Consider the following 72089-nt stretch of genomic DNA (forward strand, 5'->3'; position numbering starts at 1 on the left):
GATCGAAGCGCATCAAACGCACAACAAATCACCTCCCCACCCTCGCTCCCTATGAAGAAGCTCCAAGATTCATACCATCCAATTTCCCGTCAGCATCCACTCCATCCCCATTCGATCGGTTGCGCATCGTGACGCATAAATTAAACACGAGTGATCTTCGTCCGGTGTCAAGTGTGTTTGTGCGTGTCGAAAGGGATGGTTCTTCGAACAGTGGATGGTTTTTGGCAAAGCAACACGTAATTAGCATAATCGAATCATCTAAATGCATAAGCCGAACGGTGTGGGTGGTTCGGAAAACGAGCTGCTAAGCTGCTGATAGTAGTTGTCGGGGTGTGGGTGTGTGTAGTTCATCAAAATAACGGGCATCACCAATGACATTCCCGGAAGCCATTTCGACGAGCCTGTTTTTGGCTTAATTGAATGAAACGAGCCGCTAATGGGGTTATTGTTTTTTTGTGTGTAGACTAATCTTTATCGGTGCCGCACGATGCTTAGTTCTTCTTCTATTTATTCTTCTTCTTTGGCACAACAACCGTTGTCGATCAAGGCTTGTCTGTACTTACTAGTGAGTGGGCTTGGCTTTCAATAGCATATTGATTACCCATAGCAGAACTAACTGTCCTACGTATGGGGGAAAGTTCATTCGTGGTTTGAACCCATGACGGTCGTGTTGTTAAGTCGTGCGAGTTGCCGACTGTATCACAAGACCAGTCACCTAGACCGGGGAGATGCTTAGTTCAACTTTGGTTAGTTTGAATAGCGTGTAAACTAGAGGGCTGAAAAGACAAGTATCAAGTTAATGACTTTAATTTTGAAAGTATTATATTCCTAAAAATTTGGAAATTATATCAATACTTCATACATACATATCCATACATACATACATATCATACATACATCTTGATGCGGGGACCCCAAGCTTTTCAGTTCGCTGGTCACATTGCTTCGTAGACAACGTTGTTAAGAGCCATTGTGACGTTACCTTTTGCTAATGGGAATGATAATATCATTTAGACAACAATTACTTAGTGGTTATTTAAAAATTATGCTTCCTTCTATTATATTCACCTTAAACTAGCCATTTTTTTTTGTTAAAATTGCCCATTAATATACTAATTTATATGATCTTTTACAAAATCATCGCGGGCCGCATTATATGCTCTCGAAGTTTGCAGCAAGAAAAGATGGTCTAAAAGCTGGTTCGTAACATGCTGCAAAGCACAAATTTAACCACATTTAACTGCAAAGCACAGCTTAAGCGGTGTCAGCCGGAGTCGAAGTTGTCTGAAGTCGGAGTCGTTCGGAGATGAAGTTGGAGTCATTCGGCGACGTGCGAAATTGGGTAGGTAGGAATCAAAATCAAACTAGAATAAGAATTGCCCGATGTCGGCCAGTGCCGGACTGGCATTTTATTTCGTATAATTTGTTTTTCGTCTGTTGCATTGCGCGTGAACTTCTGTCCATAAACGGCCCATCGCCGGCTCTGACACTGACTGACTCCGACCGATTCCAACTTCCATCGCCCATGGTCGATTCCGACTCTTGCTGACTTCGATCGATTCCGATTCCAGCCAATTCTGACTGCGGTCGATTCCGATTTCGGCTAATTCCAAATACGGTGACTCTGGCTCAGACTACGAACGACTCATGATGAATCCGACTCCATCTTCGCACAACTCAAGTCGGCTGTGGATGATTCCAGATGACTCCTAATAATGTTGGTCGAACTTATCCGTATAATGCTGGTCGGAGTCGACTCCGGATTTTTGCCAACTTTCTTCTTCTTCTATTATAGTATTATACACACAATTTTGAAATCCGCCATTGTATTGACACAATTGTCCATTGTACCAATCCAAAATTGGGAAACAGAAATGTAAATTAAGTATGTAAAATATAACCTAGATGACGGGCACCAGCTAAGCTATGGTTTGTCTAATTTAATTTGTAATATTTGCCAATCGTAACAACGAATCTTCCGAACATGGGAACATAATTTACTGTTTATAAGCAACGAGGATCTGACCGATCTTCTCACGCAACAAATGTATACTTAAAAAGCATGTATTTCCTGGTGAAAGTTGGAAAAAGTTTAGAAAAGGCTACCAGTCATTTCTATACACCATTCCAAGATATCTTGTACAAATTGTCCAACTTCGGTATACCATCAATTCCATTAGGCACTGTATTTTGTAGACGATCCTGCCCAATCATTTTCGGATGCTGGCTTAGAACTATAGCACACAAAAAAAAACACACGAACACAGCAAGTACTTTTTTTCTCCTATTTTTAATAAATACTTCAGTTTCTTATTATAACCGGCTTAATGGCATATAAAAATAGTCTAATAAAATACTATTTACAGTTAAGTAGATGTTCATTTTGCTTGCTTTTTGCATCGATTTAAACGGGTTGGGAAGAGGGAAAGGGGAATCATTATACCATGGCCTGCCTTACGGGGGGTTTCTTACAAGTGTTGCTTTAAGTAATTGAAATTGAAAGATTTAAAGAATAAACTAAAACACGCACACACAAACAAGTAGCTGTGTGAGTGGACACGTGAGCGGGAACAGATAAACAAAGGTCTACGCAGCTTTGTCAACCGTTCACTCCTCTCCGGTAAACGTGGAACAAACTCATCTGCCCACGCGTTGGCCCATTTTAGGGGTCGCCTTATGCTCACGGAGTTTCCCATTTTCCCTTTTCCGAGTGCTACGAGTAAAAGTACACACGTGGCCGTGGCACACGATCCGTTTTGTTTGTTTTTTTTTTAAGTAAGACTGTATAAGTGTGTGCTTTTCCTGGTTATTCGTTAGTGTTAATCTTAAGAAACGGTTTTGCTTCCGCCCTTTGCCCTTTGAAGGAGGAGCAGTGAAGCTGTGGGTGTAGAGTGTGGCCGTTTGTGCCTGTGTGTTGGTAGAGAGAAGTACAATTTACTTAATCGTGTTAGTATCTACGCCTATACGTCCGACCTTTCCAATTTGCGCTGGGTGTTGTGAGTGTTTTTTTGTTATTTTTGCTATTGCTTTAGTGCTCGGAAAGAGGGGATTGCCTGGAGGGGAAATAAAAATAAAGGACAATTTGTATACGAATAAAAAAAACACATACATCCGAGTGTTTCTGTCGAGTGCCGAGATAAGCTTTGGGCTGGTTCACAGGGTAAAGGTGATATGCGGATATGCCAACCCGTCAAAACAAAGCGGCTTTAGTGATCCAGGGAGCTTTTGCAGGGGGGGGTGGAAGACGGTTTTCGGAGAAGGAGGAAGGAGGGGAGGGATATTAAAGAGAAGTAGATAACGCACACAAACACAAGGACCCACACGCGCACACACTTAGACGAAAATGAACTGAGCGTCGCTGGAGGGACACTTCTTCGGCTGGCCCACGGTCAGGCGCATCCACTTGCCCCGGCAGGCCGGCAGGGCCAGCGTGGTGAAGCGGGTGTTCCGTCCGGTCAGCCCGTCGCCCCGGCAGCGGTACTTGGGCGTGTCCGGCTCCTCGTCGTCCTGCACCGAGTTGCTCGCGAGCGTGTCGACCGTCTTGTCCTCGTGCAGCGCCTCCAGGTCGCAGCGCACGATCACCCGCTCGCCCTCGGCCAGCCCGCGGTACACGTTGTCCTTGTGGCATGCCTTGGTCGCCTTGATTACCTCGAACTCCACGCAGTACCTGGAAAAAATAACAGGGAAAGACGAGATTGTAGCGTTAGCTGACACCAACAGGATATTGAATTGGCCCATTTCTGGGCGCCGATATGATGGAGGCAATATCGGTTGAGGAAAAAAAATTGAATCATCCAAAGCACCCTCAGGCTCTGGTGTGTATGTGACGAGCAGATGAAGTTTCATCATCGATTTGCGTAGAAATCCACAAACCGGGAAGAGGGATAGAAGTTGGGAGCAAAATATTACACTCCGTATCCTCGAATAACATCCGCCGCCTGCGGTCAATGAACGAAATGGGGCCCTTTGGTACGGTCTCGCAAGAACCTCGCATCTCGCATTTCAGTTCGCAGATTCCGCTTCTCCTCCTCCTAGGGCCTTATAGCTGACGTCAGACCTACACGCCGCACACAAAACGTGACCGCGAGTTGGACCGTACACGATACCATATACGGCAAACGGGGCACATTCCAGCCCTCGAGGGCTACGACCTCGACTAGTAAGGGCACCGAAACTGGGAACCTCATCGTCTCTACCTTTGGTAACGGGGGTTTTACAACGCCCGTACGCACCTTTCGCATCGCAATGTAATCGGAGAACCTCGGAGCCTTCGGAGCTTGATGTTGTTGACGGATCACGGTCAAACAGGGCGGACAATGGTTGTGCACGGTGCCAAATCTTCACTACCCGTTCTGCAAAACACAACGTTTTTGTGCATTCGGCTGTACCGTGAGGAAGCTATCCGGTTTCTTAGATGGTTCCGTGATGGAGAGTTTGATTTGATCCGAAGTGTGGAAGGTTTGAACCATTTGATCCAACGGCATTCGTTCATTCCAGGGCCGATCGTTCGACATTCAAGTACTTGAAAGCTTTTCGAACGTAGGGAATATGGCATGTTAGGTGATGGTGTGCGTATGTAGCTTCGAGCAATGGGTTTAGATTGGCTGTTTACAACTAGCAGTTACTATTTCGTTCGACAAGTGAATGAATGAACTTATGTGAATTGATGGGTTTATACTTCTTTTGGGAAATCCCATTGAAAGGGGTTTTCAAAGATGGTTCCAAAAACCTTTCACATGCTTGAAACCAACAACATTCGTAGCAAAAAACCGTCGTTGCAGTACAAATCCTATGATAAAGTGTGTATTATAGAGAGTATTTCAATGATTTGGTGAGTCATGCGTGAATATTCAAGAGTTTCGATTCTTTTCATGTCGTTATCTCTATTAAATTTTTATGAAACTTGAGGCAGTATGGCTTCAATTACTGCTGTTTTGATCATGAATCACTATGCATTGCGTATTCAATATTTGAATAATATTTGAATGATTTTTTTATTTATATGCACACTTTGTGTCTACCTGGCATTGTTATTTTGATGAATTATTTATCATTCTGGATTGTACAGTTAAAGGAACCACTTGTTTCAATTTCATGATTTTAAATGAAACCAAACGTAACACAAACCGGTAATTCTACCTTTTTGCTCAGAAATATGCAACTAACAGGCCTCTTATTTCAACAAACTATAAATTAATGACAGCATTTCACAAACATACCCACAAATCCAATGAGCAAATTATCCAAAATGATACTGAAACGAGTTGCTGAGTTCGATCCACCTCCGCCACCATCATCCAGATGGCGCTATAATTCCCACACGCAGAGCTGCGTTGAGAAAAAAGTTGCCCACGTTAACCATTCCCCACAAAAACTACATTCAAACTATCGGTCTGGCCCAGACACATCTCATTGCTCGCAAATCGATTAGTTCCCGCAAGAGCATCGATTAGCGAAATGGTGCAGCACCATCCCGGGAGCGCTTTCGCTCCCGTGTGGCGACGCAAATCAAGCGAACACGGTTACGGTTACTGTGCATTCTACTATAAATCGATACGGACCGCGCACACACACACGTAGAGGTTGCATTTCCCGCAAGTTTCATTTCCAGCTGGGATTGGGAAAAGCGCGCGACTCGGTTTTTCACCTGCACAAGCGACCGGTTTTGCGATAATACTTACTCATTTCCTCGGTTGTGCTTGAATGCGTTCTTGTAGCGCAATCGTAGATTTCGCCGAATGTCGCTGGTATCGTTCTCGTGGCGGCTCTTGGACAGGGCGGCTGGCAGCAGCAGTGCCGTTTCTGCAAATTTGAAACACAGAGAGAGAGAGAGAGAGAGAGTAAGTGAGAGGGAGTAATGGATGGGGAAAAACATCATCATCAGACGGTGGAAATCGATCGGGTTTGTAGGAAGATGAAAATTCACAGTGGGAAGCGAACGACTACTAGCCGTCGCTGGGCTGGGAAAATCCAATCCGGACCATGTTCGGGGGCGTCATCACGTCATTGGCATTGGCGCACGTGGCAACCTGGGTACCGACCGACCACCAACACCCTTGTACCATTAGCAGCATTGCAATCAGGCTCCACTCAAGCAAAGTTTTTGATTATTTTAGCTGGCTGAAAGCTCGCCCCGGACCAACCCGAGGACGGCGAAAAGCAGTTTCCCAATCGTCACTCGGACGGTCGGTCTGCGCTGGTTGCCAGAATGTGCTCCGAAATGGGAGCTTCTCGGTACAGTTCAGCCGGTGCGGGAAGTACGGTTCCGTTGCACCATTAAATCTTGCTTGCGGTAAACTGTTTTCGCCTATGAATGGGCCGAGAGGCATGTTTTGGTGTGTTCTGGTGGGTCTGGGATGAACCATGCCGGGCAAGTGTTGCACGACGGATTTTATGGCGCATTTCGGGTTCCGGTGAATGTTATGCCCACAAGCATGGTGTAAGCAGTGTCCAGTCTGGGATAGAGCACCGTGAATCTACTCAAATATGGATTTGTGGTTCCGTGGTTGATGGCCACGGTGGTTACAGCAGTGGACGATGAGTGTAGCGTAATGGAGCAATGTATGAGCTCCGAACATGAACTCCGGCATGTAGATGGGTAAGTTTATTGACGCTGATTCACTCACAAGCTCGTGATTTTTCAGATACGTTAAGAATAAAAACATAACTGATTTTAATAATTTAAACTCCAAGCAACGTACCACATATTCTGTTGATTTTCTTCCACTGTAATTGGGATTTCATTGGCTGCTTTGTAAATATACACGAACACGTTGGGCTTTGATCATGCAATTCAATCCCTTTGGACAACTGTTCAACAGGTCTATCGTACCAACACACCAATACGGTCTTTATGAAAGCTTACCAACCGTTTCAATCCCTTCTTGCACACGACCGACCGAACCGAACGGGCACGATCGCACAAGGGCAGCAGCAAAAAACAGGGATTGGAATGTTATAATCGCTCAAAGCACTTCCATGCAGCCCAGCTGATCAAACAACTTTATTACACACCCAGCAACACGCTGTCCGGTTGCCCGCTTGGAAGCCTATTAAAATGTAAATCACTGTCTTATGTATCATCGCAAGCAGAATCTGTTTTTTATATTATTAAGCGTTTTATTTTCGTCTGTCTCATCCACCCCAAAAAAAAGAAGAGAAATTTTAATCACTGTCCTGTGGTCGATAAAACTCTGCTTCATGTTGTCGGTGGTGATGGGAAATATAATTTACTGCAAAGGGTTGTACACCCAGAACGGGTTAAACTTCGTCCCGAGGATCCATCACACAGGTAGCATAAATGTCCCAAGCACAAAACCAGAAAAGGGCTCTAAGCTAGATATCGTTCTACCAGCACCACCACCAGTAGGACAGAATCTCTCGTGTAACAAACGGTTTCGCGAGTCGTTTCGGAATCCCTTCGCCGGCAGAGCACCGTTTGGGAGGAGCAGCACAACTTTGACACCGACTGCGGCCATCAATCATTGTAAGCGGGCCGAAAACGCTTTACGCGTGCAAAAAAACGCCATACATGGAATAACAAGCCCCACAAAAGCGCCCTAAGTTTGTCTGTAACCGTGCTTCTTCCCCGTCGAGCCGCACCGGCAGACGCATGAACAGAAACGAACGAGCGCCACTGACAGCTATTGATTGTCAGTGAGTGATAAAATGTTCAATTTCAAATTTGGCCAACAAGAGCCGTACGACTTGCCAGGGAGGTTTTTTTCCTCTCTCTCTACTCCCCGCTAGCTTTTTTCGTGCTGAAATTCCCAGGAATGCAGACAAAATGCGGGATCAGACGATGTAAAAAGTCGAAAAAAGAACGGGCCAAACATACAGAACAATTTGAACGATGTGTAAGGACTGCCCCCCCCCCCCCGCCTTTAAATGGGTTGAATGTTGAACAGGAGCGAGATACGCGTTCTGGGCGTAGCGCATGCCACAGACGACGAAGCTTGACAGTTACATGCGGCCGAGTAATTTCGAGTACGAATCGAAACACAGAACACAACACAGAACCTTTCACACACCGGAAGCAATAACCATTTCCAAAAAAAAAAGAACCCAAGCAATGAAGAGAATTCAAGGAAAGAGAGCGAAAAAACAAAGCGTCCAAAAATCATCAATCGACAGTAGCCAATGCTGCCAGCCGTCTGTTTGTAGTGCGAAATTGAAACAGTGCGCCATAAGTCATGCAATCCGCACAGCAGCAAAGGACTTGCGTCGCTGCATCGGCGGGGGGGGGGGGGGGGGAGTTAAAAAGCCAAAGCGTCAAGTATGTTGCGCCCATCACAAAAAAAGGAAATTCTGCATGCTGTGAGGGAATTCCAAAACGGGAAGCACATGGTACACAAACGGGGAAATGATACTGCGTTTTTGTTATTGCAAAATGCCGAAGTGCATACCAATAACAGTTGGGTGGGAAACATGCAGCAAACAGCTGCCATTGCGTTTGGACGTTGTTGTGTTCTGTGACAAAAAAAAACAACCAAAAAGCATTACAAAAATAATAGCGAAACTCATTCCAATTTCTGTGAACCATACTGGACAGACCGCAAAGCCAGGGGCACCAGTTGTAAGTGGTTTGTGCCGAGTGTGTATGGTCTCGATGGCTCTCCACCACACATGGCGGCGTTTTTGTTGTTGTTTGGCTACGTTTCATCTACCGAAACTTACCTCGCAGTGCCTTTCGGTCGTGATGGTTGTGACATTTCAGGCCCTGGCAGCCCCGCTTCTGCACCAGCGAAGGGCAGTGTTTGCCACCGTTCTGCGGTTTCTGCTCGATGATGCGAGTGCGCGACATCATACCGTTGCCGCAGGCCGTGTCACATTCGCTCCATTGGCCCCATTCACTGACGATGCAGTCGATCACTGGAAATAAAGAGAGAAAGAGAGATCAGTAACATTGAATTGATAATGCAGCTGCACTGCTACGGGTACGAAAGGGTGCATATTTGAATTATGATTTCAAATGAGGGATGGCAACAGCGGCTGAACGGTTTGTCCGACACACACCACGGCACGCCGTGGTTTTGCAAATCGATCTCGAGGCCTGTTGCTTCTCATTTCCGTTGACCTTTTTGCCGGAACGCGGGCTTGTGTGTGAAGCAAATCGTTCATCAATGTATGCAGGGATCTGTTAGAATTTATTGATGCTTTGTGAGGTGGAAATAGAATGCCTAAGCGAGCCTCTTGCATCTTGCATTTCTTGACGCTTCCAATCAAGCACGGAAAATCCAAGGCTTTGCTTATTTGTGCAGTTGAGAGCGTTTAAGAAGATAAATACATTATTGTCAATGTTATTACAGACATCCTAAGATACAAAAGCTTGATTACGGAGTTGATTTCCGAGAACCGATCAGATCCCTTCGCGAGGCAACTCCAATAGCATTGCCCTATTGGCTTTATAGATTGAATGTCTTTTCATCGCAACTCCCGGTTCCAGCAAATCAATGTTTTCCATCAATCCACCAGACCTAATAAACCATCTCAATAGAACCACAGAGCGGCCGATAGATCGCAGAAAGCATAATATCACAAGCGCTGGAGATGGAATCGCTTCCGTTTCCAAGGAACAATCAATGCGGCGTACATTGAAGAACACAATCTTGCTGCTTTCCGGACACCGTTCCGAAGGGGAGTTCGTGTGGACAAATATTTTTCAATTTACATTCAATTTTATTAATCAACTTGTGTGGAGAGAGCTCGGCACACAGCGTGTGCACTTCCGTACAGAAACAGCAGCACACCACAAACAAGCCATAACAAACGTGGACCATTGGTTGATGGGACCAGCAGCAGGTTGGTAATAAGTTTTGATTTGTTCGGAAATCCCGCTTCCATCTTTGGCTGTGGTTGGAATGGTACCGGGGTTTACCGCACCACCACCACCATCTCCGCCGGGACCGGGACATTCGAGAGATCAATAAAAAGTCCGACTGTGCACGGCAGGACACTTACCCCCGTCTGCAGTTTTATGTAATGGCAGCAATGTTTGCCTATTATGGTGAGGACAGCAACATCGCGTCAAGGAGGACCTCACCGTGATGTCGTGAGGGTATGAAAGGCACACAAACCCGAGTGGCGCCAGCGGAACAACTTGCGCCCGGTAGTTTGTGCTGTGTGCTCCGCTGAAACCTGGAACTGGAGTGGTTCGGCATCTCAAGGAGCGCATCGGAAAGATGTGCCCTTGATCGGGTATGTTGTTGTTTTTCTCCCCCACAAGACGGAAACAACCCGCCAGCAATTTGCTATTGTTCTGCGGGTTTTATTATTTATGTAATGTTTTGTTTGTGTGCGCGTGTGCTAGTGGAACGAACCAGGCACCGGAACCCAGATAAGGCAGATCTTTCCAGGCCAATCGAACTGTCCTAAAAGGCAGCTCCAGGCCGGACCGGAAGCCACTTACGAAGCTTCATTCCAAGCGCACTGCCGCAATGCTCTACAATGTCTTGCCCTGTCTGAGTGAGCTCAGACTTCTCAGACTTGATGATCTTGGAACGCTGGAACAAGAGCTGGGGCTGCTGGCTTGTTTGCCCTACCGTGCGCGTTGTACAAACAAATACCTCTTGCATCAAGTGACTCCCAACTTCCAGCACCGGCGTGAAGTTATTGTGCTATTTACGTACTTACAGACATTCGCTCTCGTGCTGCAGAAGTATATTTAGGGCTTGCTCCCCACGGTACTATGGTTGAGATCGTAAATTCCCATCTCGAGCGTGTCCACGGGCACGGACAAGAAGGGCACAAATCGGATTTCCAACCGAAGCACCTAACCTTCTTCGGCCGGTGTAGGAGCTACTGCAGATGCAGATGCTGATTGTGATGAACAATAATCGACACTTAGTTCACCATTGGACGCTCCCCGTTGGTGCTTGTACCTCATGTATTTCAAAAAAAGAGACGCAGAAGCTAAATAAATAAAGCAGCAACAGCGCACGACGGCAGCGGACACTGGAGCTAGTAGGTACCACACCTCGGACTGATGGCTAGCAATGACAGATATAAACTTTTATGACAGCTGCCCGGTGGTAATGTTGGTGCAAACCGGAGACGGGGGGTTCTCGTAAGCGTTTTAAGCAAATCTGCATCGTTTGCTAGCAAGAGTCTGTTGTGCTTCGTGTGCTAAGGGTGTTACACACCCTCTCTTACTCATACACTCCAATCGGCTCTCCCCCACTTCTGATGTGTTGCGAAAGCAGACTGAGGAAGCTTTTACATTTTACAAGGCATGAAATATTATTACGCTCATCGTGGACCATAAGCTCAAGCGTACTATGAACCGGGCGGAACGCGCCCGAAGGGCTGAAGTCGCTTTATTATGATTAGCATGGCGTGCACAGGGAGCACCTCATCAACACACACACACACACACATGCTCACACGGGCGAGTTCTACTGCGTGTTGCATGCAATCAGGTGATTGACCCGAAAGCGAAGATTGAATCCTGGCGCGTACTTTCCTACCGGCGATACTCGAGCGTGTTAATACCGTGTGCTGATGGGCCGTTACCGTAAGATTACAGTTGATTTGGGTGGGGTTCTCCCCCTCCCAGTTGGGGTGCCTTGTTTCTGAGCTGTTTGTATACACGCACACATACAGTACAGTGAGGTCACGTTTTGGCACGCTCAGTCACGCCAACGCGAGTGACAGGATCATCTGCACAATTTGCGATTCAATTTCGATAGTGCTCGGGCGGGGAGCCTACGGGGGCCTCATGATGATGATGCGCCCTGCTCATACCTGGACTGGAGAATGTTTTTAATCCTATCGATCGAGCTACCCGTAGTCTGTGGACGTGTGTGTGTGTGTGTGTGTGTGTGTGTGTGTGAATGTGAGTGTGTGAGTCTGGAGTTGGCATGATGCAGCACGATGTGTCCGGGTGCAGTGTGGATGGTGATAATTGCATGGTAAGCAGGGTGCGAGAAGCATTTTGCACCAGAACCAGCCAGCACCAGCCAGCACCAGCAGCTGGAGCAGTTCGATGTAATGAGGGCTTTGTAGACGATGTCTTTCTGGGAATGAAAACCCTTTGAAACTGTGTTTCTATCAGGTTTATTAATTTCTAGAAAGGCTTTACGCTTGGAATGCACATTCGCATATTGCATCGAACGGGTGCTGAGAAATTTGCAATGAACGTATGACATGCATATGAATTTTGCTGGCATTTCTCACACTGACTGAGCTCGCATTGCATCGTTTCAGTTCCCCCTCAGCGATTACAGAGAGAGCGTTGTAAGAAGCTTTTCCTATACAAAACCCCCATTCCTTCAAGACATTATTCAGCACTTCGGGCGAGAAAGTTACCATCTGCTTATAGTCTAAGACTTTGATTGAAGTATACATTTTCAATGAACTCTTCCCTTGTATCCGTTCAACCGTAGGGAGAAAAACAAAACCACAGTAAAGCCGCCAAAATAAATCGCAGTTTTTTTGTTCACCCCAAAAACACTTTCCAGACAGTTTTTGCCAGCCCCTTAGCTCGCTCCAAAACGCGCACACTCAACGATGCGATAAAATTGGCAATGGCAACCCGGGCCAGGGCTCTGGGTCTGCTTTGATGCTGGGCCCGTTTTGATCAGTGGCCTCGTTCTGGCGGCGGTGATGATGATGGGACGAACGCGTTTCTGTATGTTATGCCGGGTTCGAGATGAAACGAACGGCTCAGCTTTAAGCTGCCTACGGGAGCCAGATTGCGCCAAGGTTAGGGGAAGTGTTTTAGCTTTACCCGGGTGCGGTGCTGGTACTGTGTTGTGTGAGAAGCTTTAACGTTGTTCCCGTTTTTTGTTGCTTGAGATGCGCTATTTTATGTCGTTATGACACGGTGGTAGGATTGACTACGTGTGCTACGGTGGTAGGATTACCTGTAAGCGCAATTAAATGTTTTAGAAAATTGTGGCTCGTGCTAGCTAAAGCCTCATTTTTGAAGACATATTATTTGTGCCAACTGTAGCTGATGTGGGAAATAACTTCCTCAAATTCCTCTATACAATTTTTATATCCTCCAAACATGCATTAAATACAACTCATTTAAACTTTCCCCTAACGGTTTGTTCATTTTTCCCTTTTTCCAAAAAATTGCCATCCAGAAGTTAAACTTTAAGCTAAATCATACCAAACTGTAACCAAAAAAAAGTGGTTGCCCCTAAAACAACTTCTGTCACTGTAATAAAAATCGTTTGTGTTTCTGCGGTTTAAGCAGAACGAGCGAACCGGCTTCCCGTCCAGTGTCTGCTAAGCTTGTCTAACGATGTAATATTATTTCCACCACAAAATGTCATGGTAACGAGGAAAAACTACGGCGTGTGTGCCTTTAGTACGCTGGTCGCACTATAATCCCACCACCGCGCTATACCGCTTGAGCAGAAAGAAAAAATATTAAGCTGAATGTTGCATATGTAAAACCACACGGAACCAGGGCAACCAACGGGCAAAACACTGTTCACATCCGTCGTGGTGGACGCTGCATTGCTGTCACATAGCAAAAAAATAATATTACACTATTTTGCACTTCATTTGAAAAGGGTTACAGGGTTATAGCGTTTTTTGTTGTGTCCTTTTCTCATTCCCTTTGTCTTTCTCTCTCGCTGTGGCAAATGTTGACACAGCACAGTTTTACACAGTACGACCGGAAGCAGAACCCGGCAGGAGTTTCCCGGAGTGGCTAATTAAGGTGGCACTGAATAGAAAGCAGGGTGCCCAACGAAATGGCGTGATGTACGAGTGCGATGGGTACCACAGTGGCACTCGTACATTCATTTAAGCTGATGTGCCTAAATTCTATTGGAAAAAAATGAGAAGAAACCTAGTAAAATGGTTTGTATGTAATAGAGCTAGCTTTCACTTAAAATTAGATGACGATAGCGCATTTTCGCGGAAAAACTCTCTGGTCGCTTTTTGCTAGAACAGGACATGCCCTAATTTACAGCAGAAGCTCTTCGAAGAATAACGTATCTTAGCAGTGCAAGTGAGCCTCTGTCTTATTTCTATGAATATCCTTAAAAAATGCTGAGCGATTTTAAAAAGCTGAACAGTTCGGGAGAGGTTTGGATCAAATTAAGGAACAGGGCAAGCATGTTTTACAGGTAGGGGAAAAGTTGTACTTAGTTTCTTTTCCCAGAAGCATTTAACTTATGGTATTTCAGAGAAAGCTTTTACCAAACTGCAGGCAATTTTCTCAACAGCGAGCACAAAAATGCTTATTTTGAATCGAAGGGGTATTAAATATGGCTTTCTAAAATGATTTGAAAAAAAAAAATCAAATTGAACAAAAATTAAAAATCCCAATCTGAAAAGTTTTGACAGGAGGCTTATGTAAGGGCTTCCAATATATTGAACGCAGAGGCAAACACAGGCTCGGGCCTCGTACTTTTGGAAGCGATTGTGTTAAAAAGTTTTTACCACAAGCAGTGCCAACGAATCATCCAGTGGCGCTTCCCGGTACCCCGGATAGCTCGTTAGAGTCAAGAGGTTTATCAAACTTCTGCGGCTAAGAAGGCGTAGTATCGGGAGCCGCACTAGAGCTTGTAAGACGCGCCTGCACACATTCATACATAATTCAACGGAGCGGAGGTGAAGATGAGCCTGTCCGTAAGCCCGCTGGCTCATTCTTCGCATGCCGTGGAGGCGCATCGCCTACGAGCGAGAAACAACAAACGTACCCACCCTTAACCCCACCCCGACAAAGAAAAGCCTGCGTAGGCTTCACAGGCAGACGAATGCAGCCAATAGTCGCATATTAAGCAATCTCCGCCAACTTACACGAATTGCAAATGAGCACAAGCGCGCACCACGGGCTCCCATTTTTGTGTGGCTTACTTTTGTGCCCAGCGGAGGTGCGGGTGTGCGTAAGAAGTGTTTTTTTTTTTTAGTTAGTCTCATCCGGAGGAAGTAGTAGGAGGCTTCTGGCTACAAATCAGCCAGAGTGTGTTAGGGCTTTTCCTTTTGTCGAAGAAAAAAACACTCCCAAATGTAGATTGAGGAGCACGAGAAAAAAACACCAAACAATTTCACAGAAACAGAACGCGCCACACAATTCGCGCTCTGCACTACCGAAAATTATGTTTTGGGTAATTTGCTTCCCTCCGCAGCTTTGAGGCGCATCGAACGTTAGAAGATGCGACGACGGCAGACGATCGACACTGACAAGAAATTACCATTCGTGGCGAGTAGCGAGCAGCAGCAGCAGCAGCAGCAGCTGCAGACGTAAATTATTTACAGCGCTGCCAGAACAAAGTGTAATTTAGATGTTAAATATGCTATTTCCCTTTCCCCATTTCCCATTCCTCATTCCCCAGCAGCCAGAAAAAGGTTAAGCTGCTCAACACAAGCAGGAACTTTTACCGCTTCCCAACTTGGCTGCTCCGGACACGGCCAGATGGAGCACGTTTCTTTGGAAAAGGATGGAGCAGCCTTTGGTAGGATGGTGCCAATACTCGATGAACTTTTACACCATCGCAAGCGCCCGTTTTCCTCATTCCCGTTCCCTACACCAAACGGGTGAGAAAAACAATCTTCATTATCTTGGAGTTAAACTGTTTGCCTAACAAATTTTCTCCACCGCCCAGAACGGGGAAGGCAGGAAGTTCTGTTATTTGTTTCCTGTCTGTCTGGTTGACCCGAGCAGAAGCGGAAGCAACAGCGGAGCCGTTGGCGGTTGAATTAGTGCAATATTGAATTTATTATTATTCTTGTCATGCCAGCCTCCTTCCAACAGGCTGCCAAAGCACGCGGCACGTCAAACGCTATGCGCATTGTGTATAACTTGCATGCGGTCACGAGGAGGGCTGTGTGCGTCGGTTGCAGTCCGAGACACTCGCTCTCATCATCAAATCATCAAATGCTTGTTTTAGAATGTTCGTCCAGTCATTATCGGGCCTCTCCTCCCTCCCCCATTAACCTTTTAACTTTCAAAGAAAAGCGGAGAAGAGTTGGATTCGTTAAGCATTTCGTGCACGTATCTTGGTTGCATCTTGGGGGCTCTGCATTTCTCTAACGCCCGCTCTTGCTTGCGACTGACTGACCGCTGAAGAACGCTGATCCCCGATCGCCCGTTGGAGCGAGTGCTTTGGTAGATGAATTATGGAAAATTTGCATTTTCTTTCCGTCGGCTGAAGCGTGGGAAAGCAGTAACGAAAGTTAGAAGGCATGTCGTCAAGCAATGTTGAATAGGGATTGATCATACCAGAGAAATGTCTGGAGCTCCTGTTGCGTTAAATATGCAGCACCGAAAATGCATTATGCATTAAGAAAGGTTGCTTCGAAACTCTTTTCCACATAGAAAAAAAAATGGAATTCGTAATGGAAATTGTTCCAATGATTTGAACAGAAACCTTTGCAGAAGCACAAGTGATTCTGAAAGTGATGAGTTTTCATTTCAATTCTGCTACACCAACACTACCTTATTTACAGAATAATTAAAAAAGTTCTGTTACTCCCTGCTCGCCCCCTCCGGAAGGAAGCTCAAAACATCAACTTTCGGGACTTTTGCATCTTTTGGTGCTCTGCTACCCCGAGCAAAATGAAACAAGCGTACAACATCATCTGTCGCAATGGTAGAAATTTCCATATCCTTCACGGAAGAAAACCCCACACCTTATCCCTTTTTTCCAACAGGTGTACCTGTCCGGACCGTCCAGAGCCGGCAAACATTTGTAATGAAAAATGAAATAAATATAAATAGAAAAATATTCCACCATCACCACCACCACCGTTACAAAGGTTGTTTCTGTTTTTCTTTCGACAAAAACTAAATAAAACCATCACCCACCCCGGGAAAAAACAGTCCTCGCAGTGAAAGTTTCAGTTTCCTTCAGTTCACCCCAAAATGGGCACCGATGGCAACACGAAGACGAACGGCGACGAAGCACTTCAACACAGAAAAAGAGTGAGTTGGTGTGCTTTTGTTTCACAACGCACCTTTCTCTACACTTCCCTTTTCCTGCCACCTGTCCGTGTGCTGCCAAACTGGCCATTAGCATTTTCATTTATATTCGAGGTTTTTCATATAGTTATATTTTTTACTTCCCCGTACCCATTTTTCGACAGTCGGTCGGTTCAATCTCGGTGTGTAAAAGTTTACTATAGTGGCGCGGAAACGAAACGGGATGCAACGGTCGGAGTCTGGATGGATTTTTCCATGAATTTCATTTCCCTCTCTCCCCAGCATTCACCCCGGAATGGTCCTTTCTGATGACAACGATGGCGACGACGACGACGACGGCTGACGTTACCGAGTTGATGGTTGAACGGTAACGATCTCCGTAAACCTCCGTAAACCAACCATTCGCCTCGAATCGGCCCAACCCTCGCGCCAAATCGCTTCTTCCACCGATCGACACAAAAAAGGAAGTTAGTTAGGACCGGAAATGGTTATTTTACGGTGCGGTTTGTTTGCATTTTTTATTTTATATTATTATGAGTAGAAGTTTTCTTCCTTCCGTGGTGGTGTTGGGCGAAGTGGGCAAATTTTGCAGCCCGAGCCGAGGTTCAGTGTGTTTTGGGCGTTGTTAGTTTTTGTATTCATATTTAAGGTACGTGGCGGGTGGGTGGAGGGAGTTAAAAATATCAACATATTCATAAACTATGACACCGAGGTACGGTTGGCGTTCCTGGCCGGTTTGAAGCGAAATTTCCGTCGAAACTTTCCAGCCCTCCAATCATCATCGACGCCCCTGTATGTATGTGTGTGTATGTGTGTGACAGTGTGTTTGAGATGCTCATTCATTTTTGCCTCACTTTGAAAGGCAAATATGTTTGACGAAATTGCATCCCGATGCAAATCTCGCTGCATGTCGGCAGGCCGGGAAATTGCCGTCCGGCGCACACGCTTTTGAAAAGGTGGTTTTGGTGGTGAAAATTTCCATAAATAATGTGGGATAATGTTGGAGGCACGGTGGGACGAGCACGCTAACGCCGTGATACGTGCTCCATTCACACACAAACACGCCCCAGTGGAGCGGCTTTTCATGAGCAAAAGGGCGAAGGAAAGGCGAATATTCGCCCGTTGCAACGGATTATTTTCGGTACCGCATAGATGCACGATGGAGGTAGATGAGAAAAAAGTGGAAAAACGCCTCTAAATTTGGTGCTGTTGCAATAGACAACCCCGCTAAACGTATAGCAGAGCCACGCGAACCACGACCCGCGCGGCCAGGCAATCAATCGACGCGCTGTTGTGCGACTGGCTGCAAACGGGCTCGAAATAGCAACAAAAAAAAACGCGGGAAGGGGATTTACTAAAAATAATCTAAAGAGCCGGCCCAACCAACCGGCCAACCGGTCCACCCGGGTGAGTGCTTGATTTATGATCTTTCCGTTGCGGTAGCGTTCCGCGCCGTGATTCATAGCACAGCATAACGATTAATTATGCAATCATTGCGTAGTGCGGATTGGGTATGAAAAAACAAGCGACCGACGCGGGAGGCTGGATGCAAAGGTTGGCAACATTGTAAATTGCAACAGCAGACTAATGGCAACACAAAAAAAAACCTCCCATTACGCCACTCATCCAAGCGCGGCAAGGATCGATCAAGGAAGAAAAATGTTTTGCAACGCGCCCTAATCCTTTTTTGTGGATGTATGTGTGTGCGTGTGAGTGTGCTTGCCACTGCTAGCAATCCCACTTTCCAATTACTTTCTTCAACCAACCATAGAGCTAAAAGGGTAAAGGGCCAAAGGGCTCCGAGAATTAATGGATCGGATCGAAGGCAGCAGTGGCAACAACAACGGAACAAAAAAATCGCGAATCAATGTCCAATAAATGGATGGTTTGTTGCTGGATGGAAATGGACTTTCCACGCCGTTTTGGGACCCGACCGGTGGTGGTTTATCATTTTGGCACAAATCTGTTTCGTCGCTAATGCGCCAGCTAACCCAATCGACCGGAAGGGACACTGGCATTAGGCGGAAAAGTGGAGCACAGTAGCAAACAGTGCAGTGGATGGTGGTTTTGTTCAGGTAATGTGCAATCGTTGATTAATTGTAAAGCTGCAGTGATGGATGGACGAGCATTTACGCTTGGACAGGTTGTTAATCTATTCGATTAATCACTATCCGGAGGGGGATTAATGTTTTTGTTTTGCAGGTTGTAGTTAATTAATTTTGGCGTTTATCGTCAAACACTGCTGATTGGCTAGAATTCAGAGCGTTTTTAAGAAAATATAGAAATATAATATAGAAAATAAATATAGAAATATAGAAAATAGTAAAAATAGTAGTTTAAATAGTACTTTTGACGTATGTGTAGATATTATTGTTTTAAAGTTTTGTCTTCAAATAAGCATAATATAACTGTTGTTACGTCTAGTAATAATCTGTTTATTTCAGTAGCGTTTTCGATATTCTTAGAACTGGCGCTCTCGTAGTATAAGTTTTCGATAAACAGTTTTAAAATTGGTCTGTTTTCTTTCGCTTAGCTTTTGCTACTACTTTTTTCTTTATAATTTTCTAGATGGCGCCTATTCTTCATCAGCTGGTCTTGACCCCGCTTGACCCTGTTTCGCTACTGCTGCCGAACTTTCTAATTGACCCTATTTTTGGATCAGCTAGTTGTTTCGCACATGGGGATATTGTTTCGTCCATTTCTCCTTTTCTAGCGCTATCTGCTGTATCTATTCGATGTTAGACCCATCGAAAACTGTTGTTTTGATAATCATTTTGATAATCTCCAGCTAACCTGCGTTAAGATTATATCGTACCAACAATAACAAAAAAAATCAATTCTAAAGGCCGGGGTATACTGACCGACCTTAAGGGCTTTAGTGTGCCCTTTAGTAGTGTTATTTAAAATCAGTTTTAAGTTTGCATTGCAAATTTGAATGACAGAAAAACATACATTTACCTCAATGTTAGGCCAAAAAGATTTTTTCATCAAAATGATTGCCAAAACAATTTAGAATGTGATTAATATTTCAGCTTCTAAATGTTGAAATATGAAAGAATTCTCGTTCTTGCTTCTTTAGAGTAATTACAAAATATCTACAAATCTATCATGACAAATTTCCCCACAATGGGTAAATTTACCCCAAACAAGATACTTGGTTAAAGCAACATAGTCATTAAAAGCGATATTTTGACAATGACTAGTTGTATCTATGTTGTATCTCTATTCTCTATTGTGTCAAGAAAGTGTACCAATTTGTCCAGTTTTAATCAATGCAATGTGAAGCAATCGATTAGTTTTGTGGTTAGTGTCGTTAGCTCTTACAAGGCAGGCTTACGTTCAATTCTCGAAATTCAGATAACTGCTCAGCAAGCATGTAAACTATGCAGAACATTTTATAATCTATTCATCTATATAGTATGAATAATTATACATCAAGTATTCAACGCTAGAATGAATAAGAATAAGGTAAAGAACAATTAAATTAAGAACAAGTTGCTTATTCTACCAATTTATAAACTATGAAAAAACAATTGAGTAAAATATATTGTTCTCTATCAAGCTAGAAGTTCATAACGGGACGCTATAGTAATGTTTTGCAGTACCGATGATAATCAGCAAAAGAATACTCAATAGTGCAATTCTCCCTTAAAACAATCGCCCTACTTTTTCACATTTATTACCAACTATATAATCATTTCAAATTCCTGGCATCGCTCACCAAGCTCTCCGTCCCATCTGCACACAGAACTCTGCACTTTGGTCATACTATGGCCACAAGAAGCTCTTACAAATTACCAAATCACATTAAACACTTCAATCCGTTTAAATTGTGTCTCGCTCGCTTTCTCGCTCTCGCGCACACATCACCATACCCGAGCCAAATGGGAAAATGCTGACCGCGTGAACAGCAGCAGCAGCAGCAGCCGGGAGAGTCGTGTCTTCCCGCATGTTGCAATATAATCTCCGCAGGGTTTGAAAAAGTACTCTCCAACCACCCCGTATCTCCCCATCGCATCGACCACCTTCACTTACCTCCGCAGTGCGATTTGAAGTCGTCGCAGCAGTCGCCCAGCTTGAGGCAGGCGTGATCACAGTAGCACGGCTTATCGTTCAGGTCCTCGATGATCGCGTTCAGCGGTGCCTTCTGCACCACGCACGACGAATCGCGCCCGTTGCAGCAGAGGGTGGCCTCCCGGCAGGAACCACCGTACGCGCCCCCGATCAGGGCACTCAGCGGCACCAGCAACACCGCAAACAGCACGTACTGCTGTACGCCCATCGTGTGGTGGTGGTGATGTGTGATGGTTTCGATTACTTCTGGACACACACACACGCACGGCGATCCCGCGGAGGATGCGTCGCTTCTTCGTCGGCTGTTTGCTGTCTGCTCGCGCTCGCTCAGTAGCACATCCGAAGCGAACAGGCTCGCGCTCCACTCCGCACTCTGATGCAATTTCCGTGCTTTTCACGCTGCACTGCAACCCGTCCGTCGGCGAACGCACGTACCACCCGGCCCCGTTGCTCCGCAAGCGGGACTAGCTTTCCCGGCAAACGCGTTACAACAAAATCGCCACCGGAACGAGTGTGTACACCCTGCGGAAAGAAATAGAGAAGAAACGAAAAATGGAACGACATCAGTAACGCTCGTCTTCAACCAGCGGGATCGGGGACGGAATGCTGGAAAAAGATAATAAATTGCTTTCGATTTCAGCCATTCGCGAGGTTTATAATTGCACACGCAGAGGGAGAAACAAAATTGGAAGCAGGGAATGGCCCGGTCCTGTGCATTAAATCAAGCGTAATTGGGTGGTGGGGCAGCAAACCGCGCGCGAGATGAAAAGGATTAAGTTACTTCTGTCTTTTCTGTTCGCTTGTTACGGAGCGTTTGCTTCGTCTTATTTTTTTGCTGATTCGGTGGTTTTTGGCAAACGTTTTAAAGACACCGGCCGGGTTGAGAAGGATGTCAAAACACAATCTTACCGACTGCCGCCCTAAATTTTCGTGAAAGGATCGAATTTTGGTGCGGAGAACATTTTTCAGTTTGACTTTTGGACTGCTTGCGGATTGAAAATGAATGCCAAACAGACTGAGGGAATGTTTTAAAGGCATTTTTTTCTGAAGGGAAGAGTAAAGGCAGAACGAGCCCCAGATCGTGTCGGGAAGTAAACGAGCTGGGATATAAATTATTATGAATTTTCAGTGCACTTTGTGTACGAGCGCATAAATAAACGGAGATGGCTGATGAATGGAAGCTATTTATGGCATTATTTCATTTTTTGAAAATTAATAGTGAACGTGCTGGATTATTTTAAAATTGAATTTTAATTTAATTTATATGACCAAAACCATAAAATATACATCAAAGAATGTGCCTTCGTCCTGTTCATTCGCGCAATTATCATTACGAATAATTTGCCTCATCATCTGACTGACGTACCTGGTACCTGCTTTGCAGCACCGGTAACTCTCATTCACAAAACCAGTAGCTGCAAGCAATAATTTTAAGCTTGTTAACCGTTCCCCTCCACCGCCTCTTAACGAGCTCAATTTGCCACCGGATGAAAACCTGGTACACCCTCCTCCGAAAAAATCCTTCCACACTGACGTGCTCTCGTGAGAAGCGTAAAGCATGAGATGTCTTGATCCTACGAACGAACGATTGAATTATGAATGGCTTGCAAAACCTCTTGCCCCGATCTCTTGTGCTGCTATCTATGTATGTGGTTGTGTATAGTATTCATAACGCTCCAAAGCACCACCCCAAAAACCCCTGGTGCAGGTGTTGAAACGCCCTGAATGCCGAACAAAATCGCCACTAATCCAGCAGAACAAACTTCACGACTCGAAGACGGTGTTACGGTCGTTCCTAAGAAAAGTCTATCTAATCTACCGCTTAGGGGGCGGTTCGAGCGACGAAACCAGAGGTCACTGGAACACTTGCGAGCGGCTACAGCAGCCTTAACAAGCGTCAGCAGAAGATAGAGTAGCCCATTAACGAGTTGGCTGTCGGTGGAACACGACACCGTACCGTACGCACACACAATCGCGCTAATGCTTCCCAAAATCTGCACAAACGAATTACTTCTGCCCGGGAGTCGCTCTATCTACGCTTCACCATCTGCTGGAGCTAATTTATACGCCGGGACCAACCGGGTTTGCCTCAATTTTTCTCCCGCCAGAAGGAGGTCGAGGGTGGGGCCGAAAAAGGGAGAGCAGCAGCACATCCGTGTGTCATGTGTCGGTGGAATGTGGTGAACAGGCGGACCTAAATAATGAAGGTAGAAAGTCATCCGACCGACAAGCACCCGCCAAAGATAACTAACTTTAATTTGGCCCATTCGTCTGGGAGAGACCAAGCTGGTGCGTGGGCCACACCGTAGAGAGATTTGTCCCTGTCCAGCCTGCCCCAGCCCCAAAGCAGAGCGCGGTCTTATCTTGCCGTGACAGTTTCGATAGATTCAATACAGGAACCAAGGTACGGCAGCCCAGCGAGCAACAGCAGCAGCAGCAACCAGCGTCCAGCGTCATCTAGGTCTAATGGGTCTTGGGGTGTAGGAAATCTGACCAGCTGTCAAGATTGGGCTAATCGGTATTCTGTTCAGCAGTCCCTCTTCCTCTTCCCAGCGTAACTTCCTGTCGATGTTTGAGTCTTGTTGCTACACCGAACACACCATTTACGGTAGGGTTTGCTCCCAAATACAGCGCTTGCTGAAAGGTCAACAGGATAAAATCCCAGTCTACAGCTTAGGCTCTTCCGAGTCTTCCAACACACGGACATAAAGGTTCATGAGGTCCACGATGCGTGGGTGATGGTTATCAGCGGAACGGAGAAAGAATCCTACCCCCAGTAGGAAGTGAAAGCGTCCAGAAGACGAACCCGGTTATGGAAACCGAACGCGATGACATTTGCACCCATACTTGGAACCGGGGCGATTGTTTTTAGAGCATTCCACCATTCACCAGTATCACCTGGCAGGCTGGCTGGCTGGACGATTTATCGCTTGTCGCCGGAAGCTTAAGACCAAGAGAGAGGCAGAGAGACCAAAAAACCAAAAGCTTTCGCCGAAAACAATCGTCAGACCATCGTCCATCATGCTGGATTTCGGAAAGCGTTACAGAAATGATGGTCTTCCCACACACACACACCTTTCACACATGCTGGTACGTGCACGTTCGGTGGTTGTGGTTTAATCCTCCAACAGCGCAAACGTACCACCCCGTAAATACCCCTTGATCGGGAGCCGCTCGGTGGAGCGATTTGAAGGATGAGAATTTGATGAGTGACGTGAGTTTGATACCGATTGTAACAAAAACGGGAAGGGAATAAAGTTAAACCTTTGTCTTGATAGCTACCTCTAGTAAAGGATTACAATTCGAAATCCGATTTTGATGGGCAATGTGCTTTGCATGTATGTGTGTGTGCGTGTAAAGGTTCCTCTTGGTACTTGGTGCTACCCTGCTAGTTGGAAATTGATTGAGTGTGTTGGAGAGGACTGATATCAAAGCGTCTTTTCATTAGGCGAAGGGATAACGAGCTTCTAATGGAGTTTGGCGTATTCGCTTGGATGTCTTTAATTTTGATGATCAGAGCAATTTATCAAACAGTATTTTTACCTGGATTGATATCTTCATTGTGTGCGTTTCATATAAAAAAAGAAAATAATGACTTTTGCTAATGACATTCATCAACTCGGAATGTGGAAAAGCCCTTTTTTCATTATTTATAATCCTCGTTTCGAATAAAAAGTCTCCCAAAATCTTGAAGCTTCATCATCGAATGAATGCAAAAATGACGCATTTAAAACTTCCCCCAAAAGCGGTCCAAAAACGAAAAACATGTACATTCAAACTCGAAACCCATTTCACGGTTGACAGCAGTAGCAGCAGTTGCATGGGAGAGCGGGAGAAGCTTTCCGTATAATAAGCTTTCCCAGGAAAAACAAACCACTTACCAACGGTACGGTACAATAACTATCTTTCCCTCCTATTTTTTTTGCTAGCCAGAGTTATCATGAAACCCAACCAGCTCGTTGCATTGCACAGTATCAAGTCAAAAGGTTCTCGCTTCTTTTACATTTTTCGCTCCGCCGTCACTGGTATCAGGCACTGTATCAGCAGATTCTGTGACAGCAGCAAACTGGCTGCACTTTAGGACGGGTCCGTCGTCTGATACAGGTGTCAGATAGGTTCAACTGAGTGCAGGGGGGCAGAGTAACGAGAAGGGCACACCCCGGAAGCGTTTCGGGTGTATGCAGTGACATAAATCATGGGCCAACTTTTGCTGTCCCGGGCAGGCAGGCACGCTGAGGGCTTGTGAATGTTTTATAATTTTCCTGAGCAATCACTTCCGGAGTTTGTTGCTCATGCTATCACTCCACAACGATGATGCTCTAACCGCTCTCGCTCTTAGATGATAACCTCCTGCTTAATCCTGCCCTGTCTATTGCTGTGCTGTACACGCTTTCCATACGTGTGGCGAAGTTATTTGACGCCATTTTGAGCCATACCCCCAGGGGTGGGAATGTTTTGCATTTCTTGCAAAGTGTGCTGCAAGTACAATGGTGGTGAATTTTCATCGCAAAACAGAAAATGAAAGGGCAGGGAAGGACAAAAAAGCTTATGCATTTTCAATGCACTTTCTTACAGTGATGACACACACACACTCACACACACAAATTTCTCCGCAAAAGTAAAGCTTCGGTTGACTGTCTTTCCCTTTCCGGAAGCGTCACTTTTTTGTTGTTCTCGATGGAAAATAAACAACCTTTGAAAGAAAGGCTAAAAGCGCCATCCAAGCGGAAAAGGAAAACATCTCACCGGTCACAGTGAGTTTTCCGATCCAATTTCGGGAAAAGAGTTGCACATCGAATATGCACCGAAACCAGGACGGGGTAGACAGGGCCAGTTTGTGCTTATTTTCACATCACCGGATCGTTATCAGTGAAGGGAAAAGGCGTGCTTTTCCTTTATGTGCAATTCAAAACCGTCTTGCATTCCTTACGGAGGAGCAAAACGTCCCCAAAGAGAAAGGGGCTTTCTTTTGCAGACAAGAATGCCTTTGTGACTCGTTTAAGAAGGATAGTGTTTTGTTTTTTTTGTAACTTTTACTATTTCACCTCCCTTACTGAACAACATATGATACCTCACAAATAGCACATTTCTTACGTGCCATGTTTCAGAGTCGAGCAGAAGTTGTTGCAAAAGTGTTTGCCCTGGGCTAGGGAAGCGGCTCAAGCGCATGGGAGGTCAGAAGGCTTTGACGGGTTAAGTGCTTCAACTCACAGCACGGCACGCCATTAAACACGTTCGCACGTTTTATGACAGATCGAACTGACAGCGATACCTTCGATGTGTGGATTGTTGGAGTTTTTTTTTTTGTTTTCTGCAGTTCGATTTCACACGAAGAGCCTACCGTGGAGGTTGTGAGGGCTTGTGAGGGTCCTCTGGATAGTTTTTTTTCTCTCTAAAGGACACTATCGCCCGTCCGACATAGCATTCCGACCAGCGAAAGGGAACCGGTTAGCCAGGGCGGCTGTAAATGTTATTATATCATCTCCGATGCTTGAGCGGCCGCTGTTTGACTTATTGATGCAGTTGATTGACACATTCGTTAGCGCGCGCATTGAAATGGAATCTCACCCGACCAAGATGTCGATCAGCCCGTGGAGGGACGGAACAGGAGCGGAGAGCAAACAACTTACCCGCCCGAAAATGCCGAACATGATTCAACTGTTTTTTTTTATCTCATCTCTCAAATGGTGGTAGCCTTTCTTGTTTGTCGTCAATGAAGGCTTTCTGAGCGAGCCTCTCCCCCTATTAGGAACGGGGATTAGGATGCAGAGGTGCATTAGGGAGGTACTGGGGAACACGGTGCACTGGCAAACGTGGCAAACCAGACAGGCGTAGCCGTACCAGACTACGCCACATTTTGCCCGTAATTGGTCACAGCCGATTGTGAAACGTTCCTTCGCTGACGTTCGATGACGTTCGGAGCGACGTGACATGAATGACCACGTAAAACGGCACGTTTAGGGATCGTATCGGCTGGCACACCGAGAAGGGGTGGGCGATCACAATCACGAAGGAGGTGTGAGTGATTATAAAGTGCCACACAAGGAAGGCATGACGTATTGCGAGGCTTTGTGGTTGAAGCTCATAATGTGCCTACACTGTTCGGGCAGACGTATCGAGGTTAAAGGTCGCGAGATAGAAAAGGCTTTTTGGAATTGTGCACGACCTTGGAGTAGAGGGGGGGTCTAAAAAAAGGGAAAGCAGACAAGACACGATGGACGTAGTAAATTAATCAGTGCACATTTCGGGTGTCTTGGGCGAAAAGGTGCTAATAGGTGCCGGCTGGAAAGGTTCGTTAATCAGTTGTTCACACAGTAGCGCAACGAGCGTCGGCGAGCCCGGTGTTTGTAGTGTTCCCGCAGCAAAAAGGGAAAATGTTTGTTTAACTGTCAAAACGTGATTATTATGCAACAACGCTACAGCTGACGGTTGGAAGGAATGCGAGAGGTGTAACTGCTGAATTGCAGCAGAGCATGGCGGGAATGTGAGCACTTTCAGTTTTAGTTTTTCTATCGACAAACACAGACATTTAGAAGATACGAAATGGAGAATATGAAATCCGTAAACATTGGGGCTTGCATTCTCTGAGGAATGCAATTCATTATAGGTTTGTCAACTACCGTTAGGACTTCTTCTAAATTCTAAAGCTTAACCAAATTATTCCCTTAAGTTAAGCCTAACTATGTCCCCTTAAGTAGGTCAAAACAATCAAGATTTATTATTTAAAAATAAAATAAAATAAATCATACTTTTTTGTGATAGCACTAGAAAAATATACAGAGAATATTAGGTGATCAAGTTAATCTACACCTAGATGTTATGTTTTTATCATATGAAAACAAACTAAAAAATGTGGTATTGAGACAATTCTGCTTAAACCAGTGAATTAAGACAGTGCTTTCCAACATTTCTAGGATCGCGGACCACTTGGATTTGAAAATACACTAATTTAGTGGCTAAATCTTAAGATTTTCAGTAAAATTGCCCGAAAATGCGTTATAATTTACCTGTAAATCTAGAAAATTAAAAAAAGGCTTGATATTTTACAACACACTGACAGTCTAAATTAAAAATATGTCCCAGGCAAAACAATAAATCACACATTTTTAATCAACTGCTGATACTTTCATCTCTAGAATGGCATTACTCTACCGCCTACCGCCCAAGGCTCTTCAAAGGAAGCCATAATTTAAAGAACAAAATATTACTCTCTTTCACACACTCACCTATAAACCATGAAGCCAATGATTCATGCCTGCAATCATTCCGACAGGTTTTTTATGTCTTCATCAATAAACTCAGAACGACTGTGCGGCGGTAAAAGTCCAACCGTTTACTTCGGCCTTCCTGTCATAAACCTTCGCACGGTGCGGGGTTCGAACAGCGCGTGCTCATTACTAATAATTTACTGAACGGCCAGCAGCCGGCCAGCAGTAAGTTGAGAATAAAACTACACCCGCAACCCGAAAGGCACGTAAATTTGCGCCCCATACGACTTTTATGCTCGCGAACCACCCATCCCATCCACTACATGCCAGCCGCCAGCAGCATGTGCTAGGGCGTTCGCGCTCAAAGTTTAAATTTAATATCTATCCACGCGGCTTCGATCGATAATTTATTCAAAGCACATTTTATTCCTCATTTCCGGGGACCGTCCCCCTGCCGGGAATCAATTAATTAATCGTGGCCGTGGCGCGACTCGTCGATATAGAGGGTAGCGATCTAATACCGCACCTCTTGCCGTTTCGCAACTAATGGAGCTATACGAAAGGAAGCAGTGTGGCGGAACATTACGGATTCGCTTTTAATTAAATCCACGCGAATTTGCACATGTTAATGATGGCTGCTGGCGCTCCTCCATGGTTCAGGATGTTCTACCGATTGGTCGTTTGTTTTAATAAATCGAAGTGCGTAAGAGCTTAACAAAATTCTAACCCTACTCATAGACATTCACACACACTTGAAATACTGTGAGAAACAAACAAGAGCTAATAAATGATCCCCTTGTCCACGAGACTTCTCTAGCTCATTTATGACGGGTTATAAATTCCGAACGAAGGGACACGATCTTCTTCTTAAGGGCTCACGGGCTCTGGGCAATCTCAGCAGGTGTCGGTATACGGTTTCTCATTGGATTATTGCCCAACGATTATCTCCCCTTTGCTGTCCAACAGTGAAGGTAGAAAAGGGAGCTCATAAAAAACGGACCCACACCAAACGAAACAAACAAAAAACCCTCTCCAAACGCCTCTCGCGAGGCTCAGGAAGGCGTGCGCGAGCGTCACCATTAATAAATTTGAAACCAATTTGATCCTGCGCTGTTGCGTGTGATTATGAATGAACATGGTGCGCATTAACGGGCCGGGTGTCCGCTTCCAGTTGATGCATGGTCGGTAAGAAATCATCCAAGGGCAGACCCAAGTTCAGGTTTTGGTTTCTCCCTTTTACAGCTCAAACTACGGGGCTTGTTGTCCTCCCAGTTCCTCGGAGTTAAGTTTCGAGCTTGTCATGTTTTTCTTTGGCTCTTCACTTTCTTCCCACGCGGGCACGTTGGGAAAGGAGGTGCAGGAAAGCTTAATTTCTTCTAGCTCTTCTGGCACTGGAAACAGATCGCCGCTAATGCTATCAAAGCAACACAGGCGGTATGGCGCTGCCTCGATACGGAATCCGATGCCTTTTGGAACAAGTTTTTAATTTGATAACAACTCCACCGAACACAGAAAGCACAGAAAGAAAGCCTTATAACCAGCACACGAAACAAAAAATAAAACCATGGCAAACAGACAGACTCTCACACATTCAAAGAGGGTTCTCGTTGGACATAGTTTGAGGTTTGGGGTGGCAAAAAAAAAACCACGATCCCTTGGGAAAAAGGGAGCATTTTCTCTTCAATCTCCCACAGCTTGACGCTCCACCATTGAGAGGTTGAGCATCTTGCCGTATTCCTAGCTGCACCCAACCGGCCGGTGGTATTTAATGCCGTTTCGGTACAAAAAGGGACTCGGTTGCTGTGTCTGTCTATCTTGCCCCACAACTACATTATGCTTATGACTTCGGTTCTAATTTTATTTGCTGCTCTAGCACCGGCACAACCTGCAGTGTTGGTTTGTAGCCTACACTCAGGTTTTAATAACGATGGAGACGACGATGAGGACGACGATGATGATGATGAAACAATTGAGCCATGTAATAGACGAAGGTCTCGGGACTCGATTGTCTAGGCTGTGAAAAAGGAAAACCTGCAACCTGGACAGAGATAGAGAGCACCGTGCTCGTACTCAAACAGTTTTCTTAATTTTTCCAGATACCAATTTATTTTCCCTGACTCGAATTTGTCTTAGGGAAGGGAATATAAGGAACAGAAATTATATTCTGGACCACCACGCACCACTCACAGCATTGCTGTGGAGCAAAAGTATCAAACAAAGACAAGTTACATTGCAGAGAAAATGAGGTTATCGTGTTTTGCTCGCCCGGCCCCGGCAGAAAACAGCGAAAGGTAATTTGAAGGTAATTTTATTTTGCAAACAACAAACGAATCATGAAATGCACAAGGCGTCAGCGGTTTTGCATCTCGCTGCCCGTTTCGGTGTGAGTTGCAGTCCTTGACCCTTTTCTGTTGCCCGTGGTGGGACGTTAGAATAACGCAGCTCGGAAGAAAAAGTAAACCGACCACGTTTTAGCACCTTCCCTTGAACGAGGGTTTAATTCGAAACAAAAAAGCGTCCTCGTTCTGGTTTTACAATTTGTGTGTTATGATTTTCTAAAAATAAGCGTGCGTTCGTGCTCATATTGTGTGTGAGGGACTCATTAGATTTCAATTTTATGCCACTGCAAATTGGCACTTTGTTTCGAAAATTCTCATTACAGGAAGCCGCGTCGAAGGGTGCGCTGGGAGTTTACCTTCATAAAATTCCATAATTTTACCTTCGTTTGACAAAAAACAACACACGTAAAAAACCCAATCCCAACGCTTGACATAAAATGTTTAGCATTATTAGATTGGGAAAGGTGCTCGTTCGATGGCATGCCGGGTTTTGCTTCGTATGGGGTGGAAGCATTTCATTTCCTTTCCCCGTCAAGGCTCATGAGCCGAGGTGTGTCGCAACCAAATTACGTTTTCTTTTAATGAATGCACCCCATCAGATCGCTTTTATCAAATCCAATTTAAAGTCAGACTCCCCGTCGTGCCTGTCGGAGGGATTGCAAGAAAGAACAACCATCAGACCTTGATTTTGGACCCAAAGACGGCTAAAAAAAAATAGAAGAAAAGTGTGTCCACACTGGATCCTTGGTGAGGGAAACACGCGGTGGCAACACGCATGAGACTTTGTTGTTGTTGCTGTTGTTGTTTGATATCCTGATGCCAATCTCGGGTAGGGGGGAGGGGGAGTCCCATTTCCGGAGCAACCTTCACAAAATGTGATATCAAAACCTCACAAATGAGTCGTATAAAAGAAATTATTTTTCTTCTGCTTATCGCGACCAGCGAATCCGGCCCAGGCCAGGCCAGGGGTTTTGTTGATCCAACACTGAAGTTCTGAGCTTGTTGTTGCTGTTGTTGGGATTCTTTGTCCCTGTGCTGTGTGATTCTTTCCAGCGGAGCGTTAGGTTGTTTAATTTGTTCTTCATTTTCCACCCCTCGCCCACCCGTCACTCCGTGGCCTTCCCGCAGGATGTGAGCATTCCACGGGCAGAAGAAATCGAGCCTGACATTCCTCGAAAATTTTTGATGGTCGTTTCAATTTGGACGTTTCCTTTTTTGTTGTTGTCTTGATTCCATCTCCCGCGCCCATTCCGGAATGCTTAAGCCGTTTTGAGGCTGACGATGGAGGCAAGATTGAAGTGAGGCAATAACATCGTCCGAACAGACCGAAGGCATAAAGAACGGACGGTTCGCTCCCGTGCTCTCCCACCCCCATGACCTTGTTCTTGTGACGGGGCTGCCTGTGCTTGAGGTCAGTCATCCACCCCGTCCTCATGCCTCGGAATCGGCCAACTGGACTGCGGTTTTAGTACACATTCATCAACAAGTTGCCCTCGGAGGGGTGAACAGAGCAAGAAGCAGAAAAAAAAACCTACTGTAAAAGGATCGGGTACGGGTAAGGTACGCGCTGGAAGCGATTTTTATTCATTCGCCATCAGCATTAAAGGGTTTTGCCGAATTAATTATAGGCTTCTCGTTTTATTACGATCATTCCTTCTTACGTCGGTGTTTTTTTTTACATTTCGTTTTTGTTGGAAGCTTTCCATTGGTTTCTTGCTGGACCGGCTCTCTGGCATTTTGAACAAAGGGATAAAGAGTTGCAAGGAGTAGGAGTAGTAGGAAAAATAAAACAAGGTGAATTTGTGTGAAGCAATTAAAAAAGGCAACCAAAGTCAGTTCCGAAACACGGGGATCATCCCGGATGCCCGGACTTTTGAGTAATCACCACTAATGGAGGTGGAATAAATTAAGGAAGAATAAGGCAAGCCATCGGGCAACCGGCCAAGGAGCTGCAGGCCGTCTAAAAAAAAAGGGTCAATCAGCTTGTTGCTGGCCAGCGCTGCTGGCCTGGTTGTATGCTAATTCTGGGTGGCTGAAAAGGATCCTGGTGTTGCTACACACCTTCTTGTTTGTTGCTAACTACTTCCGCTGAGGTGTGCCTTCGGAACGGGTTAGCAGGGGTGACTTTCGTGCACATGACCACGGAGCTAGTGTGAGGCCTAAAACACACCAGCTCCCACTGTTTGAGCAAAAGAGCAAACTTTTGTTGGTGCTGGATGAGTATTTCGACAGTTTCGGAAGGGCTTGTAGACCCTTTGCGTACTGAAGTCGAACCGATTAACACGTCAATTTTTGTTTTGCAATGTTCATTAGGGTTCAACACCTGTGGGGGAAAGGGTTGAATATCCATGTGGCATAATGTGTGGCACAGACATTTCATTACGTGGCACGTGGGCTTAACAAGACAAGGATGGGGTGATGGAAAAGAAAATCAAGTAGAGCAAACTTTTAAAAAAAGTTCCTGAATATATAACGAAACAAAACGAAAAATCATACCAAGTGCAAAAATAAATCAATTACTAAATTCTTGAAACTTTCAAAGACTTTCGGTAAAATGTGAACCCTCTTTATGAATAGGACATAATTTTGATTCCCACAAAATACTAGGAATCAACCTTCTACCAAGAAAGAAACCTTCCAAACGCTTCCTTCCATTCATACCTGCCCCCCCGTAACCTACAATCGCTTTCAGCGCAACGCTCTTTTGATGATGGTGATGATGGAAAATCTCCAGAGTAAATAAACACTGGGACAATTTACGACATGAGCCTCTCGAGTGCGTCCCCTTGCGCCTCCCCGGCCCAAACCGTGACATCATTCCACACCGTACAGCCGCGTGCGTGCGTGCGTGTGGTGTTTAATTATTACGCTCCACCACAAGACACACCAGCAGACACATCCCAGGGCAAACATAGTAGTAAACCTTTCCCGACACCAAACGCAACAACCGCAAGCGTCGATTTTTCACGGAAAAAAAGGAAACATTGACTTTGAGACGCGGTGTGTTTTGCTTCAAGATGGTGGTTTGTAAGGAAAACACAATTTGGGGTTCTTCATCACACGCACACACGAAATGATATCAAAATCGATCTAATCCACCGACGAGAGACAGAGAAGGACAGAAAGATAAGATCGCACAAAAAAGAAGGTGTAAGTTTTACAGCGTGTGTTTACCTTCGGGATTTTTCCTTTGCTTCCTTGGGCGGGAACGCGTGCGGCTAGGCCGTCGTTGGCACCGATGCGAAAGCGAAGTCTGCGAAAAACAAAAACCTCTCAAACCGAGAGGCAGCCGGATGGGTGTGGGATGAGGCAATGGCAACCGGAAAAGCTCACACTTCACTTTTCACGAAAGCAATAAACACCGAGCACAACGAGCACTTTTACACAGAGATACAAACACGCACACACATACACTCACTTCTTTTATCGAAAAACGCGCCGCGCGTAATCCTTTCAAATGCGTTTTTTGCCGCTGTTGTTGTTGTTAATGCTGCTACTCCTGTTGTTTGGTAGAATGGCACACTAGATCATTATTTATTTACGCACGCTTTTCCATTCCCTTCGGCAAGGCGAAAGCAAACAACGGGGTTGGAGGTTAGTAGAATTCGATCATTCAATTCGCACTGAATGTGGAAGATTGTACGTCTGTGTGTCTGTATATGAGTCTGGGTGTGGGTGTGTTTTATTACATCTGTATTCCAACCGCTTGGCGGGGATGCTGCCGCGGACACTGCACACTACCTACGCACTGTTACGGTCGAGAATATGTATTAAACAAACTCGGTACGCGCTGCCGCGAGCTTTGAAATACGTTTTTCCGGGGCTTTTGGTTGAAACACACACACACACAAACACACAAAACCGGCACACGAAGCGCGAAACCGTCCACGCAGGACGATCAATACGACGCCGGGCAAAGGTTTAAAATGGGAAAATTTGACGGAAGACTGCAAATAAAACGACTGCACGGTAAATGCACGGTACCTACTCGAGAGCTTAAGAAACGGAGAGAGGTTTGGTTTAGAAACAAACAAGACGAAGGAAAGGGAACTATCTTTCCGCAGGGAACGCGTTAAATCAATACGCTCACGTCAAAGGACCGCTTGCGGAAGCGGATCGGAAATTCGCGACTTCCACGTGTCGTACAAGTGACAAGGGTAAGCGCAGTAAATCAACGGAAGAAATACTTTCAAAAAATGAATACGATGAATACGAGTATTATTTAATTTTAAATGTTTTTGCTGCTCTTCACACTTTACACAAAATCCAACTTGAAGCCAATTTATTTAATTTCCTATAAAGCTACAGGAACACTTTGCACCAACTCCTGAAAACCCTTCGCGACTGGACTTGGAGCACCAACAAACCTGGTTCGCAAGACACACAATCGTACCACCTGGTACCACAACCGCACCGGACGACGCACGAGAGTGAAATGAACGCGCGATGAACGGCGATGCTTGGGTATGCTGCGAGCAGCATAAACTTCTGCGAGCATGCCGGTGGTGATCGTGTGCCTGGCGTAAGCGTGCGGCTTTTTTGTGCCTTGGCCGCTTGCTTCGGGTCACTCAGTACGTCGGGTCGGGTTTCCATCAAGGAGAGCGCGCGAGAGAGCTTGAACCGGTAGAAGTTTTTGGTGTTTTTTTACGTGTGTTTCGTACACGTAACTCACGCGATGGTGTTTTATGCGTATTCTTGTTGGAGGAATAACATTTCCAAAGCATCTGCACACAAGCTGTTTTGATTTCAATTTGAATTTTAATATAGAACATTTCGTGGTTAATGTTCAATTTTATAAAAAATATATATAAAAAATTGATGAATTTTCAATAATCATCAACTCAATAATAAATAAATAAAATTAAATAAGTAAAAAAATAAATAAATATGTAAAGACACAAATAAACAAATGAATAAAGTAAAAATAAATAAATAAATAAATAAGTAACTAAATACATAAACAATGAAATAGATGAATAAATAAATTGCAATACAATGAAAACATTTGATTTTTATACTTGTTACAACTAGTATTCAAAACCAAATTAGTATATGAACAGTCAGGATACTAATACACTAGATTTGTTCTTTTTTGCATACATTCAGGCGTTTTACCAATTTAATTCATTTTAGGGCTATTTTACTCAATAAAGCATTAATTAAACTTCAATAATACCCAGAAGCCTTGTTTTCGCCTACTCCTTGTTTTCGCGTGGATATTGGGACGTTTCAGAGTAAAAGTCAAGTTTGGATTTAATTAACTCTCTTAGAACTGGCTAAGCATTTAATTTTCATGAAACCGTTTCAAAAAATCTCTTTTCAGAAATCTCTGTGCAATTTCAATTCAAATTAAATATAATTCCTCAATTTCCCTGAAGCTTACATGTTACACCTATTATTACAAGTTCCTTAAATTTCATCACTCTACACACACTTGTTCTTTTAATTACAATTTAACCATAGAGTCTTTCCATAGAGGGAATCTCTGTTGAATAGCAATACCCCTGGGCGGTTTGTTATTACTGTTGGATTACACCGTTCTTTATCATCCCACAACTGGTGGCGGTGGCATTTAATATACATTCGATACGAGTCAGCCCCCCCGATCATAATCCGAGGTCGAGTGTTTTCACTCCGAGAACGTTTGCGGTTTTGTTTTTCGGCAAGTTTTTATTCGTTGTGGCAGTGTAGTGCCTTGAAGCGCACCAGAAACAAACAAAATCCCCGAAGTCGTGGGAAGCAAGAAATATTTAAAAAAAAACGACTTTAACAGCAGCATAAGAGTAACGAGCCAACATACAGACGGAAAATGAAATTCCACTTAACTTACCCCGGGTGCCATTAATCATTAGCTTTTTCCTCGCGTTGTATGCATACCTGCCGGGTGGAAGCCCGACTGCTCGTAAGGGCCGGTTCCTGTCCAGGTATCGACAGAAGCGCCATGCATAAGGGAGGATGCAAAGTGTTTCAAACAAACACACACACATACACACAGTCGCACACTGCACCGACTCCTACGAATGCGAGAGATTAAGGAAGCGCAAGCTTACCGGCAACCGACAACGCGGTAGACAAAAGCGAAAGGATGAACCGACTCCGGCATGCAAAAGGGGGCTCGGAGCTCGGAGTTTCTCTCGTGGCTGAAGGCTGCATACGCCGCGCAACTGTTCTAAAGTGGAAAGCAGGCTACGAACCAAGAAGCGAAGGTACCTAAGTGAGAAAATGAAACGCAAAGCGCTCCAAAACGGACAGCTAACGAGTCATAGAATAGAAGACCGCAGGCATCTCGCCGGACGCGATTGGAATTACAACGCGTCTAATGTAAACGAGCGAAGAAAACGAAAGGAAGGAAGCAACGGCGCAACGGCACAAAATAACAGAAAAGATAGGTAGAGTGAAAAAAAACAAACGGTAAGACAAAACTCCGATCTCTTTAGCTGTGCTCACTGCCGGGTCGGGCGTGTGCGGCATGGGCCCATGGTAATGCTAAATTTAGTTCCCGTCCCGAGCCGCACGTTGGGCTAGCGTTGTGCTGGGAGGTGGTCGAACAATGGGATGCTTCAGAGAAGAATATAAGATTCTTAGAAGGTAAAGAATGGTTATTTTTTTAAATGCTAAGAAAGGAGTTAATGAAGTATCTTTTGTAAAATGTTAAAGAGATACAAAAGAGAGAGGAATAAGACAAAAACATGATATTTGAATAAAACGAGAAAATAATCACAATGAAAGAAGTAGAAAAATAAAGAAAAAAATATTTTCAAAAGAAACATTAGAAGCAATAAAAGAAAAGGTGTATCCTTACACTAATATTCAAAACCAACAAATGGAATTGAAAAGAGCAAAACATATAAAGAAATAACGAGAATAAGAAAAATGGTAAACTGGAGTTAACAAAACACAAGAAAATAAGAAAGAATAAAATAGAACGATAAACTATAAACACGAAACGTAAATAAATAAAACTACAGCTGATTTGTAACATACAAGATATATAATAACGTAACAAATTAATCTATAAATAACCTTACAAAAGAAAAAGAAACTCAAACGAAAGCAAACTTTGTGTGTGCAAAAACGACCCAAAACGCAATTTATTTGAACCTCGCCACGGTGCTAAAACTCCACGACCCCAAGGTGCAGCACACAAAACCTGATTCGTTTTCTCCGTTCTGCACCGCTGCCAAGAACGCTGCCCCAAACAGCACGCCGTGTCGGCATGCTGCGCCGAGGACAAAGACTCGGACCCGGGCATTCTGTAACAAAATATGCCTTTCCTTGGTATGTATCGCCGTGTAGTGACCGTTGGAGCACCACCATGCACCTACCTTTCCCCTTTTGTATCCTCTCTACAATCCCCCAAACTCTCTTTCTTTCTCTTTTATGCTCCCGTACATACCAAAGAGCCTGTGCCGCGAGAGCACGATTCGCAAGACGAGCTGGATTGGAGCATCTTCCTACCGATGATTTCACCCAGCTTAGTGTCTGCCACGTGTCTGGTGTACGGCCGCCATGCCGCGAGAGTCCAACGGCCCCAGAGGATCCCGAAAACCGTGGGGCCCCGGCGGCTGATACACATTGTCGTTTCGGTTGCCTACACGTTCGCGGCATGTCTGCTGCTGCTGCTGCTGCTGCTGCTGCCCATTTCGTAAGCCGAAGCTCGACAGCTACCGGTTGCTCGTTGCACCGTGACCAAGATGCAAAACGCGCCCTGGGTAAGGTATCGATTTTTAATCCGCTCCTGGCAACGGGAACGACGGGGCGCATGATTTCGGATGTCGGTCTCGAAAATGGAAACGGTCGTTTCCTGCCCCCCCCCCCTCTTCCTCGTGCCGTCCCAAGAGAATGTGCCCCGAAGCTCTTCAGCTCGGTGGATGTGAGCAAGTGTCATGCGATGGGACAGAGATTTATGTTAAGCGCATTCGGATTCGATTTCCGCAGCTCTCGTTCTGCGGGCGGTGCGGGAGATTTCGGGGTTTTCCCCATTACCGTCTGAACGGGGGTGTCTCGTCGGGGGAGCAGGCATCAGGGCTAATTTAGGAAGCAGCATCCAAATGCAACCAATCTCGAGTGTCATTCGCTCGGACAGCGGTGAATCCCTGCCCCCGAGTTTGGGGCAGTAAATTCGAGTGGAAACAACATGTATGCATGTTTATGCATACCGAACTGAAGAACTTCTAATTTTGGTGGGAATAAGCGTTTGCTCCCTGAACGGTAGCGGTCTTCATTACAACGGCCCGGAAGGCGCAGACGGAAAATTGGGTAATTAGGTAGAATAGAGTTTCATCACACCAATTTCGGTTGATTAGCGGCTGGGAGAGCTCACCCTCGTGGAAGACTCACGTCCCGACGGAGAAGACGGATATAGCACGGCGAGGGCGAGCGTTGTTAAATCATTCTAAAATTATCATAAATAATCGAAACTCTGGCCCCAATGTTACGGAATGATAGGGAAGAAGCTCCCCAGCAAGGGTATTGGCACGAATTTAAAGATCCGTGGTTCATCCACGCAGCTCACTTTAAATATTGTGTTTTGTTTTATTCCCACCTTCTAAAGCCGTCATCATTGTCATTCGCCTGACTTAGGCTTCGAGGGAAGAGATATAAATCTTCATAATGCAAAGGACTGCCGACGCAAAACCACTCCGAACAGGCAGCGCACAACCATGAAAGCCTATTAGCCTACCCGACGGAGCAATGGACGGAAATCTAATTCCAACCAAGCCGCAGCCACACGCACGAACACTTTTTCCCGTCTCCCCACCCAAACCAACTGTTCCCAGAGCCGGTACTGTTCTGGCGTTCCGGCCAATTAGACCGTTCAATTAAAACACTCCACACTGAGAGCCATCCAACACTCCGAACGGTTTAGCGGCGAATGAGTTTGCGTTCCCAGTGACAAATTGATTAATTGCAATCTTCATAATTGTTCCGATGAGTGTCCACCGGGCCGAGGGCGCCCTGTTTGGCCTCCGGAGATAGCTCCGAGACATGGGCCGGTTCGTTGAACTGCTTGGCCGGGTGAGCCCTGACGTCCCACTTCCTAGCTTCCCCCAATGAAAAGGGGAATGAGTTTTATGGCCGTTTCGCCATCACCGACAGATGCGTCCAGTTGCGTCCAGCGAATGTGTGCGTTTCCTCATTAACCCAAAGCCCCCAAAGAGTTCGTCGATTCCGAGGTAACCGGAGATGACCCTACAGCGCTGCACTGCACTGCAGGAAGCGTTGCATTTAACGAGTACTGTCCATCGAGCGTACATGTCACTAGTTCGTCATTAAACTTTACTCTTACGACCTCGGCTGAATGATGGAACAATTGCACCACCATTGCCGCAGTCATCAATCATGGCCACCCGAGGCCACACTCCCGCTCCCTTCTCGAGACGAGTCTTCAAGGTAAATGGCAAAATAATCTTTCCGGGACAGCAGAGTGTCCCCAGAGGCCCCCCTGTGGGAATGCGTTCTTTGGGGCTATTATTTTTCGGGAGCCATGGGGAATGGCCTTAATTGGTGCTTTCGGATAATCTTGTACAGCTTTCACCGGAGGCTGCAAGCCACCGGCTATCGTGCACTGTTGTTGCCTGGGTAACAACAATACATAGCCGCTTCCTTCTTGGCAGGATGTGTCTAGAGCAGTTCGAGTTTAAGCGGGCGTGACGGTTCTATTAAGCTCTCCAAGGATTTCCCCAACCCCGATATCTTCCTCGTAGGCTCCACTTCACTGCCACAACGAACCGTTGTCAACTTTCAATTCTATGCTATGTATTCCATCATCATCATCGTCATCTTCAGGCAGCAGAAAAGAAAGCCGTCGGGGATGTGATGCAGATACCCGTAAGTGGTTAATGTACCCGACTTCAACGACGCCCTTATCCTCCAAACGTGAATGCATGATAAACGATGCTCTCTGCCGACGGTAATCGACGATACTGAAACGGATGTCGCTTTCGCTCGTTGTCAATGTAGCAAAATCCTTCCGGCGCGCTGCACGGTTCTAAAGTGCTTTGAAGCAGGCTCGGTAGCTTTACAGGAGCACGGCTACTCCTGGAACTCAGCTCAGACTCAGTCGTGGGAGCCTTCTAGTCCCGAAAAGCCTCCCTCGTTGATGTCCAGGACTAGGGAAAGGATTTTTCCCGTACGGAACGAGTAAATTAGTGCATTAAATCAACGTGAAAGCTGCAACCGCTCTTTTGCAACAATCCTTTGCATCCTCTACGCACAGGTAGAAGTAGTAAGCAGTCAGGGCCAACGCTGGTTGAGTGAAACATCGTGTGGAGATCAAAGCGTGAATAGGTGGTGACGGCGGCGGCGAGAGTTCTCCCGAAAGGATAAAGTAAGCCGACGGGCTGTGGGACATTAGCAAGAGACTCTATTTGGTAGACACAAAGCGGTTGGAGGGGACAGATATCCTGCCTGTGTGCCTGCCCTATCGGCTTTTGGTCAATTAAAATCTTCACCGAAAACAGAGACATTGTCCCTGGTTGGTGGAAGGATTGAGTCCCGGTACTGGGAATTCGTTACAAACTGGACTACGGTGGCGTCGGTTAGCAAATGGGAGATGGGAGGCAAGCTGTAAAACACTTCAAACGAACCCAGACAGCTCAAGCTGGCCCTGTTATGTTGGGAAGAGTAGCTGTGTGGTACCTTATGCCTTGTTTGATAAAAATAGGCCAAACCTCTGAATCCGAAGAATTGTTTCGCAATTAGTCAACAACATCAAAGCTTTTAAAGCAATTTTTTAGTGAAATACATTTTACTGTTTCGTTTTCCACTACAACTGTTCAGCTTTACTTTGATAGCTCTCGATCTCGTGTCGCCTGCGCTATTATTGCGCCACGATACAGATTGTTGGTCCTATTGAAACCACTCCATGTAATGCAATACCCATGAAGTTACGCTGCAGTCCTGCCGTGGTTCGGAGAAATTTTAAGCCAGCTCGTTTTATCTCGTGCTGTAACTCGTTGGGTGGCAAGGTAGCACTTATGTTTCGAGAAGTGCTTGCACAGTCCTCCAACAGTTCACAGCAATGCAATGGGAACCATGTTATCTTACTATCGTTTCATGCCGAACCAACGTGAGTGATAGTTTGAGTGATACAGGAGCAACCATTATCGCTTCATCTGCGTGTGATGTTATAGGTTGCGTTCCGAGAGGAGCGATCATTTTTAATATTTGCCACAGCTTTGGAATGATATCTAATGATAGTTATCGATAGTTTGCAATACGAGTGACATAATTTTAACGCAAACCACTGGAGTAGCTCCTGATAGATCCTAGCGAACTGCCAGGAAACTCGACTGAATGTCATGAACATAGCGACTACCGTGTTCTGCTTCATCAACGTTATCGATTGACATGCACTTGTGGTGCATCGCGTTGCATCGTGCTTTCCACATCAAAGTCGTTCGAGTCCCGGTGCGCTCTAGACAACAAACAAATCGCACAAATAACTCCAACAGCAACTCACCTCTGCTGCACCGTTGCGTAAGTTACCCGTCGAAGCGAATCACTCGCTCGGTCCAAACGTCGGATGCGTGATTTATACAAGGATTACATCTCATCGATTGCAAACACACACACGTGCATACGCGCATACACGGGGAGCATCGAATTGGAAATAGTTGTATTTCCAACTTCCATACTGCACGCAGATGAATAGTTTTCCCTCACCCAACCATACTACAATCAGGCTAAAAGCTCGCTGTCTCGTTCTCGGCGACTCGGGCAGCCAACTCAGCTAAGGTCATTTGTTTTGTGAACTTGAGCAAAGGAGCGTACTTTGGCCTCTCAGGGCTCAGCGCTGCTGTTGAGGATGAGGTGCGAGGGAAAAACAATGGATCGTTAATCTTCATGCAATGCAACATGGCTGGTGTAGAATAAATTTAAACTCAGCCCCACCAAATCTTTGTCGGTGAACAAGCGGAGCTTTATAGATTAATTCCTTCGCAACGGTATCGGTATGCTGTATGTTGGTGCTGCGGTAGATGTATTAATCGGGCTCTTCCGCCCTTTTTCTGCCAACCATTGCCATAATATGTTATCCAAGTTTTGTTAAAGTTTATCTCCTGGGTGATGAATGCCAATGGAAGTAAAATGAACGTTGAGCTGTTGGGATCATGCTGATGGGAGAACGAAACACTTCTATTTCTCAATTAAGAAGCTAGACAAAATGCTCGAAAGTTCTAGATTACATTTTGACTTCTACAACTTAGCTCGGAGTTCCTATCTGATTTCGTAAGGCTGATTTCGATTTTTATCACACAAACGGGCTAATGTCTCTTGGAGAGCTTAAATTCGATTAAATTATCTTTCAAGCTTCTCAAAACAAATCCAGAAACTATGAGCTTCCTTGTTCGCATTACATCTTTATCACTCATTTACATTAAGCTTGTCATAGTAGTACCTCTATTCTTTATAATCCTTTTGTGTTCTTCGCTACGAAATCCTTTTTAACATTCCTGATTCCCGAATGCTCCGAATAGCTAGTTCTTTCACAGTTCTAGCGGGTTCCCCCATTGGCCTGGTTTGCAGACTGCATTAAATAAATTACCACCTAAGCTTGCTGATTGTTATGTTCCGCTTTCCGGGCTATTACACCTTAAGCTAATACATGCCCGGGAGTAGAGTGTCCACATACCTCCTGTACTACCGTTCCCATATACCATACACCCGGGCGTGTTGGTTTTTGCACTTCAACCACGATGGGCGAGTGCACACTTGACCCCCGGCCAGGCGCAGCTCAAGCAGCACTTTTTGGAAGCACCTTTTGTCGACCTGCCCCAAGGGGTGGCGGTAAGTGCAGTAAGCCCTTGCGCGAACATGAAACGCGGTGCGACAAGAAGAGCGGCGGCGGCAAAGGATTTAATGTGCCGCGCTTTCATGTTTCCGGCCAACACCGGCTTTTGGAGTTGCTTTTGTATTCGAAGCGGTGCTTGGGAGGATTTTTCTTACACGATGCGTTTGGCTTTTTTTGCGATACATGGAAGTAATGTGTGGAAGTCGTTTTACTTTTCGTTTTTGGTAGTAATATGATTCAGTTTGCTTTACGAGTTTCACCGGCAACATGTCGTCTGGTTGGGAGTTTTATGGTTCTTTAAGAGCTTTTAACAACAGTACAAGTTTGTTCTGATGTGAAGCATTTTTTTTTTCTTTTGCGGCAGTTGTGCCCACTCATCACGTTGATTGTCGTGAGCGATTGGTGCCGTCTAGCCGTCCAAAGCACGTGTATCGCCCAACGGGCACGCTGCATTGGACCAGACAAGAGTGTTTGTGTGAACACTAATGTTTATTCGCTCGAATTAATGTGCAACCAATGTCGTAAACCATGGCCAACGTATCGTATCAAATTAGCAGTCCAAATCAAAACTATAGTCAAACGACGTGTATTTTACAACTTTACAAGAGAGCTGCGGTTGTTAGAGTTTAAAATGTAAATAAAAAGATATTAAAAGTTATTTCTCGTTCGTCTTTTCTCTCTTCAAAACACCCTAAATGCACTGTGCTTCGGTGTACTAACGTGTGCTGGTGGAGGAAAACTTGGACGAAATGGTTAAAAGTTTGCTGAATGGTGGTAAGTAGTGCAAGCATACATGTATGCGTATAATATTATATTCCCGACCTGGCTACACCACATCCGGCAGCTTCGGCTGGCACAGTAAACAAGGGAACTAGTTCGACTTGCAAAGTAAACCCATAAATGCGATGTTTGCCCGCACTGACGCAGCTTTACTATGAAGCATGTGTTCCGTGGAAAACAGCTTTGAGCATGTTTGATAATTAGAGGAAGTTTTTTATACAGTTTACTTACGGTAAAAAATAAAAAAAAAACTTTAAATTAGTGAACGCACAGTGCACAGTGGAATCAGATCGCAAAGAATGCTTTAATGCCGGTAGTATATTTGATTTAAAGTAGATACTATTACATTAAGAAACGCAAAAATAGGGTTCTAAACGCCGTGGATTGCAAAGAAAAAAATGTCAAGCTTAAAAAATGTTTCAAATCATTCATATTTAGGAAAATTTAGGGAAATAAAATGAAATCTTTCAAATACAATATTTCGAAAAGCATTGCTTTGATTTTGAAAACGAATAGTGTTTTAGAAAGGTTATTTAATGACCATTAAAATGGTGCACCGTAAAGTAAATTGATATTTACATTAATTAGTATTTTTTATGAAATTTATGGGAATAACTATAACAAGAAAAATTCTAATAAATAAAATGTTTGTCTTCAACATGATAAAAATCATAGAGTTTAGAATATGCATGAATTCCCTAGTACTACACATTGTAGAATGACATATTATAAAGCTTGTGTTTAAAAATCAAAATGCACTTTTCGCAACTTTAGAAGTTACATCATATTTTATAATTATCAATTTGACAGAAGTATAGGCCATATTACTTCTTCTAATAGTATTATTGTATAAGGGATAATAAAGTACAAAGTTATTTTAAAAAGCAGGCATTTGAATTACAAGTTTTGAGAACTGCAATGCATATTTATAGGATAGTGAAAATGTATTTGAGCAAATTTTCAATAATATAAATCTCTATATAAAGAGTATAAAGTATAAATCTTAGCTGGGATGTTAACATTATTTTGAAGCTTTTTCATAGATGTAAATTTTAAAACAATAATATATTCGTAGATAATATTTAAAATAAGTTTTGATCGTAAGTAAAGCAGGACCTGTCATAAACCGTTAAATACTAGTGTTAATGCTTTAATTTTATTAACTTGGTTCGTTTTTAAAGTAATACGACTTTGTTTTTTGTGGTTTGATTTTACTTATGATTTTGTTTGCGGCTAATTTTGAAGATATATTAGTATTTGCAAGGTTTTGCAACATATAAATAACTATTTAAATTCACTCTCTTATGATTTTTTTAATGGATGATACTTAACATTGCTGTCGTACGTACATTACGGCAGCTAATTTACTATACCAGCCCAAGGAAGTTTTTAGAAAAGCATTAAACTATTGAACGGAAGCTAATGCAAAGTTTTATCAATTTGCAAGGCAAAATAGAATATCACATCCTTGTTCAATACAAAACATCCAGATCTACTAACAACATATATTTATCCCGGTGTTTGTATGAGCTGTCTCCACTTAGCAGTGGGATCTTTAAATTTGAAAATATATTTATGCTATTTTACAGGCTTTTCGAGGGTTATAAAGACATGTTCAGCGAGTTGTAGATTCGTTCAGGCATATAATAGACTCTTTCAGCGAGATATAGAATTGTTCGGAAGTAGGTGTTGACATGTTCAGCGATTCTGTAGTGCTGTCATTTGTTTTGTTTACACACTGTGCCGCAGGATTCAATTTTTCATTCTTAAAAATCCTAAAAGTAGCTAATAATCATTCCTCAAGCTGTTTAATACATGAATTAGTTAAAACAAACATATTTTTTCGAAAACCGTTTGTTTACCTCCTGATGAGAATGATCCAAGCTGCAGTCCAAGGGGTACGAAAGTGACAGCTCTACAGTATAACCGAACATGTCAACGCCTACTTCCTAACAATTCTATATCTCGCTGAAAGAGTCTATTATATGCCTAAACGAATCTACAACTCGCTGAACATGTCTATATAATCCTCGAAAACCCTGTATCTATTAAAAGGTTTATGAAAGTCGAATAAAAATCAGTAAACACCCTTCATCTTAAAGCAGCCTCGGTTGAAGCAACTCGAACTCGTTTGTCAGCAAAAATTGCATTCGTAGATAGAGATCTCCTCCTTATCTCGGCCATTCCGTGTGAGCTTCAAGTACAACTGCAGCAAAACCCCCGATGACAAGAAAGGCACGTTTCGCTCATCTTCAATTGCATCACTGCAACGGCAGCAGCAATCTCCAGCCTTGCAGTCCTCAACCAGAACCAAGTGTTTTTTGTTTTGCTTTCAAAACAGCGAGACAGCAGCGAGATGAATTCCAAAAATAAAACACAATGCACAACAGCATTGATCATCGATCCGTTTGCAGCCGACACGTCACACAAAACGCGGTAATGAGTGTAAATTGGGAGGCCATCATCCAGGACCACTACAACCTTCCTCCGTAAGCATCACGAGCCGAGCCGTAATTGAAACATAATATAATCAAACAACCAGTTTGCGAATGCCAAACTCGATCTTGGATGTGTTTGTGTGTGTTGGCATTGGGCCAGCTTAATGGAATTATACGAATATAGTTCTCCTGCCGGCACCAAAGGATGCCGTTCCAATAAGACGATTGATTTTGGCAGGTATTTGCGAAATGCGATGGCCAAATAAACACACACACAAACCAATCCGTTCGTGTTTGACGTGTGTCTGGCTGGAAGGACGAAGCGAAGGTTGTGATTGCTTGCAAAGCAAACAGATGGGCGTCGTTACCGTACCCGAACGGTCTTTGGGCACATCATTCATCAATGTTTCTACCAAGAAAATTGTCACAAACGTCATACTGTGAGTGAGCAGCAAAAACCTTCAGCAATTTCGCTCGTGCCACTCTTGTGCTAACAATAGCAATGCCATGAAATGTCACGCTGAGCGGCCCTGTTTTTGTGCCCGGAATTATCTTAATGTGCGCCCGAATTCATTCACCGTCAACAGCCGACACGAAAGCCGACACTTTTAACACCTTCCATATGTGGTGAGGAGGAAAGTGAGTTTAGAAGAAGGATCGTGCATATAAATCATGCTCCAGCTCCAAAGGCAGGGCAGCATATCAGTGTACACCGGGCCCAAAACGGTAGAAAGCATTCGCTAAAACTTCAACACCACCCCCAACACGTGGTTTGTTCAGCGAAAAAAGGGGGCAGCCCACTCGACCCAGCTCAGAGGGAAACATTGTAATTCCCATGAGGTTTCGCCCGCCGACGGAGTGCCACGGAGATATGCTTGCAATGTGGCGTTAACCACGGCGGATCATGAATAAACATCATTCTTAATTCACACGAAGGTGGCGAAAAGTCAACCCCTCCTTCGACGTGCGCGCGGGTGTGGGGGTTCCAATTCAGGGGCCCGGGCAAGTGAAAGATACATGCATATTTAAGGAAGCCATCGGGAAGCAGGGAGTGCAACATGTTTCACGGTATTTGCCAAGATGATTGTCACCGTCAACGGGTGAAGAAAGGTATGCCGCCTCGACCCTACCAAAGAGGGACCCCGGACGGACAGGCGGCAAAAACAGCTAACGCAACACAATAAACATGACCAACCTGGTCCTTTCGTTGGCTCTTCCCTGGTTGGAAGCAGCAGCAGCAGCGGCAGCCTCAGCAGCATCTACAGGGCTGGTTGTGTGTATGTCATCGCTTTCAATTCGACACCGTTTGAATGGTAAACAGAGCAAACGGGGCGCGAAAAGAGCCAGCAAGACAGTGAGACAGCATCCCTTGGTAGCAGCAGCAGCAGCGGCGGTGTTGATTTGGCAAACAGCTTTTACCCGTGTTCCGAGCAGCCAGAGGACAGCCAAAGGCGGGCGCGTAAGTTGACACCTTTCGTGCTGCGATGGTGAAAAGTTGCAAAACGCAGCCATCAAGCGATCAGAGTGCGCAGTGTCAATGGGAGGCAATGGGAAGGGCAATGGGGAACATAAACAATAGGGAACAAATTGTTTAAACGCACTACGCAATGTGTGTTGAGTGTTTGCACCGCAACCTGCATAAAAGGTGCGGCAGGTAAGTGCATAGGAAAGTGGCCATTTAAAGAAGGAGAAATTAATTGTAAGCAAACAACTGGCGTTTTATGTTTTTCTTCTTCGAATGTTTAATGAATATTGATAGCTTTTCTTTATTTTTTATGTGTTACTGTATATTTTGTGTTTTTTGTTGTCGATTCCACGAATGCACTTTCAAGTTACTTTTTTTATCAGTTTCTTTAGAGTTTTATGGGGAATTTAGTATGTTCCTTGATTTCCGTTTATTAATTTCTTTTTTTCTGTTTTATTTTTTAGGTTTTCTTCTTTTTTCTTCTTTTATATTTGTATTTCTTCTATTTTATTTGTAGTGTTCTCATGCTTTACATACGTATTTTACACCCTTTAATTTCAGTTTTCATCATTTCCATATTTTTGACAACATAAATAACTGATTTATATATAGTTTTGTTATCGTTCTTATTTCTTCAAATATCTCAAGACTTTCAAAGAATGCATCAGCAGTCATAGAAAGCTTCGTTCTAAATTAAGTTTCCAGCTAGAATTGATTATTTCCAACAAAGGAATGTGGCACTAGCGAAACTGCACTCTGCACGTGTGCACTGCTCTATGTGCAAATGTTGGGTGATTTGGGCGACAGAATCAGCCGCAGAGTCGGCACCGTTTCCACAGCCACCAGACGTCTTCAACACCTCGCCGGAATGTTCGTTCGTTACAATATTTACGCTTTCAATCAAACGTACCACATCGTGCCCGGAATCGTATTACCCGTGGTGCGTTCGATTCGGGTGCGAAATTCGGGTGCCAAGCTCGGCGGGTGATGACGCCCCAATGACAATATGTAAAATTCTCCAGCTGCAAGCTCTCTTGGGCTGGCAAACGTGCATGTTGCTACTGCAGCGCATAGCAAATGTTACCCAAGCCGTTTGAAATTGCATTTGACTGATGGCGCGTGGGGCGGGAAGGAAGCAAGTCTTTGCAAGTACGATAACGCTTCAATATCCTTTCATTCTATACGGGTGGTGGGTGAGATTGATGCAAACGATGAGGGGGAGCAGTACTTTGGTGAGGCGGGACGAGCGTTTGATTGTGCTGGAGATGGTGAACGCGCTCAGATCTGCATGTAATTTACAATGGAAGGAAACGTTTCGGTAAGAAGTGAGTGATGGAAATGTGTTCCCTTACACTTAGGCGGTTTGTTTAAGGCTGTCTGGTTCAAGAGAATGTGGAGCTTATCGTACGACAGCAGAAGTCTCGATTGTAAGCTCCAATTGCTAATCGGTGTTAAGCTACCTTCAACCTTTGTTTGGAGATTGTAAGAATAAAAAGGTAGTAAAAATGCTTTAAAATCACTGTAATAAAAATTTAGGCCACTAGTTTAATCGGTTACAATGCCATCATAATTAATATAAAAAAATAGAAAAACATTTCCGTACTTAATTCAGAGAGAATCTTCGAGAAACTTGATGACTAAGATGTGTTACCTTTTTGGTACACCTGTTTTTTTTTTACTTTTTAATTTTGCTTTTCTTCCCATGATTCTGGATAAGTTGTACTCATGTTTTTATTCTAAATAGTATATTGATTGGTTTGATTTTTGGAGTCGTATTGGTTGAAGATCTAATAATTGCCAATTTATTCTCTATTTTAGTTTTCCACTTTTATTGTACCTTTCTTGTTCCCGTAGAAATGGTAACTTTACGAAGGTTAAACATGATTTTTAATTTAAAATTCCTTGACCTTTCCTTTAATTCCTTTAATTTTACCAAGTACAGTCATTATCCGATATACGCTATCTTTTATACTACTGGTTTGAAGGTCGAACAATATGGACACAGAGTTTTGAAATAAATATTTCTATTGTAAAACAGATATTTTTTGCATAAATTCAATGCAACATGGTTTTTGAACAGTAGTGAAATTCAAAAAGAGCATAAAATATTTCAAAAGTATTAAAAAAAATCACATGGAGCTGTCAAAATTAAAGGAACCGCGAATTTGCGTATATCATGTATCGCGTACTGCAGATAATTGTTATAATACAAAATTAAATATATAGCAATACGGCCTTTTCGGACCGTTCCTCCTGAATAAAAAAAATAAATATAATGCATCAAACTAGCAAAACATGATTGAAAAAAAATGTGTCTGTCAAAACAAACATGGTTGTTCAAGAAAATTTGTAATAAATTTCAATGCAAGTTACTGTTTAATTAGTATTAAACCAACTCTTAGTCAGAAAATGTCCCTTTTTCTTGGAGGAATACATTGGAAATAAGAGTTCACTGCAATCACTTGCAATATTTGAATGCCTTTCTACTATTTTGATATGATCGTAACCCACACAAGCCTCTTTTGTACGAAAGTTCAACACAGTGTCCATTCACACACGTGTGCTCCCGTCTCAAGAGCCAACTATAAAACCGCGAGGCCACCCAAGCGAAACACCACTCCACTCACCATCGGTCCCATATGCGGTTGACACCGGAGACAGCTGATCGATGGCTTCGGCCCAAGTCGAAGACGCGTCCAAGCAAGCATTTCGCATCCGGACGTGCGAACTGTACTGGTGTGTCCTGCTTTTTATGAGCCATTTGATTAATGTCCCCTTGTCCCCAACACTGACCACCCATTCAGCAAATTGCTTCGCTCGCAGTTGACCAGTGGGCACCTTCGAGTGGTGCAGCAAACAAGACCAAACCACTTCCTTGTGCGATCCATACCGAACGATCGGTTACCAACAGGCAAGTCAGGGCTGGGCCATAGTAGCCCTAGCTAATTTATGACGGTGTCCTCCTACACGTGTTTAGTGCGATGTTCTCATTTTTCGCACCCTGTCCGAAGCCTAAACCTGGGGTAGAAGCCATGAGTTCCATTTCCCATGAGTTCGCTTTGGCTTACCGCATTTTTTTTATTTGGTGTTGCCTCTTGTTGTGCCTTAACGGCTTGACGGCTAATGGACGGAGTAGAGAAAAATGGCCATCCAACCCTCGAAGCTACCGTTGTGTAGCAAAACCATCATCATCGTCACACACACACACACACACACACACACACATACACACCCTTCAGCAGATCACATCAAACCGATCCATTCCCTGTCATAAGCCGTTTGAATGGGGGGAGACGGTTTCCGATGTGCAGCACGCCATCACTGCACCACTCTAGGCAGCGTTGCGGTTTTCGGTTGCCGAGCTCGTGTGCCGTGCAATCGACGGCCCTGGAAAATCCCCCAAACCCCGGAAGCCATGCCGAAGAATTGCGATCTGGCGCATCGCAACATCATCCACGGACATTCGATACGCCGGACATTCCTGCCAAACAAGCGTGCAGCATAGTAAAAGGCAAACAAAAAAAGAAACGAGATAGTCGAATTGCAAACCCAACCCGAAGCAAGTACCTTTGAAGGAGGTCGAAAAAAGGATTCGATGGCCTGTGGATGGTTGCAGTTTGGTTGAGGAATTGCAGAGCTCCCTTTTTTGCTGGTTGGTTGTTGATCTCTCTTTAGTCGCTTTTTAGATCAATTCGTTTCAGCAGGAAATCATGGCACACACAGGACCAGCAAAAGACTGGTATCGTCAAAAGAAGCACACCCGGAACAGGCAGTTTTTTTGTCTGGACAAGGGAGCGTTCAGCTTTCGCCTCATCGGTCACCCGTTTTGTGCGGTGCGGTTGAGTAAATTGTTCAACCTTAAGCCGGTCGGATCTGTTCACCTTCCGGGCGTGCTGTTTGCGTTTTCGGTGTGATGTTGCTGCATGTTCGGTCCAGTTAATCCGTCCCAAAATGCGCTATTTGGAAGCATTACACGGAAAATCCATCGTGCAGATCAGTCAACCATTGCCGGTGCGGCTAGACGTAGGGCGAAAAACAAACCTTTTCTTTCTTATGAGGACTTTTTTTTCAAGTGAAGGTTAAGCTTTTGCTTTTGTTCCTTCGAACAAAGAATTCTTTTTTTTGTGGTTCTGCAGAATCCTTCAACAAATAAATCTAAAACTTCCTTAAGAAAAAATAAGATGGAAGAATATTTATGACTCGCTCTCCATCGATTCTCGATGTCATTTTTTCTAATTTATAACACTACAACCACTGAAAAGCCGGCAGCGAAATCATACCGAAATTAAATCACCACACAAATACCGCACAAATCTGTTCCAATCACGGATGACATCCCGTCATTCGTCGTCCCGGTTTTGCTAATCCAGCCGACAAAACAGTAACTCAATTACCGTCATAAAATTCACGATCCTGTTATCGAGCGAACGCGAGAGCAAGCGCACCCGCGTGGTCGTTGGGGGATTTATTGTAGTCGGAAAACGTTAACACCGCCCGAGCTCAAAACATCGTTCGAAACCCTAATCGTTCCGTCACGGAGCTGCCAAGGATGCACACAGGCGACAGAGATGTCTAAGTACAGAGCTTTCCGGGGGATGGGCGATAAGCATCTTAAGGTGTTGTCGTCAGTCGTTAAAAGGTGTCTGAGTAATTGAATAATAATGAGCTGCTAGAAGTGGTGATAACTCACGCTGACGTTTTTGGGTGAGGGTTTACACACAGTGGCTTCTAAACTTGACTAAGATGTGGATCGATAGCGATGATAAACTCTTGCTTTGTTGGCAGCTTCTTTCTAAAGATCCAGACAGCTTTGAGGTGATAGCATAGGCGATGTATTTTAGTCAACGCATTACCTGCCTTAGCTTTCAAACAATGTCTTATTGAAGCTTATTCCATGAGCGCCTATTAAAACCTGCAGAAAGTTCTACACGCTCTAAATCACCATTTCACCGAAAAACACAAACAAATCCACTCACACCCACCGCTTGAAAATTATATTAATTTCCATCCTCACGCGACAACTCCCTGGACAATTATCTCAACAGGTCCCGCGTGTTAATGTCCCCCTCTCAAGGGATTTCATTAATACATACCGAGTGGAACCGCAGCACCAGGCAACGCGTGAATGAGTTCATTTTACATTTGTATCCAACCCAACGGACGGTAGGAAAACTGGTGGAAACAACAACTTCCCGCACACGTGTCGGAGACGCAATAAGCACTGGAAGTCACTGGTAGCGTGAACGTGGAACGTGGTGGAGAACGGAGGATAACATCGATGTTAGCTTAATAATGAATTGCTCGTCGTTATCGAAAACCCCAAAACCCTCGGTGAATCATTCGAGTTGGCTGGCCCTGCACAGTAACGAACTGCGTCTGCTCGACTTTGCGAGGAATGAAATATGCACATTATTTATAGCAACAGTCGCATCGGGACGGAACGCACCGGGCACCCCGCCCCGAACAAACACCGACAATCATTGGCTTTGGCTGGTGGTACAAATTTCTTAAGAATTTAATTTTCTGCTGTGCGTTTTCCGGATGATACGTTCTTAGCCGTTGTTGCCGTTGCCGAGCAGCAGCGGACTCCTTGCGGTGCGATGAGTCGTTCCGCCGTGCCTTCGCTTAGCCAATGGAGCATGGTGACTGATTGCTAAATAGCGGGTGAATAAACTGTACGAGACACTCCGGCACGGCCAAGTATCTCGCTTACCGGGAACGGGACGGGACGGAAGGACGGTTTACATTCATTAATATGACATAAAAATGAACAACATTCACACAGCGCACGGTAGACTCGGGGTTTCGAAATAAACTTCAACGCGCACTGGGGGCGAAATTGTCTCGAAATTTATAGCCCTTGGTAAAAGTAGCACCAACCACGGATGCGTAGACGGAAATGGTTTGACATGAACGATGAAGTGGTAAACCCTTCGCACTCGCTACGTTTATTGTCCTGCCCCGGGAGGATCTTGGCAGCGTGATACTGCACACAGCAAACCTTTGCCCGGTGTGCTACAAAGTTATCTAATTCTCCGGAGCGCTTTATTGCATTCTTCTCCGGTGTGCGGCGGAGTTGTGCTGCACTGGCAAACTGGCACAGGACCAGTCAGTCGTTTCGCCTTTTCTCCATGCCGCAAAGGGTAAGATTTATGTTATGGTGCGATTTGCAAATGATGCTTTTCTGCAGTTCATTGCTGTGCAGCACAACCGCCATTCTCCCACCGGTAAGTGATTGTAAACTGCCGAGGCAAATGGTCGGTATTCGGAAAGGGGAGGTTCGTAAAAAGTGCCGGAGTACTAGAGTCAAAGTTCTGCATAACGATTGCGGGATTAAACTGGAATTGGTGAGCTTTTTCGGAGCGCTCATAGCTCTGATATGACGTTGAGACATTTTTGGAGGCATGTGAGTTTGTGGCCCTGCTTGAAAATGTGGTCTGCCTATTTTGTGCCAATTTGAAATGTAAAATTTACTGCACAGGAACAAAGCGTACGAATGTAATAAGTGCTTGACTTTTCGGCAGCAATGGGAATACATCAAGAAAGGCTTTGCGGGATCTCGGCACCATCAAAGTGTAAATTATTCAATTACAACAATCGTAGCAATCTGCAAGATACGCCTAAAAGTATGCAATACGAAACACAAAACGAGCATCCGTTTCAACCCCCATTCACCTCTACATCCATTCTATGACCCCTTTCAGCAGTTCATTTTGTTCTTTCTCTGGCTATTGTGTTTTATTAAAATTAAACTATTGCTCGCTCCTTTCCACGTTGCATATCAAAGTCCATATCTGTTCTTGCATAAATTTCAATTCTAAAACGACCCTGAAAATCATGTCGAGTCTATATTCGTCCTGGAACTGAATCGGAATCTAAATCGGTCCTGAAATTGACTTCAAAATCATATCGTAACAGGTACTGATTCCAAAGCCATAGTGGTCCTAGAACTGACTCCGAACCCATATCGTTCCTCCAACAGAAATTAACTTTATAACAGTCTTTCAACTAAACATGAACCAATATCTATTCTGGAACTGATTGGGATAGGAAACAGATCCTGAAACTGACATCAAATTTATATAGGTCCTGGAACTAATTAAAAATGCATAGCATTCCTGGAACTTTTATCCCATAGCGATGCAGGAACTGATCCATAACAGGCGTAGAACTGTCCCAGAGCTCAATCTTTCCAGGATCTGATTCTGAACCCATATCAGTTTCCGAACTGATTCCGAACCCATACCACTCTTGGAACTATAAACAAACCCGATGAATTAATATTCTATTAATATTATTATTCCCGAATAATCAGCGATTCTGGAACAGACTTTAACCACATATCGTTCCTGGAACTAATGCAAACCTCATAGCATTCCAAGAACTGATTCAAAACTCATTGCGGCCCTGGAACTGAAACCGACTTCTTGCTACGAATCTATCGATTCTGGAACTGATTGCGAACCCATACAAATCATGGAGTTGACATTGAATCTATAACGGTTCTGGAACTAATTTCAAACGCATTTTTTGTTCAGGTCCAATAATATATGTACACTAAAAGTAATATACTCTAGAGTCTAGACGTAGACGCATGTGTGGAGTAGATGCAAAGATAATATAAGAAATTATCAAGAAATATGTCTGCTGAAGATAAAAGATCTACACAGAAAGGTTCTCAAGGCATGTTTTCTCGAAATCCAACAACGCCACGTGATCTTTTGAAATGTTTGCTTCACACACCAACACAAAATTCAAACTCCAAACACCACCCTACGTACCTCGGTAATAGCACATCCAACGATTTAAACCCATTCATCGTTTGCACGGTTTGTATTTTGTCACCCTTACACTTATGTCGCACCACTTTCTTTTTATCCACCAGCACCACCAATACGACACAACACTGGCACCAGTCGGATGGCTTGCATCTTCCGCCAATGTTTCGCACATTTACCCATCAATCTTACACTCGTTAGCGACGCGCAAGAGATATATCCGCTGCGACAACTCCCCGGTGTCACGACCCAGCGAGCGCACACACCGTGCAAGCACGTGCAGGCGTGTTCTATTTTCACCGATTTCCCGGTGGAGACGCTAAAATGTAACACGATAGTTCATCAAACCGACGCAAATGTTGTGTTTGATTTTTCCGCGAGGTTGGAAATTCCACGTTCTCTGTGGGTCGCTGGGTGGGACACATCCACACACAGCACCACCACCACACGGCTCGATTCACATGTGGCCAACATGATCGATGTCAACGATGTGATCTTCACGCGTGGTTGTGGTGTTCCACGATTTTTCCTCCTTGGCTAGGAAAAATCACTTCTCCACCCCGTCGATAAAAGTCGGTGTTGTTTGGAACCGGGAAGAGGGCAGTGCAAGCAACAGAAGACGGAGGTGTGTAATTAATTTTGTGCTAAACTGGTTGTCTAGCATGTATCTGCTGCGGATGCTCCGAAGGAAGTTTCGCTATCTTCCAGCGTTTAGCAAAGAAAATCGTCCTCTCCATTCGTTTAGTTTTCCTTCGCTGCTGTCCCATTTTACACAGTCTCTTAGCAGCGGTCGTAGTACGGACTGGCCGCACCAAGAATCGGTGAGTCAGCAGGTTTTATCGTAGCTGACGGAATGCGATGGCCACAGGGTATGCCTGTTACCGCACAAAACCGTGCAGAACCCATGCAGCTGCAACACATTTGGCTGCACCAAAAACTCACGTGCCCGGACCCCGGACCGTACCGTGGTAGACGTCGAAAAATTCCAGCGATTTGTACGACGGAATGAATCATGCGACAGATTTAAGACGCAACCCAAGCAACGGAGCACAATTTATGGCGCAGGGTGGAGGGAGGACCTTCCTCGGTGGGTGAGTTTGTGTGTCGGAAACATGTGTCCGAAGGGTGTAGTGGGAAGAATGTGTGTTTGCTTCCATTGCCATCACAGCCACACGCTTTACAGGAACGATGAAAAATGTGGTTTTCTGTTGCTTCATAGTTTTGGGGCGATTTTTGTCAAACAAAACTCACCACCCCTCACCACAAACTACCCAGCAACTGATGGCATGAAGTTGATTGACGGTCTCTACTACACGAGAGGGGCAAGCGTTCGTAGCAATCGTGTTATACGAATCGGTGTTATTTTTTACCCCAGTCATACGCACCCAAGTGTTGTAACTTGCGCAAGAAAACGGTTCACACGCTACGGAGCCAAAGTATGCTGCAAGCAATGCAAAATACGATTTTCAAGCGCACAAGAAAAACAATTTCCTCTTGTCGATTTCTGCTGCCACCTTTAGGGAAGCGTTAAAGGCATGGAAAACCGCCCGTTTCATAAGCATATGATCGACTTCGATGGAGGTAAAAGTGAAGAAAAAAGGTAACTCCCTGTAGTTTGTTCATGTAGTATGGAGCGTGAGCATATTTTTTCAAACTATTCTACAACCTACATCGAAAAGTGCACAATGCGCTTTCAAAATGCAGAAACGGGATTCTTTTTTTGTGTAAGATTTTGTTGAGTGAAAAAAAAACACACTCAAAAGCTTACAACGAAAATGAAAAGCACACTTTTTGCTTTTTTTCCTTTTCTCAATTTCCTAAAGGCCAAAGAGAGGATACTTGTGTGCATCTATCGGGGTTTGATCTGCAAGTAGATAAAATTGGCTTTTGGTGGGGACTCTTTTTTTGTTAAGGTACAAAATCCCGTTGGGAGTTTTCATGGAAGTCAAGCGAGTAAAGAAGACGGTAAGTATTTGCGTTGCCGAAGGAGGAATAAAATATTGAACGATTTCACCGTGGACGGAAATTGTACCCACCGGAACAATTCGTTCATGGTTCGTGTCTGGCTGGCGGTTACTTTTTGCTTGTGTCTTGCTTGCCATCTTTTGAAGGCGATGTTTTATTCAGCGCCGGATCGCAGAATCTTTGGATCTTTAATGAATGAATTGGGATGGAAATTCGTTGAAGCAAGCGCAGGAAATTGTCATTTTGAGTAATTTGTGTTGATACAGCTATATTTGCGAATTACGCCTAAATGCAGGCAACACACATTCCAAATATACACTAACACGGTATAATGAAAGAACTTTTTACGAAAAAAGAAAACCATTCAGGTTCGTTATAATCTCACCCAATCGTTATGCTATTTTTCCTCTACATTGATGAAGGACAGCTTATCCCTGCTTTTGTCTTACCCTTAACGCAAAATGGGACGGAATCAAATCCCGACAGGATGCGACTTTCTGACGCTTTATCAAGCTTCGCTCCAAAAACGCCGGTATCCCAACCATTACGGTCAATCAAAACTGTCCCGTATCACATGCTGCTAGCAGCCGGTACCCTATCCTAACGACTCACAAACACATGAGCACATATAGAAAGGACCCCCTTATTACGGCAAATCAAGTGTCCGTTTTCTCTTTAAATGAACCACACCGTCACGTAGAAGAAGAGGAGAAAAAAAAAATAACAAGGACATCCTACCGGTTCGATAATGAACTGTGTTTCACTCGATGCGACGTAATAACATTACTCTTCCCAACGGCCCCGAAAAATACCCCCCACGCGATCGTTCGGTTGTGGGGGGAAAGTTTTCTCTCTGAAGGGACGAAAAAAGGACGAACGTGCAAAAGACATGACGCCCGATACGGTGAATTCAATTTTTGCTGAGCCACAGAGTCCGCAGCTCTATGCGTTCGTTCGATTTAACTCCTGCCCGCCCCGAGTAGGATGGGAGCGCTACCTTTTCAACCGTAGCTGACATGTCTGCTCGGCCCGTTTGCTCGGCGATCGGCGGTAAAAAGGTCACAATTGTCATGGTGTGTTCAATCTTATTGATTAATACACTTCCCAACGAAGCACGACCGCAGTTGGGGTAAGGTAGAAAAGCAACATACAAAAACCCCTCATGGGTCACTTCAGCAAGCCGACCGGAAAAAAATATAGGGACCAAAGGGAGGTATTCACATAACCTTTTTTTGGAGCTATGGCGCTTCAGTTTGCGTGCGTGTGCGTATGGAGGATATGAGGGGAGATATTATTATGGGTTCGTGGTGAGTGAATAGAATTTACCCGCTTTTGCGTATCTTTGGCATGCAGGCAAGAAACGAAAATAGTTTTACTTGGAAGTTTATAAACACGCATGACGAGAAAGGAGGTACAATGCGTGATATGCAGTTTTGAAATCTAAAGTAAAATGTGATCATTTATTTGTAAGTCAGATGCAGATTACTGCTGTGATTTTTTTTCCTGTCTTCAGTGATATGAATCTATGGTGAAATTGGGGGGTTTTACGAATTAAATTAGAATACAGGTGACCCCTGAGATATGACTGCACATGGGACTTTAAAAAAATGTCATAAGCAAGACGTAAGTCAAAATAGTCCTACGTCGAATATCTGTGAATAAAAATTTGTAACCGAAGTTGAAGAGTTGAAATCTATCATATTGTCTATTTTATTTAAAACAATGTTAGATAATGTATTAATTTGACTCCAAAAGCCGTTTATACCGTATAGATATTCAAGATCGGGTCGTTGCAAATGTGAATGTAACGGTTATCAGAAGGAAATTCAAAAAAAATACATCAATTTCTTCTCAATGACAACTTTTAACTAATATGCAAATCGTCGTAACTGGTGGGGGTCGTAACTCGGGGGATGCCTGTACTGAAATTTGAAAATCTACCAGCGTCAGTGAATTATGTATTGTCTGGGTAGTATTTTGCATAATTTGCTGCCATTTGAACAGCATCATAATTAATTTTGACCAGTGTGTTTAGTCTAAACTCACTAACTTAACTGCTATACTAAGCACTACCAAAAATTTGCAAGTTTTCTTCAGAGGAGATAGTATTATTTTCTTTCAAAAACGATTTTTTATACAAAAGTGTGTTGCCCGTAGACACAACGAATAAGAATTTGCTTACAATTGTTCTGCACCGCTATTTGGATAGTAGTTTTTAGTACTAGTAGTGGATAGCGGAAAATCCGGAAGAGATGTATTTGTTGTACAAATTTACAGTTGGTCAAATCATACAGAAAATGTATGATTGGTACTAAGGGCCATTTCACATCTTTGTATTTTTTTTTAAAACTTTTAAAAACGAAATAAGAGTCATAACTTTATTACACAGACATTTAATAAAATAGATATATTGTGCTAACTAATACATTTCAAAATAATCCAAACATAAAAATAACACATTTAAGGAGAGATTTCCAGATATACAATTCTAAACGATTTTTTAACGTGGAAAGCGTATTGTGGTGGGCCGATAGCATTTAAACATGAAATTTGTCCGCACTTCGTCCAAATAACTTACAGGCGCCTTTGTAGCAGTCGTAGAGAACATCGATGGTGATGTGGTTGCTGGGAGGAAAAAATAACCCGGTTTTATTACATTCCTTAACCATGTATTTAGCAACAGCAAACAATTGAGCTCTACAAAAAAAACGTTTCTGTGTCGCTTTTGTTTGATCGGATCAGTTTTTAACCGTTATGCATTAAATTGGCACTTAAATTGGTAATTCAAAAATATTTTTTGTACATCTTTTTACATATTTGGATTTATGTTTTCAAAACATTAATAACCCGTGAAAAAATTCTCTCTCAATTAATTTTTTAATATTTTAAAAATTACAGTTTAAAAATTATGCTTATAAAACTCATAAAACCTTAAAAACACTAATAGAAACACCTTTTCAATATCTTTCAAACATTACTTCTATTCTACTCTTCTAACGTCATATTGTTTTTTGACGATTTTTAAATTCATGAGTTCGTACTACAAATTTATTTTTCAAAGTGTCTTCATAGTTATGGTATGACCCTTAAATCTATTTTTTTGTAATAAGTGGTGAAGTAATGATTTTAAAAATATGAAAAAAGTACAAATATGGAGAACAGTGTTTTGCACAATCAATAATTTTACTGTTTTTTATTTATCTTCTCCGGATTTTCCAGAAATCTTGAAAAACGACTGTTCATATAGTTTTGGTGAGCAGTGTACTTACGATCGGAAGCGGATAAAGAACTACGCACTAGTGATGGGCACAACGGCCCCAAAGCCGAAGCCGGCTCCGACCGGCTCAAGACAATTTCGGAGACGACTCCGAACCAAACGGCTCCACAGCCGGGTGGTTTTACAGATATTTTCTAGAAGAATATGCTGCCTTAAAAAGCGGCTATTCTATGTTACATAACATGTGGCTTAATATGTAATGCATGATTTACAAATTATGAACAAAATCGGAACTATTTGCAGGAGTTTTGACTGCACCCACGGCTCCGCAGCCGGTTTTAACACAGCGGGCCAAAAAAACTGTTTCATGAGGATTCAATCGAGAAAATCCGTAAATATCCGAGTAAGTCATGTTTAAAGGAATTTATCAAAAAAAAAAATAAAATAATAATAATGATAAGTTTTGAACATTGTTCAGAAATACGGGACAAACGAATGCTACACAACGTCATGCATGTCAATATTGCAAACACATCGGGTGTTAGCTTCCATACTTGCGGAAAGATATATTCGTTTTTTTACGCTTTCATACAAAGCCGTCTTTATTGACCGGTTAGTCCGGAGACGTTGGTCCGATGCCGTTGATTCGTCGCCGGCTCCGGAGCCGTTGGTGCGCCCCGACGTCTCGAGGAGACCTCAAGAAATGGAACCCACCCTCCCGCTCACAAGTAAATTTGCTACTCAATCTTTCACTGGTTTAGAATATCTCTTACAATTTTTGCTCAACACTTTAGAAAGGCCTACATTCATTTGATCGCTTAGGGCCTCCACTAGTGTTAATCCGCCACTGGTTACGGTAGGCGGTGTATCTGAAAAAAGCTAATTTTTCGCGTGAATTTCTTTCAAATGTTGTCATATTTCAGTTTCCTGTATCTAAAATCAATTAAAACAAAAACAATTTTCTTATCTTCGATAGTACAGAGGATGAAATGTAATGAACATGTCAAAAAAGATCTCTTTTCCAAAAAAGGAAAATTTGTATATAACAGACAGTTTACCCTAGCTGGAATCGTGAAACTGCCCATTGACAAAACATTAAATTTTGACAATTTTATATTTTCATCAAACCTTTCGTATCCATTATGTTCAGTAAATGTTCTCAATTAAGTTGCATCCGTCCAATGTTTACGTTTTACTGTCCACCAATTACTACAACTTTGCTCCAATCTAAATAATCATTCTCTTTACGAGCCACCTGATCACTTGTTTCGTTTACATTCAGCCCGATCCCCGTAATCCCAGACCAACTTTATACAACCGAGCAAGAGCAGCAGCAACATAAAACAAACCGTTAGCATAGCCGCGTGTCATAATAAAATGCGCACAATTTCCAAGCACTCCCAGAGCACGGTGCGATTTATGTGCCACCAGATGTGTGCGTGCTACTCCCAACTGCACAGCCTGAAGGTCTGCGAGCACCCCCCAAAAATAGAGTTTCTCGCGAGTGGTCGCGACCACTACCGGTCGCGCTACTAATTAAAAATGCTCCCTGTTGCCTTTACCCTACTCCTTCTGGCAAGCAAATTAGCTAATTTACAACCGTGCACAGCAAAAGGGCTACTAGCCAATGCCTACTGCCCCTAAACTAGTCCTTTGCTGCTCGTTGACAGTTGGTTCGTCAAGCGCAAAGCATCGCTGACAGCAGGTGCCGGGCATGATGATAGCAAACGCTGACACTAGACCGCCGTGACAAATGAACCGAGCTACGCCAGCATCCTCTCTCAAACACACACACCCAAGCACACAATTAAGCCTGCCCGAAACGATCGTCCCGGGCGTGATAAATTTCCCAAATAAAACTATCCACCTAACCTTGCGCGCGAAGGTGACTTCTGCCGGCAGAGCATCAAAGTCGCGGTCGGTTGTTTCCGATTACGATTGTCCGAGAGGGTTTGGGAATGGATGCAGCGCACACTCAACGTGTTGCTGTTGTTATTGTTGTTGACCGGTTTATGTTGACGTTGTTTATGCGCGGGGTGTGCGCACTTTGGGGGTGTCCCTATTGCGTGTCGAATAAACATACTGGCATACTAGGGGGACCAGCATCTCGGTCGAACGCGATACGATACGGAAGGTGGCAATGGTGATGATGATTGTGTTTACAGCGCGGCCTTACACGTTACACGGCACAACCCGAGCTGAGTAGATTATCCACCAATCATGAAGTGTTTACGCCGAGTGTCGATTCTGGAAGCATAAATTAGTTGTGCTGTCGGCCGGTTTGTGATTCGATAATTACGCGCTGTACATGTTGTACAGGAGAAATGGGAAGCTACTCTTAAGTGCTTCCAAGAGAGTTAGGTTGATGATACGTAGTTTGATTCGTATTTCTTTGTGTTTTTGATTATTTTTAACTCAAAACGCAGACACCAGTGGTTGATAGTGTTTTCAGTCAATAGGTGGCGCTACTTTATTAAGCAAGTTTATAATATAGGTTCAGTGGCGTGCCGTTTATACGGGCTCATCGGGACACGACCTCGCCCGGATACTGAAATAACACGGCTAATGGGTCAAAGTATATATTTTATTACAAATTCTTTAAGATTGTCATATTTTGGTAAAACGCAGCCAGTTTTTAACAACCAATTTTATTTTTCATTGAGAATATTTGAAATTTTCCTTGAATTTATTTATTTTTTGTTATGAACATGCGCTGATATCGGTTTTTTTATCATCCCTCTCAGCACACAATGCCACTTTTGTAATAAACTGTCATTTTTCAACAGCACGGTTAATCTTAAAGCCGGATAAGAGGTGCCTGAAACAACGGCGCTCCACTGTATTTCCATTGATTTAAAATGATGTAGTTGTTGTTAAATAATTCGTTTATAACTTGTTAATAATTCATCAAAAAGGGCTTTACGGAAAACCAGTTACATTGGAGCGCCGTTTATCTGGGCTCACCGGGACTCGACCTCGCCCGGATATGCGAATAAAACGGATAATGAGTCAAAGGATATATTTAATCAAAATTTTTTGATGATTTTTTTTTTAAATTCATATTATGTTTGGACGAAAATTACCTAGTTTTTTATTAACTTCACGGGTTCCAATGTGAATTGTTTGCAATTTGCCATGACTTATAGTACTTTTTGTTGTGTCAATGTGCTCTGATAACCTTTTTTTTTTTTTCAAATATCTTCCTCAGAACGTAATGTCACCTTTGTATTGAAATGCCTTTTCTAACAGCACGGATAAACCGACTGCCGGATAAAAGAAACCCGTATAAACGCCGCTCCACTCCATTTCTAGATTATTTGTAATTTACTTTGCCGATTTGACCAAGGTGAGTAAACTAAAGGTATGATAATGTCAATCTGTAATAATTCATAAACCCTGGTCATGACATGAAGCCACACCGTTTTTACAGTTTTAACTCGATTACGATCTGTTCTAGAATTAAGCGATACTCAATTTACGTGGATTTGACGTGAAAACCATATACGTGGAAACCACAGTGTTGCAATTTTTACAGCTTACTGATGAAGAAACAGGTTAGAACAATTGAAAAAATCATAATCAATCAAAGCATAAAGATACTATAATAATCCTGATCTAGTAATAATACCTTTAATTTTTTTTACTTTTCTGAATGTTTGTTTTTGAAAAGCAATTATCTAAAAAACAAATTTTTGTCGATTCAATTTGTTCCATCACCAACTAACAAACTACCCAACATTGGAATAAAAAAAATCACGTATGGAGGCTACAACATCAGGTTATCCAGTCCCCGCTTAGCCATAGAACCGTAAGCTTACGTAGAAAAGCTGTTATGGCAAAGTTCATTCGCATACCAAACTCCAGCTCCTACGCTATGTTTTCCCTACCCCGTCATACTCTTCGACCATAGGCACAAAGTTCAAAGCTGCCCCGGGAACTTTTAGCATCCCTCCCGTTGGTCCATCGCCCTGCGCGAGCTGCAGACACAAGAACTTTTCCCCCAACAAACGATTGACGTAATTTATCCGCAGGTTTATCGCTTAACGAACCCATCAATGTACCTTTTCTGCACATTCGCCACGTTGCACCAGCATGGAACGGTTTTTTGTGTCTATGTGTGTGCCACCATTAGCCTACCTTAGCCCGGTTGAAAGAGGAAAACAGCGAACTAAAAAAGATCCTCCATTCCGAGGGGAGAGCGAGCAAAACAAAAAAAAAAGGCAACTCTAGACCACGCGACCGTCCGTGTCGATATCGCACAATCTGGCATTTGGACGCCCACCACCGGCCCGCTATCGACCAGACATCGGCGTCGGCGGCGGTGGGGGTGGTGCTGGCTGTGTGTTCTATCGCACATTTCCTCACCTTTACTGAACCGCGTCACGGATGAATATTCTATCGTTGCCCGTGTCTTTTCCCTCGGTTTTTCTAACCCACCTACGCGCTAAACGCTTCGATTCTTTTATTTCCAAGTGAATTTTCGTTTGTACGCGTACGCGTATCAGCATGCCTGAAAGGTATCGAAGGTACGACGTGCTGAAGCAACAAACACAGTGAAATCCAAAGTCTGTAACCACAACCGAGCACAAGCCGTGTAAAGTGGCTTTAGCACCAGCCACCAGGCAGCATGCCAGCGAACAACACAGCACCACGGCTACGGCCAAAACCGTTGAAAGATTTAGAAGACTTGAAGCGGTTACCGAAAAACACTGCCCGAAAACTAACCTCAGGAACATGGACCGCAGCCTGACGTGCCCTGTCTCCAGTGCGTCTCACGGGACCGGGCGCACCGTGGCTGCAGTGCATAATGAGCATAGCTCGTCTGTGCTGGCTGGTTTGCATTGCGTCACTCAGCACCAAAACAACGGGGAAGCCGCATGGCGTGCCCGGTGGAATTTGTGCCCCGATCGCTGCCGCTTTCCACGGTTGGCGTTGCGGTTTTGTTCTTTATTTTTAAAACGCCCCGCAGGTTCATTGCCCACGGATCGCGCGTTGGAAGTGTGGAGCTCAAGTAGGTCGTGGAAGGAGTTTCGGAACCCGCGGAGAGTGAGTGACTTAGCAAGGAACTCATCTCAGCGAGCGAGAGAGAGAGTGTGGAAATGAACGCAGCATCCCTCACAGAATGAACGTTCACGAGAACGAATGGACATGGACAAATCTGTCTCGATTTGTTTCATTACTTTTAATGCACCTCTTTTAATTATTGTTTGTGAACAGTTTGCAGTCAGTTTCATTATTGGTTTCACATTTTGCTTAGTTTTTCCTTCCCATCAGTTAAAAGTTTTCCATGAAAGAAAGTGATTTTTATTGCACTGATCAACTTCAATTCGAAGTGAGCGTTACTAAGGCAGTGCGGGTAGCATACTTTCAGGGGTTTAAGTGTGGGACTCATCGGACCGGTTGAAAACATTAAATTTCTTTCCTTCTTTTACCGTATTAGCTTCGTCGATAGTTTTCTCATCAATTTTTATTAACCCATCCTGTCTTTAAGTGGTCAACCGTCATTCAGCAGCCACGGGAAAACAAAGATTCTCTCTCACCTGTCCCAAGCTAGAACAACGATGTCTTTTACACTCCCTTCTTCTCTCCGTACCAACAAGAAAACAAAATTCAATTCCCATTAGCACGTTCTCCGTTGCCCAGACCTGAAGCGGAGTAAACAGTGAAACAACGTCGAAACAATTGTGGCAACACGAAGCGACCGACCACCGCCAAGATCGGATGCGCCGGGCGAGTAATTAACTGGTCGATTAGCTTTCTTCCAAGTGGACTGCAAATTGTTTTCTCGCTCAGTGACAAATTGGTTAATCAAACTGATAACCATTAAACGGAGCGGGACCAGGCGGATAAAAAGCATCTCGCTGCTGCTGAGTTTATTAACGGCAGAAGTGCCCTCGATTGATTTCATCAGCGGAGAGAGGCAAATCAATGGTTCGGAAAATGCCCGCACTTCAGCAGGTCGATGAAAAGCGGGGAGTGAGTTTTATAATAAATTAAATCGCTTGTGCCATGTGCCTTACTGTGAAGCTTTAAATAAACTTCATGAAGCCGTGTGTTGATTGTGTAGGAAAGTTCATTTTCTAACAAAGCACAGCTTGCTGCCCCCGTGCACACCCGTCTGTTTACTTTGGCTCGTTTGATAATCATAACGCCGACGGCCGCATTCGATCGAAGCTAATTGATCAAACGAGATAGATGGAAATGAAATTACAACAACATTATCGTCGCTCACCGTCCCCCGGCTGTCGTCCTGCACGTGATTGACATTGCTTTTGTGTGTCTGTGTCTGTGTTTGTGTGTGTGTGTGTGGGTTTGTGTCTTTGTCGACTTCAGAAGGTTGAGATTCTTTTGATATCGCTCGTCCGTTTGAGCATGGGGCACTTTACAAGAAGCTGTCGTCTAATCTGCACCATATTGAAAATTATACTTCGTTGTATGTCGCTTTACCTTGCCACGTAATATTCACGAAAGTCGTAGCTATATCAGTGCGCTATAACATTTTCCATTCCAACCTATTCTGCGTGAAGCAATCGATTTTGCACTTCTTTGATGCTTTCAACATCCCACAAGCTGCAGTTGCACGACATTGAAGACAAACAGTTGTGAACAAACAAAAGCATCGAATGAAGAAAACTCGTACACTCGCTGCTCCTCCATTAAGATTGCTTCAAACTTTTCCCTCTATCAACATAATTGTACCTCCACCCAAAAACCTGTAGCACCACCGTTCCTTTTTCACCCTGCCCAAACATCATACTAAACCCTCCCGGCAGAGCAACTATGCAAAACTTTAAAGTTATTGATACCCATCTGTTCGCCAGTAAGTCTCGGGTGCTTCGATGCACTACGAGGAAGGATCGTCGGGCCCTGCCAGCCACTAACTTTACCGTCGCTGTGCATTTATGCAGTGCATCCCTTAAGAGCTGCTGCCCCCGCAGTCTTTCTCGCCTTCTATCTCTCTAGCACTAGACCGTTTCGTTCGACTGTAATTAATTAAAATTCATTGCTCATGAAGTAGTTGAGCTGCGAAGTGTTTAAGTCGGCGTCGGACCGGCTTTCGTCACGCAAGAACCAGAGAGCCCAGATGGGTGGGAGACGGGGAATTGAATTGGATTATTGTTTGTCGGTTGTTCTTCAGGGCGCTGCACACAAAACCCGGTACACTGCCGGAGCAAGATTTATGGCACGCTGGAGGAGTTTTATAACTTTTCATAAACACTTTAATCATAATAAACCGTTTTGCTTTTGCGCTGCACGTTTGCGTGCAATTTTAAATAATAAAAAATCTAATTTTAATTAAATTAAACACCGAACCACACCCCCGTTTGCTACGCGCATTCCATCATTTTAATTGTGGCTTTCTGTGTGGCCCCACCCCGTTACTAGATTCGTGAGCTTAAAGCATTTGTCGCTACCTTTTTTACGCCTGCTCGCCTCTTTTGCAAAGACGCAAAGTTCATCCCCCGTATCTCGGTTGAAGGTGGAAACGGAAAACTTTAATAATTACATTAAGTTCGTGATAAACTTAGACCCGTGGCGGGTGTTGGGCGCGTTCGTGGACGCGGGCAGTGCAACAACCGTTTCCTGTCCTGCGGTGCACTCTGTACCGCGGGCCACTGTTCCGTTCGAAAACTCCCACCAAAGGGGGAGGGCAGGAAGGCTAGTGGCCATTCGCGTTCTCGTGGTCTCATTTGCATGCACATTCGCTACGGGCACGAGAAGCTGCATCCATCCTGTGTCATAGAGGCACGGAAACGGGAACGGTTGTCTACCGTTTCGATCACCCGAGACCCAGGGCCGCGTCCCACCGCTGCTGGTTCGTGCACATTAATCATAATTTTGAAACTTACAGCGCCTTTTGATCGATGGGCTTGTGCACGGCATCATTAGAATGGTTCGCGCAACGCTTGCTGGTGGGGTTGTGGTGTGTGTGTGCATCTGCGTGCTTCTAAACTTTGGTTGCCGTGTAAGGAAGGGCTGAAAGGGATACAGGAGAGGAAGACTGCATCATTTGTGCATTATGCAGTTTTGTTTTATCGTGCACACGTGAGTGGGATTTAATGTTATTAAACTGCATTTAAAAGCACAAAAGTAAGGTGAGGTGGTTGTCGTGCTGTGCGATGAAATGTCGCTGTTGTATAATTAACACTTTTATTATTATTTTTTATTATTATAGTCGTTATCACTTTACATAATCACTTTACATAATCATCAAATCATGTAAATTAACACATAATCAGCAGAAAAAAATAAATCAACCATTGCACCCTTAATAGCTATGATAAACGCCTGAAGGTATGCAATTTCAATGGAATGTGTCGTTTTTAACGCTCCACATGTTACGGGCTAGCGTACCGTATCATTATTTTTTGTATGGAGAGTTTGGCAGTATGACACACTACACGACCCGGTACGTGTGGAGTCCCTGTTATATGTCAATATACTTTATCGCTTGTTTATCACAAACTGTATTACATTTTTACTTAAATTCGTATTGAAAACATAAAATATGAACATTTACAAAGGGACAAGAGCTTTGTTAACAGTTTTCGCATTAAAACAAAACAATAGTTGACGGTACGGTATGAGAGGACGCTAGGGTCTGCCAGTCGGACGGAAAAATTACATGGGTTAATTAGTAAGGACACATTCTAACACAGCTATGCTATTTAGATACTTCTAATTATTGAGGAAAGCACTATAGCGAACCCAATATGAAGAAGGAATTTTTATCTTGCACACAACAAGTAGATATTATATCAACAATAAATTCCTCTACTACTACTACTACTACTACTACTACTACTACTACTACTACTACTACTACTACAAATACGACTACTACTACTACTACAGTCGGACGGAAAGTCATAATGGACTCAGTTGAGAAAGCCTGTAGTGGGCTAGCCCGCGTCGTGTGGAGGCCCGCTTAAGCTTTCATATAGACCCCGTGTACATGTAACATCTAGCTGATTTTTTTTTAAATATTTTATTAAAAACGTGCTTAGGTTCTATTTAACATTAATATTTACAATGAACAACGCAGAACTTCTATGTGAACCACAGCCTCATTGTTTCCAATGATGTGGATGACATAGTTCGCAAACAAACTTAGGATATGGCTGCGTTTACCTGCACTAATGCCATTTAATACAGGCAAACGAAACAACCGAACAATAACGTTGACGAAGATGGACACCCTGAAATTACAACGCTAATTCGCTGGTGCAGAATCTGCCAAGCATCAGCAACTCTTCTGCAGCCAGCGAATTTGTGTTCCAGGGTGTCTATGAATCGTGGCCAAGAATAACAAAAAAATAAGTTCAGTGCTAGTTCACTCACGATTAAAATAAATAAATTAATATTTGAGATATACTTTTATATATAGTTTACAAATTTTACACTATAGCTTAGATTGTTAAGCTTTATGCAACGATGACAAATATGTTTGTTGTAGCATCGTTGTATGCTTTAGTAACTTATTGTATCTTCTTCTAGAATCGCATGCTATCCTGTCCAGGATCGGTCAGTTAACATATTTTCATATTAACAATCCATTCGTACATACTAGCGGTATAGTCTAATGCCACAAATTGATCCGTAATAAGCTTCTCTCCACATTGATTTGTTTTTGTAGCTTTTGGCTGATTGCTCTCTGCATTACGTAGCCTTTACAGCTAGCGAAAAAGTAACATAAGGGGAATAGTGTTTTGGAAATATACCTTGACGTGAAAAAAAATCCTACGTTTAATGATAAACCTATAATTATAAACCTAATTTAGATCTAAAAAATAAACCTTGCTGTTTAAATGCATTATTCTCTCAAAACTGGATGTGTGATCTGTCCGGGATCAGTTTTTGAAGAATTTTTAATTTTGTTTGAAATTTTTTGTTCTTAGCGTGATATGGTTGTATGTATGTATTCAAACTATTGATATGGTTCAAGCCCCGAATGGACCGTGCCCCCACACATAGGAATGACTATCCTGCTATATGTAATCAGTAAGTCACTGAAAGCCAAGTCCGCTAGTGGTACAGGTAGGCCTTGACCGACAACGATTGTTATGCCAAAAACAGGAAGAAGAAGTATTATTCTTCTTCTTTATTTGGCGTAATGTCCTACGCGGACATGCCGGCCTATACAGGCTTTCAAGATTTTATTTAATACCACGTAGCCGGATAGTCAGTCCTTACTACGGGGGGAGCCCATTCCGGGCTTGAACCCATTGCGGGCATGTTATTGAGTCGTTTGAGTTGACGACTGTACCACGGGACCGCCCCCAAAAAAGAAGTATTATGTATGCTAAATATTTCAACACGTTCACATCGTTGTAAATCAAACTAAAGACACTAAAATGTCAACTATGAAGTCAAGTAGTCATGAGTGTAAATTTGAACAAACACTGAGAAATGGTGCCTTTCTAGCAGCTGCTATTAAATACACAAACTTTGCTATTTGAGATTGCTATAAATAAGAATTCCATAAAAGTTTAATACAATATTTCTCTACCATCGCTTCGCCTGCAACCCTACGCACTGCCTGATCTGATTGGAATCGGAGATTAAATATCGATCCACCGGGCACTGAAACCCTTTTTGCACAACCGTTCTGCACAACAACATCGTGAAGCTGCGCCCCGCACACCTGCATTGGGTCAAAACTTTACACACAAAGCCGCAGCTCGCCTGGAACACTGGAGCCCATTTCCTGGAGGTGCTAAATAATCGATGCTGGCAAACGACAGCAACCCCTGGGAGTGGGTGACCATAAAAAAGCGGCATCGATGACCTGTTTTTGGTCGCCGCTTTCCCATGCTAACGGGCGTGTTGCGATTCATCTTGGCTTACTTGGTTGATTAGAAAGATAATCGACCGAATTGTGGGATGAGGAAGGGAAAATCGTGCCCAACGTCCGACGGTTTACTTTGATCTTATTATTCACCCGCCGTGTAAAGAGGTAAGTCACTGAGCAAGTCTTTGGGTCCTGTGGTCGAGTGAATAAATAATCGTTTTGGATCGTAGCTAAAAACGCTTTAATCGGCTTTATAAAGTGAAGAAAGTGAGAGAAGATGGATTTCGTCAGCCGTTGTCAGGATAAAGTGTAGAGCGTTGAAAATTTAATGCTTTAACAGTATGCTGCACGAAGCATT

The 72089-nt window shown here is 43.9% G+C and overlaps 1 protein-coding gene across 3 annotated transcripts; it reads right to left on the reverse strand.

Annotated features, from left to right (window-relative positions):
- Positions 1 to 2271: 2271 nt before the first annotated feature.
- Positions 2272 to 35003, reverse strand: LOC120957903 (somatomedin-B and thrombospondin type-1 domain-containing protein). 3 transcript variants are annotated; one of them, XM_040380340.2, is made up of 6 exons: positions 34871 to 35003; positions 33678 to 34002; positions 20918 to 21478; positions 8677 to 8871; positions 5682 to 5802; positions 2272 to 3667 (listed from the first exon to the last, which is right to left on the reverse strand). In XM_040380340.2, exons 3-6 carry the CDS (start codon positions 21162 to 21164, stop codon positions 3334 to 3336), a joined length of 897 nt encoding a protein of 298 aa, XP_040236274.1. In that variant the 5' UTR covers positions 21165 to 21478; positions 33678 to 34002; positions 34871 to 35003; the 3' UTR covers positions 2272 to 3333. The 3 variants fall into 3 exon arrangements, with proteins under 3 accessions (XP_040236274.1, XP_040236275.1, XP_040236276.1); XM_040380341.2 differs by having other exon boundaries at positions 33678 to 34025; positions 34871 to 34991; XM_040380342.2 differs by having other exon boundaries at positions 33678 to 34062; positions 34871 to 34991.
- Between the last annotated feature and the right edge of the window lie 37086 nt (positions 35004 to 72089).

The sequence above is a fragment of the Anopheles coluzzii genome, chromosome 3, assembly GCF_943734685.1.
Source record: "Anopheles coluzzii chromosome 3, AcolN3, whole genome shotgun sequence".
Lineage (NCBI taxonomy): Eukaryota > Metazoa > Arthropoda > Insecta > Diptera > Culicidae > Anopheles > Anopheles coluzzii.

Excerpts from the sequence above, each read along its gene's own strand:
- LOC120957903 (XM_040380340.2), bottom strand. The coding sequence starts at position 21,164 with ATGGGCGTACAGCAGTACGTGCTGTTTGCGGTGTTGCTGGTGCCGCTG. Across the intron at positions 8,872-20,917 it reads CTTCAAATCGCACTGCGGAG|TGATCGACTGCATCGTCAGT; the intron begins GTAAGTGAAGGT and ends CTTTATTTCCAG. Across the intron at positions 5,803-8,676 it reads CGACCGAAAGGCACTGCGAG|AAACGGCACTGCTGCTGCCA; the intron begins GTAAGTTTCGGT and ends TCAAATTTGCAG.